We start from the raw sequence: 72,089 nt of genomic DNA on the forward strand, positions 1-72,089 counted from the left end.
TAATTTTATAAGCTAGAAGAATCGCCTAATTAATAGCGTTCTTTACAAAGGCCTCTATTGTATAGTAGTAAAGAGTAGAGTAGATTTCCTTCCTTATTTCCTAGTTCTTTACCCTCTTCTTAAGCGTTTAGCGGGAGTGCACCTAGCAGAGCAGGTGGATAACCTTATCCTCGTTCTTATAGGCACCGCGGAAGGCCTTTTTAATAGCAAGCTGCTTGGCAGTAGAGTTATTAGTAAGAAAATATCGAGGTTGCTAGTGGCTTATCTTGCGCCTTTCTTCATTATAAGCCTTCTTAATCTGCCGCATGGCAGCTGTAAGAATATTACTATCCTCGCCGTTAGTAAGAAGGTAAGTAACTAGGAGGAAGGTATCTCTAGGATCGCGTACCTGAAAGGTATATAGAGGCCATTTTAAGTAATTCGTCTTGTGTGTTAAGTTAAGTAGAGTAAGCCTTTTATACTTTCGTAAAGCGTCTAGTCGGTTAGTTATATAAAAGACAACTCTAGTAGATCTTTCTGGGTCCTCTAAAGCCTTCCTTTTCTTATTTTGCTAAGTATTATCCTTCTTAATGTCTAGAAACTTATACTCCTAGCCATTTTAATCTAAGAATAGACACGCCTTTGCTAGCTAATTTTTGGCGTTATCTTTATAGCTAATAGTACGTAGATCTGGGTAAACCTTTTTGAATGTATTTGCCTAGTTATTAAGATCTTAAAGCTTAAGATATTCGCTGCTAGCGTTAATTAATTGTTTCCTCCCGTCTTACATATAAGCAGAGCCTTAGAGCACTGCGAGAATCTTAGCCGGCTAGCGCTACCTCTAAATCTTGTGCTCGCAACGAAGACGTAAGGCGTTATTTCGTTTTATTTAATCCATATAATTAAGATTATGCTTATAAGGATTGCTAGTAAGAGATAGGGTATAAGAATTAAGCAGTATCTTAATTCTAAGGAAGCTTTTACAGGTGCTGCTGTCTCGAATCTTTTTTAAACGGGCCTTCTTTACTTTCTTATCTTTGTCCTTTAAGATATTTCCTATATCTTTTGTGCTTTTATTTGTCTACGGCTGCATATAACAGTTCCAATATTAAATCTTAACGCCATCCTTTTAAATATACTTCTTTTAATATAACCAGACGTTACTAATATAGGGAAAGTAGGTATCAAATTCGGCTTTAGTAAGGCGCAGGGGTTCGGCGACGTCGTACAGGCGTTAGAGCCATTGCTTAAGATCAGGAGGGTTTTGAAGGACCTGGTGCTGCTGTTCAAGGCCTTTGAACTGGCTAACTACGCGTGGCTTACCCATAGTGGCGATAAGGAGAAAGGTGGTAAGTGTTTGGGTAAAAAGGTACAGAAGCATTCTCAGTTATCGCGGATAAAGGCGCGCCATACAAACTTTGGTGGACGCGTCAACGGAGGATGCCACGCGATGGTGCGCGGACCTGCTTTGTAAGCTCGGTTGGTGCGTGGGGTTTGTTAGTATTATAAGTGCACTCCAAAGGGGGTAACTTGGCAGAGGCACGTGCGGGGACCCGATATAGAGCTTCGTGTAGAGCCTCCGTACGCAGAGCTTCGCGCAGAGCCTCGTGCAGAGCCTCTGTACGTAGAGCTTCGTGTAGAGCTTCGTGTAGAGCTTCGTGCAGAGCCTCGTGCAGAGCCTCTGTACGCAGAGCTTCGTGCAGAGCCTCATGCAGAGCATCTGTACGCAGAGCTTCGTGCAGAGCCTCGTACAGAGCATCTATACGCAGAGCTTCGTGCAGAGCCTCTGTCGCAGAGCTTCGTGCAGAGCTTCGTGCAGAGCCTCGTGCAGAGCTTCGTGCAGAGCTTCGTGCAGAGCTTCGTGCAGAGCTTCGTGCAGAGCTTCGTGCAGAGCCTCGTACAGAGCCTCGTGCAGAGCTTCGTGCAGAGCCTCGTGCAGAGCCTCGTGCAGAGCCTCGTGCAAAGCCTCATACAGAGCCTCGTGCAGAGCCTCTATCGCAGAGCTTCATATAGAGCTTCGTGTAGAGCCTCTTAAGCATATAACTTAAAAATAATATATTATATTACCTTAATTGTATATTAAGGAATATATAAGTTGGTTAACTGCGTGTTATTTAACTTTTAAATATGTTAAGTTGGTTAATTGCAGGTCAATTACAGGTCAATTGCGTATTATTTAACTTTTAAATATGTCAAGTTGGTTAACTACGTGTCATTTAACTTTTGAATGTGTTAAGTTGGTCAACTGCATGTCAATTACGCGAAACGCGCTTAACAAAGTCGACTTGAAACCCAGCCTGCGAATATTTTCCCGATGTAGTTTTTAAATCCGTAATAGGTTTAGTTAGAAGCTACTTATTATAGCCGGATGCGGTATCTTGGCAGTAATGTCATTAGTTATTTGTATTCCCCACCTCTACGGCATAACAAGGCTGCTTATTTATTTGTAGTGAATCCCCCCCCCCTCCTAGTGCTTTGTCGTTTGCCTAGATCCAGCTGCTAAACTGCGGTTTTCTCTCTAGGCTTGCCCCCAGCGTAGCTCTGTCGTAAGTTGCAACCTGCGATTTAAACCCCCACCTCCTATTGCCTTCCACACCAGAGGGCAGCCATAGCAGCATAAAGGGCAGGTGGTCCGTGTTCGGATTCGCTATATCGGAGCTAGAATCCGTAATGCTAGTGCACGGTTCATCATACGAGTTGGCTTACGTATGCGACAATAATCCAGCACTCCACAGAGTCCAATAGCTCGCACGCTGTCCTTTTGAACCGGGGTGCAGGCTTAGAACCTCTCGGGGCAGACCCTACAGCACCGCACACAAACATCTATCCACACGTGACTTTGCACGGACCACTACCTCCAACGCGTAAGATCTTCAAAATTATATGTTGACGCGACGATTTACGCACGTCGATAAAACAACTACCACGTAGTTAATAGATAATGTCACGGGATATAACCGTGACACCCTTTTCCCACCGTTTCCACATATTCTGCCGTTTCCACATGTTCTGCCGTTTTCTGCCGCATTCTGCCGTTCTGCCGTCTCTACCGCTGGAGTGGTAATTTCAAGGAACTTTGACTGGCGGTTGAAGTTGTCTGATTGGTTCGCTTAACCAGTTGGCGAAGCCGCTCATCGTTCTCTCCCCTTAGCCTTTTTACTTTAGGTCACCTTCGTCCCTATCCCCGACTTCTCCGTTGTTAATAAGCTCCCCAGCGTCCGATATTCTCTTTCGCCTTCCCAGAACACTATCATCTCCTTGCCATTCCTCTTTCCTAGGTTCCTCCCGTAACTCAACGTCTTCCCTCTCATCTCTCTCGTCCCCACGCTTTAAGCCTAACAAGCCCACGCCCGAAGGTGGAGATACTCTCCGGTAGACGCGGCGGATATACTCCGCTAGATTCTCTTTCTGCGTAAATTCGGCGCGTGAGCCGCGCTTGCAGTCACCATAAGGACAGAAGAGAGACTTCTTAGTTCCCTATGCAGCTTATAGACTTCCCGTTTATGCCGGAGTAGTCCGCCGCTATAGGTAAACCCTTGCAGTTTTTCGCAGCCACGAGCGTGATATTTATATGGTCGGTTATATTTGTCCATATGTTTACTGTTCAGAGTTAGAAAATAGAAAGGAGAGAGTAGAGATTAAGAGAGAATTCACAAACCTCCATTCGCACTTCCGTTTGAAGGTAATATTGGCGCATTCTTTGAACTTATAAATCATCTTGTTCTGCGCATTTCGGGGAGGATCTTTAGCACGCTTGTAAGTATATCCTCTTCGTGGTGATATAGAAGACTTATTACTTCTGGCGAAGTTGAATTTTTATTGGAATTAGCGTGAGTTTTCTCCGCATTTGGTGGCCGGATCCTGTGGTGTGCAGGATCTGGACCGGAAGATTCAGTGTTACTTTGTGATGTTGATATATTTTGTTATAGGGTTGGGTGAATTTTTTGTAATTAAAGCTAACCGCTTGTTACTTACGGAGGTACAGCGGTTAAGTAAAGTAATAGCGCTAGCAGGGGGTCTTCCCGCTTACCCTAATAGAGTAGCATTGCGCTCTAGGGTTTAAAATAAACAGATTCTCTTGATTCTATATAAATTAATACTTAGTAAAGAGACCTTTTGCATTAATCACAGCTTGATAGCGTGCTTTTATACTATTAATCAGCTCCTCTAACTTAAACCTTCCTACTTTCTCCTATGCATCGTTTACAGCTGCCCGTAGCCTATTATATAACATATTTTCAGGATAATTATCCTAAAGATAGTTTTTTATAATATGCTATACCTTTTTAATAGGATTTAAATTAGGAGAAAAAGGAGGCTAATAAATAATAATAATCCCACGCTCTTATAAGTCCTCCTTTATCTCTTCCGCGGCATGGCTAGGCGCACCATCTTATATAAGCTTTAAGTGTACGCCTTGTCGTCTTATAAGCTCAATATAACCATGAATTACTAGCACTGTATATGTACAATAAGACTCTTAGCTAATTAATCCCTAATCTTTTTCCTAGAATATACCTGGCCCCTTTATATACCTATAAAAACAGCCCCAAAACATCCATCCTTTCTTTTGTTAGTGACGTTTAACAATACAAGTGGGGTCCCATTCCTCTCCTGCTCTACATATAACCTATATTTATATATACCTTCCACCTATAATCTACGTCTTATCTATCTATAAAATTTTATACCATTGTTCTATTGTCTAATTTATATGCTCTTTAGCCCAGGCTAACCGGAGTTTTTAATTCTTCTCTATAATTGGAGGTTTACGTATAGCTAAACGACGATGAAAGCCTTTACAGAGGAGGGCCGTACGAATAGCGTCCTTTTTAACTCTATAGTCTAAGACTTCAGCTAGCTTTACAAAGGACATTCGCTAGTTAGTAGCTAACGCATAAACAAACTTAACTAGCTCTTTAATTTGTGCTTATATAAGGACAGGAGGTTGACCGGATCGTTTTTTAGGAGTTGCTTAAGTTCCTTCTCAATATGCTCCTTCTATTTGACGAATAGTATAGCTAAGTTGCCTATAGATTTGAGAATAAGACCACCTAATTAATTGTAATAGCTAACAGTTGCGTCTTTGGTCTCGTATTAAGTCGGAAGCTCTTAGCTAACGAATAGGAGGGTAAGGCAAAGGCCCTAAAGGCTCTTATAAAGGAGGATTAAGTGTGCTAGGTATAGCTGGCATTATTATAACGGAACCTTGTAGTAGGAACTACGGTGGGTCCTGTTAATAGGCTAGGGGTATAGGTATTGCAAGTAAGTCAACAACGTAATAATAACTGGTGGAGTGGTTGCCTAATAGATTAACTCCAATTATATTCTAAGAATTACTACAAGGAAGGAACTATCTAGGTAGGGACTAAGGGTCCTTAAATACATAACCGTACTTTTATAAAATCCTTCTTATACGTAATATACGTTTTATATATAAGGTATATAAGTTCCTCTTATTTCTCTCGTTTAATACGTAGCATGTTATATAACTTTAGTTACCATTCCTCATTATATAGTTCTACCGGTTCCATTCTAGACCGTGCCTAAATTAACTAACTAGCTTCTTCCGACTCTTTTCCAAGTAGTTATAATATTATACTTAAAGCGTCCGTAACACCATCTCCCTCCTTTTTATCTTTGTCCTTAAAGATATCTAGCATCTCTAAGTCGTTTACTAGAGGTATAATATCCGTCTAATTAATTTAGTTGATATTATTACTTATTATACCTAAAGCAATTTCTTCTTTATACGCCCAACGTCGTGCCCACACTATTGCTGCGATATTATCTTTTAGTGAGATTATATTATTACCGTGTTCTCGTTATATAAAAGAGGAGTTAGTTTATATTACGTTAGTAAGTCCTTCTTTATAATAACCGTCTTCTTACTTAGAGTGCACTAAAGCGAATGTTCGTTCGTCCTGCGATATTCGCTCTACCTTTAATGCTGAATATGCGCGACCTATTACTCTTAATAGTCGTCTGGTTCCCTAATTGATTTGTTTTAAAGTCTTATATTTAATCTACTGCTGCGCGGCTAGATAGTAAACTATCTTAAGCCCTTACTAAGTTAGAACGTTCTTATAATGCGAAATAAAAGGCCTTAGATACTCGCATCGCGGCATCTACTCGACTGCTTCGTCTTAAGAAGGTTCGTGAGAAGGTTTGTTTTAAGGAGTAAAAGCTTATAGAATAAGGTCTGTAGGAACTTAGTAATAAAAGAATAGGTTCTCTTCTAATAGAAAAGGAAACAACTCCAAGTAGTTCGGCAGTCGCTTTTCCTAGGTCCCCCTTAGGTAACTTATTCTTTGGCGATTCCTCTTTATCGCTATTACCTAACCTTTTCTCTTTTAATACTCCTGTACCTTTCCTATAGCGTTTTTCAAATTTCCTAGTAGCTCCTAGGTAGTCTCGTCGTAGCCTACCCACTTTACTTTATACTATATTTTATCGTCTACATCCTTATAACTAACGACTCTTAAAACTTGCTATTTGTCTTCTTCTTATCCTCTATATATGTCTGCCTTATAAACTGGTGGCTCTATATTCCTATATACTAACTCTAGCATTGCGATATATTATATAGGGTAGATTTTTATCCTAGCTAGTAGGTTTAACTTAAATATAACTAATAAAATTTTCTACGTAATTTTAAAAGGTCCTAGTCTAACGTAGTCTAACTTCTTGCTTAGTTGTCGACTCTTAAAATTTTTATATAGTAGCCATACTTTATCTCCCTCCTTAAGATCTGGTCCCTTAGATCTCTTAACATTATAGTACTTTTTCATTCTTTGCTATACCACCTTAGCTGTTTCCGTAAGGTTTACATAAAGATTTATTAAAGTCTTTATTCTTTACTTAGCTCTACTACTTATTTTCTTTACTTAACGTAGCGATAATAATATCCTTAGTTTATATCCGTAATTCGCCTTAAATAGTAACNTACCNATTCCTTCTTNNGGTGTTANATTNTATATAAACTATATAACTAGTAATAGCGATACCTAATTATTCTGTATATAATTAACGTAATGCCTTAGATACTATTCTAGTGTCTAGTTTAATCTTTCCGTTTAACCATCTGTCTATAAATAATATACGGTAGAAGTTACTGCTTAAACTCCTTGTTCTGCTCCTAGAATGCTGCTACAAATCTTAGATCTCTATTCAATATAATTTTGCTTAGTACTCCATATCTTATAAACACTTCTTTAATATAGATTTTAGCGACATCTTCTACTAAGATTTCCTCCGTATATGCTATAAAGTATCCCCACTTTATAAGCTTGTCTACTATCACTAAGATTACGTTATAATTTTGTCCGGTAATAGGATCCCTTAACTTTAGTAACTTAATAATAAAGTCCCATAATATAACCTCCTATGGTCTCTCTAGTATTTTAATAGGTTATAGCCCTCTATATAGCTTATGCCTCGTTAGTTTATTCCTTTAGCAATTTAAATACTCCTTAGTAACCTTCCTAGCTATCCTTTAGATTCCGTTAATAATATACTCCTCCTAGAGTCTTAATACTAAGCCTATAGCTCCGTTGTGTCCTTAAGTTAGTCCCTTATAGAAGTCCTCTATAAACTGTTCTACTATGCTTCTTAGGATATACTTTACTTCTTAGTTTTTGTATATGTCTAACTATAGATCTTCTAGCTATGCTTTTAGAATTCTTTATACCTAAAAGCTTTTTAATATCTCGTAGACTTTTTCTAACTCATTTTCTTAAGTTACTACGATCTTTAGATAATTATACCTAATCAATCTATCTATATCTTTTTGCAGTAAAGCCCCTAATGGCTTTTTATTGTTTTGTAGTTTAGTCTTTCTACTTAGAGCATCCGCTCGTGCGTTCTCTGTACCCTTAGTATACTAAATCTTAAAATGGTATTCTATAAGTATCTCTACCTATTTAACCTATCTTTAGTTAAGTTCCTTCATCGTTAGGAACCCCGTTAGGTTCTTATAATCCGTTTTAACTATAAATAGTTTTTCTATGCCTTATAAGAACGCTCTCTATTCCTTTAATACTGTAACTATACCTAATAACTCCTTATTATAGATATTATAGTTTAACTCTAGCGGTGTTATCTTCTAACTATAATATGCTACTAGATACCATCTATCTAAATGCTTTTACATAAAGTATGCTCTTAGTATAAAGTCTAATACATCTATTTCAACCACTATCTCTAGTTTTAGTTAGTAGATTTTAAGGATTAGGTCCTAAGTAAACAACTCCTTAACCTCCTTAAATAGTTTCCTCTGTTTTTCTCCCTATACCTAAGGTTCTTCTTTCTTTATTAACCTTATAAACGGCTTAATATCCTTTAACCATTAAGCTATAAACCTTCTATAGTAATTACAAAAACCCTAGGAATAACCTTAACTGCGTAATGTTCTCTAGTTCTTACTAATTCACTATAGCCTCAATCTTCTTTAGATCTATGCTAAGTTAGCCTAGTTCGATAATAAATCTAACAAAATCGGTCTTCCTTATAAAGAACTCGCATTTCTTAATTGCTACTAGTATTTATTCTTCTTATAGTCTCCTTAAAACCCATTTAACGTATTCCCTATATTCTTCCTTAGTTATTAAGTAGATTATAATGTTATTAAGGTATACTATAACAAATTTATCTAAGTGTTCTTTTAATACATTATTAATACGCTTCTAGAATGTTACTAGTGCGTTTATAAGCCCAAATTATATAACTAATGGTTTATACAGTCCTTCCTTTAACCTAAAGGCTGCCTTCTATTCGTCGCCTTCCTTAATTCTAATCTAATGGTATGCCCATCTTAGATCTATCTTTATAAAGATTTATATATTGCCTATCCTGTCCTAGATTTCGCTAATTAAGGGTAAAGGATACCTATCCTTTCTAGTAATGTTGTTTAACTATCTATAGTCGATATATAGTCTTAGTTTACTATTCTTTTTTAGTACAAATAGTACTAGATAACCCGCTAACGACTACAATAGTCTAATGTATCCCTTTTATAAGTTTTCTTAAATAAACTCTTTTAATACTCTACCTTCCTCTTTAGTAAGCTTATAGATTAGAAAGAACTTTAGACTTGCTTCTAGTTCTAATTCTATCTTATAGTTCTATACTGCATACTCTAACAGCTTTTTACTCTTAGGTAACCATAGTTTCTTGCCATACTTATAGTATCTCTTTGGTACATAGCTTAGCCCTTTTTCCGTTTCTTTGTAGGTCGCTCCTACTTAGTACTATACCATCTTAGCTTATTATCGCATCTTACGGCATTAAGTATCTTTAATATTAATCTGACCTATAACCTAATTAATCTTTGGATTGTATTCCTATAACCAAGGCATTCTTAATACTGCCTTATTATTCCCTAATGGTAATATATTAAAAGACATCTCGATTTATCTTCCTTTAATAGTTAGCTAAATAGGTCCTGTTTTAAGATTAATACTGCCTCCTCCGTAGGCTATCAGATCTCCTAAAATTATCACTAATAGGTAAGATTGTTCCTTCTATCTGTATAGTAACCCTATTTTTTTAACTACTATTGGCGAGATATAGTTCCTTATTGCTCCACTATTTATTAGCGCCTTAAACTGTTAATCTTGCCATTTAACTCGCAAATTTAGGTATCGTCCTTAAATTCCTTTAAGGGTCTAAGGCTCTACTACTAGCTCCCTCTAGTCCTATAGGCCTCTACTTTTCCTAACTATTAGCTACTTAATCCCGTTTATACTTGGTCCAACTTAGGCCAATACTTAGTTCGTTTTTTATCTTTAACGTGCTATAGATAGGTATTCTCTAGATATTCCCACCATTGTCATCCATTTAGGCATTCTTCTATAAGGAATCTTCCTAGTTAAAGTATTAAGTCCCCTTATTCTTAAACTTCTACTAGGTGCTAACTATGTATATACTTAGCGTTTTAATACTTCGCCTTATCCGTCATCTAATATATCCTTATTAGATACTTCTAATTTTTATCTTTTAGTATTTTATATATATTGCACATATTATCCACATATGCTATCCATAACAATATATAGTGTGCTTAATGTCTTAGGTTAACTCTCGGCTTATTCTCGTCCGTAAGTTTAAACCTTTCTCGTGTTGATCTAAGCGTTGTGGCTTCGTTCGTAGGTACTAAGACACGCCTCTCGCTTCTTTAGTCCTCTAATTACTCCTCTAGATCTTTTAATATTATAATTAAGGCTCCCTTAATATAAGTTATAGCCTTCTCTATAATCGGGTGGTCTTAGATAACTTTTTTATTTAGCTATATATAGAAATCTTCCTACTTATCATTATATCGTTGCCTATACCACTTTTAGTATAGCTGCTTAAGTATATACGGCTCATCCGTAAGGAAATATCTTTTTATTACTATATTATAACAGCCCTTTATATATCATTCCTTAAACCTAGTAGAGATCTCTAGATCCTCTTTACTTTCCAGTTTAGTAAGCTATTTAGCTCTTAGTATGCCTGCTCTTAGCCTATTAGTAATTCTTTATACAGGTGCTCTGTCCCTTATATATCTTAACATACTAGATCTCTTATTTAGTTTCTGTTCTTACTATAAGGTAATTCTCGCTCTAAATTCCTTTATAGTTTCTTTCTTTTTACGTCTTATGAGTAGATCCTTAAAGTCTTTTTACTTCTTAATCTCGGTATTAAACTTTTAATCTTTAGTCTAAATATCTTGTTTAACTAGTAAGTCTTCTAGGTTTATATATCTATCTCCTAGTCTAACTACTATTTACATTGTAGATTCTCTAATCTATAAAGAAGCTCCTTGCCTCTTATTTATAGGTGTCCTAATTTATACTCTAAATTCTTAGTCCCTTAGATTCTTTAATCCTAAGCTTGCTTCTAACTTAAGCTTAGCTCTAGCCTTAGTCTAACTAGGCTTTGCTAGTGTCCTCATCTTATCTTAAGAGTCCTAGATCTCACTTATCTTATCTTAAAAGTCTTATACTATTAGGAACACTTGTCCCAAGCTTATTTGTATATTCTTAAACTAAGCTACTACTCTGCTCCATCGGTTATTGTCTATTGTAGGTTTCTAAGCATACCTCATTTTATCTTGAGAATCTTAGTTATCTCTTATCTTATCTTGAGAATCTTAAGCCTTTGGCCTTTTGCCTTTATTGAGTGGTAAGCTAGCACTAGTAGTTGTCTGCTTACTTAATTATCTCTAAATGTTACTCCTTCCGTCTTATAAAGTAATAGATGCCGTATCTAACGGTGTTATAATGCCCGTTACTAAACCTTGCTCTATGGCGGTCTTAATCTCTACTTCTATTGCGTTATTGAGGTTTAGATACCCCTAGTTGGTTCCTTTACTATCCTTATCGCTATTAATTAATAAGTACTCCAACTTTATTATTATTGTTACTAATCTTTATCTGCACGTTACTATAATATCTTAATTCAGTTTATAGAGTTGATCTTATTCTTTATCTAACTCTATAGTTTCTTTAAGTTTTCTTAACTCTAGCTCTTGTGGCTAATAGCTTACACTATACTTAGCGTCTTTATAAATTCGGCATACGTTATTATAACAAAATGTAAAACTTCTAATTAAACACTCTTTTATTTCTCGTAGTATACTATTATCCCTCTGTATATGTGTGTTACATACTACTGGTCTTATTCTCTTTATTACATAGTAATTCTAACCATCTTTGCAATCCCTTGCAAAGTAACCCTATTTTCCGCAATTTATATAAGCTCCATCTCTAAACCATTAACTTTGCTATAGAGTTCGCCTAAATATCTTCTGCTACTAAAATCCCTAGTTTAGCCTATACTCCTTAGTCCTATAATTACTTAATCCTTAACTTCTAGGTTTCTATAGTTATTTTCCCTATCTTTTACGGGTTTCTTTGGTACCGCTTAGGTCTATTAGCTCTGCGCCATACTATAGTTTCTAATTTAGCTTTAGTTATTACGTGCTCTACGTCTTATATAACTATAGAACTCTATCCTAGCCCCTCTTAGCCTATTCCCTTTAGAAGATCCTATTATTAATCTTAATCGCTTAATCTATTAATTCCCTTAGGGTATCTACATCTTCTATCAGAATAATTACGTCCTAGACTTTAGCCTTAAGTCCCTATTTGTACTATGCTATAAGCGCCTTATTATTCCACTTAAGTTATATAGCTAGCGTTTAGAATTGTGTTATATACTTAATCGCTAAAGTCCGCTATATTAAGTCCTAAAGCTTTCTTTCCACTATAGTAGTTGCTTCTAGGTCCCTAAATATTTATATAAGTTGTTCTGCAAATCTATTTTAGCTTAAGAACATAAACCGTACTTTTTAGTTTGTTGTTATTATTCCATTTACTTATATCTCTATAAGGTAAGGCTTAAACTACTTAAGCGCTCTTTCTAATAAGAACAATCCTGTATATGCTACTTAATCTATAGTTATTGCCAGCTTTGCTCCTTCTTGTGCAACCTTAAAGTATATTTATATAAGAAATCCTTTAAGCTTTAATCTTTCTCCTAAGAATCTTTTAATTGATGGTAACTTAACCTTTACTGCTCCTATCCTATTAATCCTATTTTTAAGTACCGCATTATCTCCCGTTAACTAATTAACTATTATTTGTAACTGTCCTACTGTTATAGGCTATTGTAAGTCAGTGTCTGCTATACTGGTGTCGTTACCTGATTTTGACGTAGTTGCCGCCGTTGATGGCGTTGTGGTGGCTGCTTTTGGTGGCATGTTATTCGACTTATTAAAACCGTTCCTAGGTAGTAATTGTGTAACGGAACCTTGTAGTAGGAACTACGGTGGGTCCTATTAATAGGCTAGGGGTGTAGGTATTGTAAGTAAGTTAATAACGTAATAACAACTAGTGGAGTAGTTGCCTAATAGATTAACTCTAATTATATTCTAAGAATCACTATAAGGAAGGAACTATCTAGGTAGGGACTAAGGGTCCTTAAATATACAACCGTACTTTTATAAAATCCTTCTTATACGTAATATACGTCTTATACGTAAGGTACGTAAGTTTCTCTTATTCCTCTTGTTTAATACGTAGCATGTTATATAACCTCGGTTACTATTCCTCGTCACATAGTTCTACCGGTTCCATCCTAGACCGTGCCTAAATTAACCAACTAGCTTCTTCCGACTCTTCTCTAGGTAGTCGTAACATCGTACTTAAAGCGTCCGTAACAATTGTAAAAGGCTAATTGGCATTAATTCTTACTGAAAATTGTAAGGAACGCGATATAAGACGCGTAAAACCGATGCTCTATATATACTACTCTATTAGGGTAAGCGGGAAGACCCCCTACTAGCGCTATTACTTTACTTAACCGCTGTACCTCTGTATGTCAAAGGAAGCGCCTAAGGCTGCTTAAGTGCGGGCGCCATATCCCTTAACCCGTTAGCGTTAAACTAGAAGTGGTCTGTGCGCGAATACTAGTTTTAAAACAACGCGTGCACCTATATAGATTCCATTAATTAATTACTTACTATAATGCCTTCTAATCGTGCTAGAATTGATATAAATTATATTTAGCCTACTTAGTATTATATTTCACCCCATTGGCGTACTAAAAAAACAATACCCTAAACCTTAGCCATTGCTTAAATTTAAGTCTCTATATTAATAATTAGAACAACTAAGGCTTACTAAAGCTCCCCCCCCTAACATTAATACTTATAATCCTTTTTAGTTATTTAGTCTTTTTTTTATAGATAAAATTATAGATAAAAATATAATTTAAATAAATATGTATGCAAAGCTCTATTTATTAGACGAGGAATTTTTTATTTATAAATCTGGCAGCTAATATATAGACAGGAATTATATATATACTTTGCAGTGCTTATTTATATAGGCATTACTATAAAATTAAATATTGAGCATTACTGGAAGGATTTAAAATTATATGGAGTTGAGTATGTTGTCAAATAGCATATGGGAATTAACAGATTCTAGCAGATTGATTATTATTTTTAAGTTTTACCACCTTAGCCAAAGTCTGATAAAAATACTTAAATTTACATTTGACAAAGTTAAAGAGTTTATTAAGTACATTTAGCCTACTTATAAAAAGCCCCACACTTTTAAAACTTACTTTATAGTCAATGAGACAATCTAACGCTTTATAGGCTGTGCTCCTGAAATTGTTAATATTTTATTTAAACCAATATCAGAAAACTTTAAAATATAGGTGCTGGCCAATGAGGGCTATATATTAGACTGGCTATGATATACCAAAGGTGATAAAAAGGGGCCAGTTGATTTAAATATAAGCTTTACTAAGAATGTGTCACGGGAGTCACCCGCGTATGCGTTCTGAGACACCTACGCACGTTCGTCCCGTGACACCTACGCACGTACCATCGCGACCCCTATATCTTCGACCACGTTTCCTGACCTGTTCCTGTTCTTTGTCAAACGTCTTAAACCATCACGCGTCAATGTACTTAGCACGGTCAATAGCTAGCAATCAAGCTTATTCGCAACTGCTGAGTCGATTCCGTGACAGAATGAAGGCTTCAGGCTTGTAAATTATTCAACGAGGCTTCAATATTGAATTGAATTAAATGCCAAGACTCAATCAATTCAATCAACTGAGAGCTCGCGGGCTTGGCAACGCATTCAATCTGGAGGTCCTGATTGAATTGAATTGATTGAAAAATATTGAAGCTTTTAATATTATATAGAAATATACTAAAGGTCATATGCAGTAATGCCCTAAACCTTATTTTTATTAGTGTTCCTTACCTAAAAAAGTTTATCCGAGCATCACCCGTTATTACACCACTACTACGGACTTACTGATCGTTCGCCTGCGTACATCGCTGCCATGGTCCTTCATCCGTCAATCAAATGGACTTTCGCTGATAAATATTGGACGGGCGAAGGCCGAGCTGGTTGGAAGGAAGCAGCTGAGCGAGCTGTTCGCAATCTGTGGCTTGAGTATAAATATTGTACGATTGAATTAATTACTGACGGCGAACCTCTTACACAGCAGCGCGCCTTTTCATCTGAAATTGATGACTACTTCGTTGGCGGCTTTGCTCAGACGACATCTACAAACGAACGCGATGAGTACGACGACCGGCTTGCACGAGCAGGTCACCACGTTCACTGTACCGACCCGATTGCTTATTGGCAAGCTAGACTGAAAGGAACTCACTATCAACGGCTCGCTCGCATGGCTCTCGATTTACTAATAATTCCATCAATGTTGTCAGACCCCGAACGTATATTTAGCCTCATGGGCTTACTCCTCACTGCCAATCGTGCACGACTACGACCTGATATAATTGGAGCTTCGATGGCGGTAGGATCGTGGGACAAGGAAGGCATAATTGATATAGTAGATGGGCAGTTGAAGCGCCCGCAGAGGGAGGGAACAGGACATACACGGCAGGAAGGTGACTCAACACCATGCCAAGACTCGCGATAGGCCTATATTGAGGGCAGGGGCGAAAGGAACGCCGGTAGGAAACGATCTAGGCGTCACTAGATTGGTCCTTCTGCATCAACACTATGCCAAGACCCGTGATAGTTACTAACTACTACACTAGCTGAATTTAGTTGCAACCGTTACAATATTGATTTAATTAATTCAATTAATTGAGCCCTCTGCTTACAAAGCTTTTAATTCAATGATTTACAAGCCTAGAAGGCTTTTTAAAGATGTAGGCAGTAGTGCTTAATTTACTTTTATAGGAAGATAATAATAAGCAATGCCTTTATTTATTGAATAAGCATGTAGTTTGGCTTGATAACCTATTTATAAGTGTTAAGCTTTTTACATAATTATAAAGCTTAGGTATTAAAGGTGTAGAAATTATTTAAACAATTAGAACAAAGCATAAGGAATAGGGGGATGTTAAGGGCAATATTAAGCAGGCTTTGCCCTTCCACAATAGCATTAAGCCTAATTTAATTATAACTATATTTTCTATATATAAATTACAAATAACGCGCCACATACCACACTATTTAAAATGTTAATATCTTATCTACTAAGCTTTATAAATAGAGTGAGAAAAAGCATTCCTTAGTATTAGACCCATTATAAGATCTAAGTTGGTGTCTATTTTAAAAATGCAAAAAGGCTATAACTCTTAATTGAATATATAACTAGCATTAAAAATATTAAGGGACGTAAAGAAATTATATTAGGGAATTCTATATATATATGTATATTTGAAAGTTTTAGAAAAGAAGTAAATAACTAATATATAAAGCAAATATTAGAGATAAAACTGTGCTAAACTAGCTGTTTAGTCACTGTAGTTCGTTCTTGTTTAGTATTAAAGCAATTTTTAGTAACTTATAAATAAAAAAGTAGTTTTATTTTTATTTTAATATATTTAATATAATCTAGTAGTATTTAGTCCCTATAGCTTTATATATAATTATAAAGCCTTTTCCTTTACCCTATATATATAACAACTTATTCTTACCCTATCTTTAGCCGGCGACGTCCTTAACTTTATAATACTACTACTTAGAGACCTTAATTTATTTCGGCTTAGCTAATAGGCGCAACGGGGAAGGCTCTAGATTAAATCCGGATTTAAATTTATAATAGGTAAGAGACTCTAGCTCTGGCTTAATCGATTTATAGTCGTCTTTAGGCGCTTACTTCTTCTATCGCTAGAGGCCTTACTAGCTTGCTTTTAAGGAATAGTAGGAGCCTTACCTAGAGTACAGCTGCTTAATACACGGCTACTACTACCTCTACGCGTTATTCGGTCAGTAATAGTAACAAAGCTCTCTACTAAATCAAGAGGATTAAGAGGATAGAATAATAAGGGTAGTAATAAGGGGTAATAAGGGCGACAATAAGAACGACGCGATAAGGATAACGCGATAAGGATAACGTAATAAGGATTAACTTCCTAGAATTAACTATATTAGATCAAGTTAGCTATCTATAAAGGCTTAAACGAATTAAACCGGGCGTTAATACATTATAGATTGATTTTTAATACAGCTTAAAGATTTTATAACAATTTTAGGCCAATATACGAAGCTTAGTTCTCTTAGGTGGCATTTGCCCTTATCTAAATCCTTACCACTAATAAGGCTCTACTGGTTACTGGTTACCTAGTTACTACTAAAGCTTTAAATCCAATCTAGATTAAGCTAATCAAATTGGTTTAACCGGTTAGTCTTTTCTTATTAGTTTAACTTAACCTAACCGAAAGTGTAACCTAACTACTAATATTACTGCGTGTTACGGAGTAAGTATAAGCGACGATAATATATAGCAAGGTAGATATTATTAAGCTATATACATAAACTATATAAGGAGGTTAAGACGTTGCGTAAGGAAAGAAGGTAGGAAAACGGGAAGAAAGGGCATATATTATTAACTTGGTTGCTTAGTTAATACGTATATAGGCAGAATAGGGTTTAGGTTGTGGTCCTAGCAGAACTTAGTAAAATTTAGTAGAACTTGGCAGAATATAGCAGAATGCTATAGATTGCCGTTAGATTACTATTAGATTGCCGTTAGATTACTATTTTATGGTTAGTCTTTAATTATTAAGTTGGTGGAAATAGGTAGATGTGTGCAAGGTGTTACGGGGGTGTCCTATAATAGTACCCCCCCTTTAAACTCGAGCTTCTGCGAGATGGGGCTGTAGTAGTTTTAGGTAGAGTTTATAAAAGTCTTTTGCGGCTTGTATAAGTCCTATAGAGTTAATAGGTTCCTATAAGGACTTAGTAAAGCCTCTCTATTTTATAAGATATATATATTAGCGTTTCCGTTTATCGTACTTAATATTATTAATTCTTTTAATAAAGTACTCGTTCTTACTATCTACTTCGACTAGTAGGGGAGGGTCTTATATTTGTCTAGGTAGGGCGTTTAATATAGGGGTAGTAGGGTAGAGGACTGACGTATAGAATATAGGGTGGATTTTAACCGTATTAGGGAGCTTCAGTTAGTAGGTATAAGGAGAGATAACCTTTTTAACCTTATAAGGGCCAGTGTTCTTCTAATTAAGTTTCTTAGTAGGTTGTTTTGTGTTTAGATTTCTTATATCTAGCTAAACGAAATCGCTAATTTAGTAGGCTGGTGCTGGGGTTTATTTCTTATTCGCTGTGGCTTTATAGATAGATTAAGCCTATATTATCTTATTAGTAAGAAACTGTTGTAGTTCCTCTATCTTTTTTACGAATTTATTTGCTTCTGCGACTTATAAGGCGTAATAAGTAGGGTAAGGAACATTACTAAAGGGTTTAAAACCCATTTGTAGGTATTAGCCGTAATTGGCTAGAAATGGGGAGACTTTTATGGTTTCTAAGACGGAATTATTTGCAGTAAACTCGGCGAATGTGAGCTAGTTAATCCAGTTATCCTATAAATATAATGTGTATATCCGAATATACTGTTCCATTATAGTATTTATGCGTTCTATTTAGCTATCCGTTTCTAGGTAATATATAGTAGACAATAGTGCTTTAATGCGGAGTTAAGTAGTTAGTTCTTTCTAGAATGCTAAGATAAACTAGCTGCCTCTATCGGAGATAATTGTTTTAGGGAGTCCGTGGAGTTTCTATATGTAATCTAGGAATAATTAGGCGATATTAGGCGTTGATATATTAGGGCAGGCGATTAAGTATCTTATTTTAGATAGTTGGTCTACAACTACTATAATGTTCGTGTAGCCTCTACTATTAGGAAGGTTAATAATAAAGTTAATTAAGATATCCTTCTATCTTTGGTCCGGAATAGGCAGCGGCTTTAAAAGACCGTTATACGTCTTATGCGAGGCTTTAGCTCGTCGGCAGGTATAGTAGCTAGAGACGTACCTTCGTGTTATATTATACATATTTGGCTAATAATACTCCCGTTAGAGTAGTTCTAGGGTCTTTTCTTAGCCCGGGTAGCTGGCGATAGGTAGATTGTATACGTGTTTAAGGAGTTTAAGCTTAAGCTTATTGTAATTAGGGATAACTAAATGGTTTTAGTAATATAAGCGGTTTCCGCGGGCTTTGTATTTACTTAGAGAAATCTTTTTAGAGCGTCTAATGCTATCTTATATTAGCTTAAGCATCTTTTAAATAAACTCGTTATTTAGGTATTTATTAACTATAATCTATTTAATTAATTAATTAGTTATTTTAAGGACGTATACCGTAAGATCTTTAGTAGGAGGGTTAAATAGTTTAGGGCGAAGTAGGGTCTAATTTTGGTAAGAGCGCGCTTCTTCTAGGGCTGGCGCGTCTTGTAAGTATTAGGTTAGGGCATCCGGCTTCTAACCTTAGATGCCTGGGTGGTACGTAATTAAGAATCGGAAACGAGACAGATATTCTAACTAGCGGGCCTAACGATAACTTAGCTGTTTCGTGGTTATAAAGTACTATAGGTTCTTATGGTCGCTAAAGACCTTAATCGGAAATCTAGCGCCTTTTAGTTTGGGTTGCTATTATTTAAAACACCTAATAATAGCTAATAATTCCTTATTGTAGATCTTGTAGTTACATTTAGCTAGGCTTAGTCGTTTTAAAAAGTATATTATAGGGTATAATACTCTATCCTTGTTATATTAAGATAGGATGCCTCTAGTAACGTAGTTAGATAAGTCGGCTTCTATAACACTTATTCGGTTTAGGTTAAAGTGTTAGAGTATAGGCGTAGTAGTAAATATAACTTTTAGATAGGCAAAGGCCTTCTTACATTCCTTATTAAAGATAAAAACTTTATCCTTTTAGGTTAGAGCTATAAGGGGTAAAACTAGGGCGGAGAAGTTATTAATAAACTGTTGGTAGAAATTAGTAAATCCTATAAAGGCTCTTACGTCCTTAACGTTCTCGGGTTCTTACCAGTTTATAATTGCTTTGACTTTCTTCGGGTCCATTTATATACCGTTTATAGAAATAAGGAGTCTAAGGTATAGGACTTCCGTTTTATAGAACTCGTATTTATCTACATCTAATTATAGGCTAGCTCCGTGTAGGGCTTATAGGATAAGGTTAACGTATTTCCGATATTTGGTTAGGTTATTACTGTATATTAGGATATCATTAATATAAGCAGTATAGAAGATATCCAGGTAGGGGCGCAGGGTGTTATTTATATAATGTTAAAATAAGCTTAGGGTGTTTGTGAGGCCGAAGGGTGTTACTAAGTACTTAAATAGTCTATATTGGGTACGAAATGCAGTAAGCCATTCGTCCCTTTTTATAATGCGGAGACGGTTAAATGCAGAGATGATATTAAGCTTTGTGTAGTAACGAGCCTTACTTAGTCGGTTTAGTGTCTCCTGTATTAACGGGATTAGATATTAGTTCTTAATGGTAACGGCGTTAAGAGCTTAGTAGTCTATATAGAAGCGCAGACTACCGCTGGGTTTCTTAACGAAGATTACTAGTACGGCCATAGGCAATAAGCTTACTTTAATAAATTCTTTACTTAGGTTCTCATTTAAATACTTTTATAGTACTTAGAGTTCGTTTTAGGACATCCCGTATAAGGGTCTAAATCTCAGCTGCTTTCCTTCTTTAAGTATAATCTTATAGTTATATAATTGGTATTCTGGTAGCTTATCAGCTTCCTTCTATAAGAATGCCTCTAGGCGGTTATAGTACTCTACTAGTACCTTTATAGCAGGGTTAGTGTACTTCTTTAGTGCTAAGGCCTTCTTAATATTAGCTATAGTAACAGCAAAGATCGTATATTTAGGTTTCTTAGCAAGTTGCGCTAACAGAGTAGCTCTAATTATGCGAATATCTAGGGTACCGAGCTCGTTTGGCTCGTCCGTAGTTTTTTATTTGGGTTTAGGTTTAGTGTTAGGTACGGAGTTAGTGTCAGATTCGGGTTTGGGTTCAGTGTTAGGTACGGAGTTAGTATTAGATTTAGGTTCGGGTTCTTTAAGTATTCTTTTTATTATAAGATACTAGTCCTTCTAGTAGTTTTGTGTGCTAAGCTTAAGTTTCTATTTAGTTTGGGGCGGTGTAGTGCTTAGTAATAACTTATAGAGCTTAGTGGAATTTTCGGATCCTTAGTAGGTGTCGGTGGAATTCTCGTGTTAGTGGAATTTGGTGGAAATCTTACGTTAGTAGAATCTGGTGAATTCTTCAGATTTCGGTTTTAGGTCTAAGTAGCGAGTTATAAAGCACTTCTGCTTATAACAGGAGGCGGTAAATAGAAGCTTAAGGTTGTCCTAATTAATAGTTACCTTATATAGCTTTATCCAGGGTCGTTTAAGGATCATTAAGTAACCTAGGGTAGTAATAAAAAGCTTAATTAGTTCTTCGTGGTTTAGGTATTAGAGTCTTAGGGTTACCACGTAGGTAATACGGCCTAAGATAGTGCGTTTACTATTAAATCCAAATACGTTAATATACCGGTTAAGGGGGGTTAAGGTAAAACTATTATCTTACGCAAAGATCTTGTTAATAAATCCTATGCCGCTAGCTCCTATATTAATTAGAATTTAAGCGTTAGCCTATTAACTATTCTGCCGAAGATAACAGTTAATAGTTATGCTACGGTCCTAAGAGTTAGAGTTTATAACATTAAATGCGTTTAATAAGACCCTATGGCAAAGCCGTTCTAGAGAGCGACTTAGCTCTAGGACCTTCCTTTTAGAGGCGATTAGGGTGGGGTTCTTATAGGACGTTGGTTAGAGCTTCGTCCTTATAAATAATGCTTACTAATTATTAAGCTAGAGCCAAATAAAGATCGGGGACGGTAGCTAGAGGATTAGGGCGGTGGGCTGCTAGCGTTAGCTATTTATAGGTCTTTTTAAAAAGGGGCGGAGCAGTGGTTAAAGAGGTAGGAGTTACTCCTATATTTAAAGCAGAGGCCTAGCTTAATGCGTTATTCTTATTTAAAGGACCCTAGTAGGGCATATCCTAGGGTCCTAGTGTTAATATCTATAGCGTTAGGGTACTTAAGCTAAGATGGCTTAGTGGATATTTATAGGGTTACCGTATTATATTAGGGGGTGGGCTTTAGTATTAGGCGTAGTATATTATTATACCGTTTATTAATAACGTTTACGCAGGCATTAAGGGCTCCCGGTAGGTCTACGCCTATTAGGGAGGTTTTTAGTTTAGGGCTTAGGGATTTAATAAGGCTGTTAATTAGTATGGAGTCGTTCCATCCTATTTCCTTTATATAACGGTTAAATTCGGAGAAGTATACTAGGAAACTTTTCGTTCCTTAAGTCATGTGGTTTATCTTTCTTTAAGTAATAGCTTAGCGGTTTAGGTTACTATATATAGCTTTAAGAAGTACAACTAGGCTTTATACTAAGTTTGGCTAAAGAGGTTTAATAAGGTTGGCTATATCTCCTCCTAGTTAACTTAGGGCGTAATAGAGTTGGTTGGCTTTAGTTAGGTAACAGTTAGCGTTACTAGTTAGCTTATTTTTAAGCTAGCTTAGAAATAATTAGAGCTCTTATTATTTACTAGTAAATACTAGGGGATCTAGTAGTCGTTTAGATTGTTTTAGTGTAGTAGTTAGCTTAGGGTAAGTAGCTACTACGGGTTTGGGGCTCGCGTTTTACGTGTTTATCTCCGGAGATAGCGTTTAGTCTTAAGGTCCTAGCGTAGGCATCTTAAGGGCGCGGACTTCTTCTTAGAGGTCCTTAATTAATTGCTAGTATCGTACTTCTTATTCGGCTTATTATTAATTTAAAGTAGCTTAGTTTTGTTTAAGGGCGTCTATAAAAGACTTCTATATCCCTGCTAATTATTCTTAGAGTGCGGTTATAATACTGGCGGCCGTTATAGGGGCTTTGGGTTCGTTCTGTATGTTAACGATAGTATAGGTAGTTGACGCAATATAGTGTCACGGAGTGAGTATAAGCGACGATAATATATAGCAAGGTAGATATTATTAAGCTATATATATAAACTGTGTAAGGAGGTTAAGACGTTACGTAAGGAAAGAAGGTAGGAAAATGGGAAGAAAGGGCATATATTGTTGACTTAGTTGCTTAGTTAATACGTGTATAGGCAGAATAGGGTTTAGGTTGTGGTCCTGGCAGAATTTGGTAGAATTTGGTGGAACTTGGCAGAATATAGCAGAATGCCGTAGATTGCCGTTAGATTGCCATTAGATTGCCGTTAGATTGCCATTAGATTGCCGTTAGATTGCCATTTCGCGGTTGGTCTCTAATTGCTAAGTCGGTGGAAACAGGTGGACGTGTGCAAGGTGTCACGGGGGTGTCCCGTGACACTGCGTTGCTTTATATACTAGACCGGTATTAAACCCTAGCGAATGCAATTAAGACTGAATAACATTTGCGCACGTCCTTCGGTGTAATCCTTAGCTTACGGAGGATTTTGGTAATAGACTAATCTAGAAGGAAGCTTTAGAAGAGTGTAGTAGTAAGCTATCTAATTAGCTAACGCTAGGTGTAATATCACGCCCACAACGTATCCGGAAACTCCTAAGCCGTTTTCTTCTATAATAAGAAGCGCAGTCGCATTAATTTAGGCTATTTGGATTTAGAATATAGGCGTTGTTGGTTTTATTATTAATATAAATGTATCTGGGTGCGTATGTCTCGCTTGGCCGGCCGAGGCAGCGAGCCCCGGGTCGCTTCGGGAGCGGAAAGGAGGAGCAAAAGATCGGGATGATCCCGTTCGGTACATGTCTTGCACGGTCTATCGCTGCTGCACTTGACTTTGCGGATGCGGCAGAGCTGGGCAAGCTTTCCGGCCGCGAGCCTTGCGCTTTTGTCGGAGAGGATCTCCAAGGTCTGCCTGATCGGATTGATCCACTAGATCGGCCCGGGAAGCGTGGCCGTCTATAGGGCCGTTCTTCTGCACTCCGGACTAGTGAAACGTAGTTTCCAACCTTTGGAAGATGTGGGTTGACAAGCGAAGAAGGGAGTGTCGCATGCAAAATGGCATAAATTGTGGAAGATCGGATAGTGTGGTGGCGTCCGCCAGGTGTGCCCAGACTTGCTATTAAGCAAGCTGGCTTGACAGCTTGCTTGGCTTGCTTGATTGGTAATCAAGCAAGCCAGCAAGCCGAAGGGCCTGATTTGGGCAAGCCAGCAAGCCAGAGGAGGGCCTGCTTGCTTGCTTGCTTGCCCGCTTGATAGGAAATATATATATATAATTTTTGTAGAGACCTAAAGTTCGTGATAGACTTTTGGTGTTGTAGTTAAAGATTTCTGAGTATGCAAATAGAGCAAACAGGACTATTTAGGTAACCACTAAGCCTAATTAAGTTGTTTTTCTGCTAAGCTCTCGACGCGTCCATACTCTAGGAAGTCTTCCTTACTATACCCCCCCAATAACGTTACCAATTTACTTGTTCTCTTTTATTCCTTTTATCAGCCATGCCTTAGGACCTTACCGAAGCGAATCTAAACGCGACAGCCGAGCCTACACCGACAATTACACTATCTGAAGACGTCGCGCCTGATGACAATTCCTCTACGGATGAGATCAATAATGAGACTAATTACGACGGTATCGACTGGGACCGACTTAAAGCCTACTAGCGGCCATATAAAGCTTTGGAAAGAAACCCCAGCTTCATCTACAAGTACGGATATCGGCTTCAACATCGTGTCAGTAAGCGAATATATTGGGAGTGCGCGTATTGTCATCAGCACTCTATACCAGGTGGCCGATTTGATATTACTACAGCCACATCTGCTTCTAAGAGACACCTTGCAGAAAATAAAATAGGCCACGGATACGACAAGCACGGCGAGATTACATTTGAGACAAAGAAGCGCAAGGCAACAGTTCTAGAACTTCTTTACGATAGGCATACAATTTCTCAGGGACTTGCAAATGAGTTTATCGGCAGTTTTAACGCAAAGCGCTTTAAGCAATCAGTAATTGAATGGATAACCGCAAACAATCACCCTCTACGAGAGGTTGAAACACCTGCTTTCCGCAGTATGATAGCTGCCGCGAATCCTGACGCCGAGAGCTGTATTTGGAAGAACCATCAATTAATTCGCGTCCATGTAATGGCCGACTACAAAGCCTACCAACCAGCCGTNTGCGATGAACTTGCGAACGCCCGCTCAAAGCTTCACTTCTCATTTGATGGCTGGACTACACGCAGCGGTAAGCACTCACTTACTGGCGTCTGCGTTCATTATCTTAATCGCGAGGGCAGAGTTGTCGACTACTTGATCGCTCTACTAGAGCAACTCGGTCGCCATACTGGAATCAACTACGCCGCGGTAATCGGTGACGTTCTGACTTATTTTAAAGTCACCAAAGAGAGCCTTGGCTATTTTGTTACTGACAACGCTGGAAACAATAACACCTGCTTAGATCATCTAGCTACCGTCTTTAATTTTAGAAAGGACGATCGGCGTATTTGGTGCGCGGCTCATACGCTTAATCTCGTCGCTCAGTTAATTATGTTCGGAAAAGATAAAGACGCGTACGAGAACGATCAAGAGAACGTACCGGTAAGTTAGTAAGCTAAGATTATCTTCTTGCTTGCTTACTGACTTCTACTGCATAGGATGAAGAACGTTTCCTCAAAGAATGGCGAAAAGAAGGCCCCCTCGGCGTCCTCATCGACATCCTTAATTCCATTAATACACCGCAGCTTTATTAACTATTTGAATCCTACCAAAAGGCTGAGCAAGAGGCCTTGCCGAGCCCCGATTTTAAAATACTAGAAGTGGTGAAGCCAGTTAAGACTAGGTGGAATAGTTATCACGACGCCTTCCTGCGAGCCGTCGTCCTCCGCGGTCCGATTGACTTAATCGCACAATATATGATTGATAAATATGAGAAGGAAGTAGCTCCTCTACGCGCCAGACGAAAGAAGGTCCCTCTACCACCGCCCGTCGTGGCAGCCGGCGCCTTAAACGATTACGACTGGGGTGTTATTAACAACTACATCGAGATCCTATTACCAATTCGAGACGCTACAAAGATGCTTGAAGCCAGAGGCAGGTCGGGCCTGCATGGAGCGATTTGGGAGGTCATTCCTACACTCAATTGGCTGCTCAAGCTTTTTGAAGAGAAGAAGGATCGCGTAGTTAACGCGACTCTAGATGACTACCCAGATTAAGACGCAATTGAGGATTACTACGCGATCAACCTTAATCGCGGCTGGCTAAAGCTGCAGAAGTATTTTGAGAAGCTTAATGATACACCCGTCTACTACGCAGCTGTTCTACTACATCCTCGGTATAAGCTCTTCTGCTAAAATGCATGGGCAGATCACCCGGAGTGGTTGATCAAAGGTGACGCGTCCTTTAAGAAGCTTTGGCTTCAATATATGGAGCGACCGAGTCCTTCCTTAAATACTTCATCAGCTCATCTACCGTCAAGACGCGTGCACGCGTTGTCAGCCAGAGACGATTATATTCGTGCCAACACCAGCCGCGTAGCTCAAAGCTCTATCAACGCGTCGGACGAATACGAAGCTTAGAAGACTCTGCCGCCGCTACTAGACGATCACCCACTGGCGAACGACCCCATACTCTACTGGTGGCAGGAGCGAACGACCCGGCCGAAGCTCGCACAGATGGCTCTTGATATATTGACTATACCGGCTACAAGCGACGACTGCGAACGGGCGTTCAGTGAAGCTGGTGATCTACTAGAGCCACGTCGCTCGAAGCTTCGCCCTGATATCATTGCTGCCTTACAGTGTAATCGCAGCTATTCAAGAATGGGCTTCAAAAAATCTAGTAGATAAGGTAGTAAGTTCACCGCGATTAGTATAACTAGTAGCTAACCGTTGGAGTCACCAGCAGGATCTTCCTCCCTACCAAAGCCTTCCTACTACAGCCTTCCTCACTACCATGCCAAGCCTCGCGATAGACGCCCTCGGCCACGCGAGCTTCCTTATTACGTTATCTCTACATAATCTTATATTACAATGACTACAAATTGGGGCTGCGGAGGAGCTTTTTAGCCAAATCGGTGGCTCAGGCTTGATTTTGTATATTACTCTAAAATTTCTATATAAAATCAAACAAGCCTTCAAGCAAGCCAAGCAAGCCGACTGTTTGACCTATCAAGCCAAGCAAGCCAGCTTTAGGTGTGAAAAGTTTCAAGCCAGCAAGCTAAGGCTTTCTGGCTTGGCTTGCTTGCTTAATAGCAAGTCTGGGTGTGCCATAGGAGGCGGTTAGCGGCTGAGGAAGTCTATAAGCGATAGCACGGAAAGATACGATTGGACTGCGAATTACGGTGACAGGATATATACAAGGTTCGGCTTAGATGTATTGCCTAAGAAGTGTATGGACGTTTGAGCTTTGCTCTTTGATGAAAGGGTTTGGAATGGTCCAATGCTAGGTGCTCAACGTCGCTGCGTCACAACTTCCTGAAAAATTTCTAAAAATTTCTCTCCACGACCAGATTTCCTTTTGATCATATCCCAAGTTGATAATAAACGCCAGAATGAAGATTATCGCGACAAGAGGGAGTGAAACTGCAAAGTAGAGCCAAAACCTGTCTGCTCCAGGTATATACGTGTCGTTCATACTAAAGAGTCCACTGATGAATGCTAACGGAATAAAGATCATGCCAATGAGCGTCAAAGTCTTGACGTTCTTTGCCTCGTGCAACGCTTGCCGGTTGCCAACAATACTGGCCAAACCAATAACAGATGTGTTCAGTTGTTCTGCTCTTTTCTTCATGGCTTGCACATGCAGGTAAATTAACTGGAAATCTGTCTCACTGCACGTCCGTTCCTTTTGCTGAGAAAGACCCGGATCCGGAAGCGGAATTCCAAGAGCTGTTAGGATGGCGCATATGTCTTGTGCATAGCAGGTGCAGTGATGACATATATCCTGCACACTGCTCCATGTGTCTTCGACGTATGATGTTGTGAAGACACCGAGGTTGTCTTTACGTACACTTTACGTACAAGACTGAATTCAATATCCGAAAGAACCATTGAGCCAAAGTTGATAAGCTGCAGATAGTGGAGTGAGATTATCTTTTTCAGAAACATTCTCGCAAGAGCGGACGGATTCATCTTCTAAAAAGCGCTGTGACGTTGTTCAATATAATAGCATAGATCTTCGGCTAAAGAGGTTCTAGGAGGGCCTAGTGGAGCGTCCGTTAGATTTTCTAGTTGATAAATGAAGTCTGCATAACCGCCTTGGAACGGCTTGGCTCTGCCTTTTTTCAGCCAGGTAGGTATCACGGATAACATAAGCTAGCTAGTAGGTAGAGACACAGAATTGTATAAGTGATCTGTTTTATTCAAGGTGGCTCTCAAAGATCTTTATATACACGAGGAAGATGCTAGAATAGGAAAGAGGGGAGGTATAGGCAATAGAGACATCCACCAAGATATACGAAATACGAGGGTAAGCACTAGGGTAGTCTTACATAGGGTACTAGGCATTAAAGACAATTGTAAGACAATCTAAAGCATATCCGATTTAGGCCAATAGCTACTTCTATAGCCAATACACCCCCTTAGATCTGGTGTAGAGCGTTAGAGCTAGATTACCGGAATAGGCAGTCGGGAGAGATGAGTTAGTAGTGAGCTCTGCTGAGCGTTAATTGACCAGATATCTGATATCGCGAAGCCCTACCACCTCGATGAACTTTTAATAATTTTGCTTTAATAAAGCCTTAGTTAGTCCATCTGCAGCTATTTTGCTTATTGGTACCCACTATACAACGAAGCTTTTATTTTATACTTCCTAGCGAAGCCAGAATTAATAGATATCTACGTGTTAGAGCTTTATAGATACCGTAGGAGTCTCTTTTATTACAATCCGTACTAACTGCTAATTATCGTAATTAATAATAATGTCCTGTTCTAGATCGAATCTAATAGCTTTAAATATCCGCACTATATGCTCGACCTTCCTACCAACGTGTAAGAGAGCTAGGAACTCTGCCTCCGTAGTTAACTTAGTGACTACCTTTTATCTAGTTGCCTACTATACTATAGGCCTATTAAATAAGCTTATTAAGAAGCCCTATAAGCTCCGACGTATTAAAGCATCGTTAGCAAAGCTAGCATTAAAAGCGGCTTTTAGAACCTAGTTTATCTTATACGGCGTAATAGTAGAGAACTTAAGAGTGAGGTATCTGGTATTATAGAGATAGGTAAGTAATCGGTTGATCTCCGCAAGATAAGCTAGTAACGGATTTTATAAGAACTCAGCCAGCTTACTAACTGAGAAAGCAACGTCTAGTTGTATAGTAGATGTAGGATATATTGCAGAACCTATATAGCGTTAATATCCTTTTATCTAATTCGGCGTAGCTTCTCCCTCGTATAGTGTTAATTCCTAGCCTAATAGTGGTGTAGCTAATGGCTTCAGATACTCTAGGTGGTATATTAAAACTAGCTTCTTAAAATACTAATCTAGGCATAGCCAGAGCTTTCCCTTTGGTTAATCTCGCACGACATAAGTATTTAGGAATAACGTAAACTAAGGTATTTAGCGGACCTCAAATCAATCTTATAGCTGCTTTAGGATATCCTCTATCTGCTATTAACAGCTTAGGCGTCCTATAATTAGGATGTCGTTAACGTAGAAGAATATAAAGATAGGTTTAGTAGGGTATATGTAGAGACATAGCTTATCCAGTACAGCTTTTAAACCTATACTTTATAGAGCAGCAAACATTTCTAAAAACTACAATTTTAGAGATTTCCGTAGTCTATATATTGCCTTTCTTAGACGGAGAGAGAATCCAGGCGGTAGGTCTATACCCTTAGGGGGAATAAGGTAGACCTTATCGTCAACCAAGGCATTAACAAAGGCGTTAACGGCGTTAATTTATATAACGTCTAGGTCAAAGCCGGCGATAAGAGCGTAGAGCAGACGGAAGGTCTAATAGGCTACCGTAATTGCTTTAACCTCCTCTTATAAGACTACTTAAAGGTCTCCGCAGACGACTAGACGAGCTTTAAATCTTATAATAAAGCCGTTTAAATCTTCCTTATACGTAAAGACCTATATAGTAGGAAGTTAATAAACCTTCTTAACTAGTCGTACCTCGTCCCAGGTATGTTTTCCCATTAAGGCCTTTGTCTCGGTATAAGCAGCTACTTTAAACTCCGTAGCGTACCTATGATTAAGCATCTCTTTCTATAACTTTAGTGGCGGTAGAAAGTCATCTTAATGTCTATACGTCTTCGTAGTAGTAGTGTAGAAAGTATAAGCTAATGGTGTTATATCTGGATTGATAAGGTTATTATTACCGTCGTTAACTTAAACCGTAAAGGCTCGTCGTTATAGGTCCTAATTAGGTATATCTTTCTTCTTTACCATAGGTCGCTTTTCACGGCTAGAACGTCTCTCACCCCCTAATAATAAGCCTGCTGTCGTCTAAGGTTCGGAACGAGGTATAGGATCTTTAAATAGTGGTTTGGTGACTTTAGGAGATGACTAAGTAGTAGATAATGTTTGTTAAGGCGTCGAAGACGTAGATAGCCTAGATAGTTCTAAAGTTAGCTTTAGGGTAGGTAGCTAACGGAGTTCTTCTGTTAAGATCTAAATGCTTTTTAACATAGGAGTAACGTTAATATTTGCTAAATACGGCAGTCCTACATTCAGTTCTTTATTAAAGTTCTCTATCCAGTCCTTACTGCCATCTTAAAGATTATTTAGTAAGTTTTAGACTTGCTAAAAACGGTCCTTTTAAGCCTGCGAGATAATAAGGTGTTTTAGTGTTTTAGGAGATTAATATCTCTTTAACTTATTAATTCGTACATCACAAGATTGGATAATGCGGTTGGTAGTTAGTATCTATATCCTATAGATATTTAACGCTTCTATACCAACAAGATAACCTATTTAGGCTTATAGCTTAAACTTTGCCTTCCTAGGAATACCGTGTTTAATAAGTACGTAGGTTAAAGATCCGGCTACACGAAGTCCTGCTAGCTATGGCTTCCGTTTATATAGTATCTTAAATAGGGTCTTCTAGTCGATGGACTTAATAGGAGTTTAATTAAATAAGAACACTGCTAGAAGTATAAACTCCGGCTATAAATCCACGGGTAACTTTACTTTAATAATAGTAGTCCTTACTCGTTTAGAAATAGCTCTCCTTAACCTCTCTATAGATCTATTTTAAGCTAGGGTATCTAGTATCGATTGCTTAATAACACCTCTGTTAAGCTAGATAAGGTTCTTTACCCTAGCGCCTATACCTTGCTCCTTATCCATATACTAAATACAGACACCTTAAGCATTAAATTTCTTCGTAAATGCTATTATCGATTTAAAGAGTGGGAGCAGCGTCTCTTACTTATGGTTCTTAATAGGAAAAGCATGATAGTACTTTATATAGTTATACCAAAAGTAAGCTATACACGTATCTCTATTAAACCCGTCTTCCTCTATAATAATATTAAAGTGAACACGTTTAAAAGGGTAGGTTCCCTTTATAAATATTTTATAAGATATCTACTGTATTATCTTTTTAAGAACATATAGTTTATAAAGTGGTACACTATACGGAGTTCTTCCTCTGTCCGTCTTAACCACTTTAACTCCATCTACCGCAGTCGGCAGATAATCCATTAACTCTATATTACAGTGTAGTAAGCGTTAATGCCATACTTTATTATATACTAAGGTCTTAAAGAATCTGGTGGATATAGCGTAGGCAGTAGGAGTAGGTGGTAAGGAGGCAATGGTATTAATAAGGTAGAGACCTCCAAATTTTATAAGGTTGGCAAATAGGCTTCCGTTATCTTTATAGCGTAGGTAGTTTATAGATTGGTCTATAATTACTCCAACCCTACGGAGCTTTGCTGCGGATATTAGATTGGTATAAAAATACGGAGCGTACGCTACGTTCCTTAATGTCAGATACTAAGTCAGACGTTATTCGCCCACCTTAATGGCCAAGCTAATATTACCATATCTATAGATTTCTGCTCCTAAATCTCTAGCTATTGCTATAGATATACAAGGCTTAAGGTTACGGAAGTATCTAATATTATTGCAGAAGTAGGTGTCTACCATAGTGTTATACCCCTAGGCGTTAATTAAAGACAGATCTGGATGTTCCTATAATGATGACGATAAATAGGATATTATTACAGCTACTGCTATAGCTCGAGGCCTGTCTAGATTCTTAATCTTTTTAGCAGTAGACAAGGCTAATAGAGACGTCCTTAACTTAGGGCCTTCCCTCTTAATCTGCTTAACCCTTTTATTATAATACTGCTTGTTTGTTAGGACCTTAAGCCATTCCTAATACCTCCGTAGACACTCGTTATTTAGTATAAAGTTCGGACCTTAAAGAGACTAAAACAGTTACTTGCAATTCTTTAACTTATAGGGTAAACTATAAGCAAAGCACTTTATTTTAGGTGATTAAGAAGGTGCTAGGGTAATAGACGTCATAGGATCTACAGCTAGCTGCCCTAAAAGTATAGCATGGGCGTTATATCCCATATTTAGATGCTTATAGAGGAGGTTAAATTCCTCAATCATCGTCGCTATTTCGAGCTTCTTTGACCTCTTTGCTACCTTTTAGATAAAGGTATAGTATAGAGCTGGACAGATCTCCTTACAGTCCTAGACAAAGGCTTATACAACACTGCTTTCCATTACCTCTATCAGCCCTTCCTCTAGCTCTTCGCCGTTCTGTATAATTATAATATAAAGCTAAAGCTATAACTCTAGTGTTTGGCGTTTAGGCCCTTATTTCCGTTTCTTGAGATCGTCCAATACTATTTATTATAGCGTAGCTTAAGATAGCTTTGCTACCTTCTTCAGCTATCTTAGTATTAAATGTGGTATGGTAAGGTTCTTAAGATACCCTAAGAAGTTAGTGCCCATGGTAGTATATAAGAGTGCTGTAAACGTATAGAGCTTCTCTTCCCGCTTTAGGTAATCTTATTATTAGAGCTTGTAAAGCTTAAAGAGCATTCTCTATATCTCTAGAGATTGCTAAGTTTGTTATCCTTGACTTAATAACCTAGGTATAGCTGTTCTAGTAGATAATAGAGTTGCTACTAGAGCTGTAGGAGCCGCTATTAGTGCTACAGGAGCTGCAGGATCCGCTGCTGGTGCTGCAGGATCTGCAGGTACTGCTGTAGATGCTACTGTAGGTGCTATAGGAGCTGCTGCTATTAAAGGTATAGCTAGCTCATTGTTTTCTTTAATTTCGTTCTCCGTCTTATCTAGGTTAATATAGTCCTAGATCTTCGCAAAACTTGCTTCTTAGCGGATAAATTAAAACTATATAGGCTAGTCTTTCTAGGTTAGCAAAAGAGGGTTTATAGAGTCCTTAGTTACTATATTGGCTTTTATTTTAAGGTTATATAAAGAAACGCGCTTACGCGTAAAGTATACAATATTTTATAACAAACTATGCTTAAAGAGGCTTAGTGGTAGTTGTCTGGCCACTAAGATCTCCTTAGTGCTTAGAAGGTTACTAGGCTTATAACTTTTAGCTAGGTAGGTATCACGGATAACATAAGCTAGCTAGTAGGTAGAGACACAGAATTGCATAAGTAATCTATTTTATTTAAGGTGGCTCTTAAAGATCTTTATATATATAAGGAAGATGCTAGAATAGGAAAGAGGGGAGGTATAGGCAATAGAGACATCTACCAAGATATACGAAATATGAGGGTAAGCACTAGGGTAGTCTTATATAGGGTACTAGGCATTAAAGACAATTATAAGACAATCTAAAGCACATCCGATTTAGGCCAATAGCTACTTCCGTGGCTAACACCTTTAACAGATATTCTTTCGGGAACATTGTTTTTCCAAACATCAACACTTTTAATAGGTGGATCGCAAAGTATCAAGACTGCAGGATTGTTTATCAGTGTCTAAACTTTGAGATACTTCTCTTAACTCTTAACGTTGCATACCGTCGCTTTTTCCACCACCTTTTCCATCGCCGTGAGACTTCATCTAAAAGCTGCACTTTCTGTTCACAATGACTCCTTGTATAAATTGGCCTTTCAATTTTGTGCGATGAATATATCTGCCGGATTGCGCGCAGGATACCCGAAAGTCCTGTATATCTCTGAGTAAGTAAAGCACCTCGTAGTAGTTTAGCTGGAAAGCCTGCTCCGGGTTGGTTAGCGATGGTAACTCAGGCGCGTGATTGGCATTATCATGCTGGCGGCTCCACCAAGACGTTCGCTCATGGCTCATGAAAACCAAAGGTGGTACCTGGAGATGGTGCCCGAGTGCGCTGACGACTTCGGAGTTGATGTTTTGGACAATATAGATGTTGCAAACAGAATCTTCCGTTGCTTCCATAGACATGAGATTAAGGAATCCATTTAAACGTGCGGGTTCGTCGAACATCGCTTTTTTTATCGTCTGAGAACGCGTGAACTGCAATATAACGCAATTTGCGGAGCGACGGCTGAGCGGAATAGCCCAGTTCCAAGCATCTGGTCGTTCCAAGCCCGGATACAGCCTAATGGCTTTATTGATGTCGTCCAAGTAAGTTCTTTAGCAGACAGCTAGCCTGCATCTTGCTTCGGCTGCTGCCTAATATTTGGCTTTGGGTTCGCAGCACGGTGCGTTCGTGACAGGTACATCTTGGCAACATTTTCGCTCCGACGTTAGAACAAGTTATGAATCATGGCGGTCCTAGTAAGATATTAAGGTTGTGTAGGTGGTGTGATCCTAAGAGAAATCGGAAGAACCTTCGCTTGGCCACCTTTAACCCCAGCACTAGTGGACCCTAGTCGCACTAGTGGACCCTGGAGATTTTATTATAAAAATGGATTCTATAGGTCCTAAATAGCTATTTTTATATATAAAGTTATAGCCCTACTAGTCNTAATCGGGTAGATNTTAANAGAAGAAGAGTTTTGGATTAATTNACGGGTAAACCCTACTCGTACTAGTGGACCCTACTAATTTTATTATGGAAATGGATTNTATAGGTCCTAAATAGCTATTTTTATATATAAAGTTATAGCCTTACTAGTCCTAATCGGGTAGATATTAAAAGAAGAAGAGTTTTGGATTAATTAACGGGTAAACCCTACTCGCACTAGCGGACCCTGCTAATTTTATTATAGAAATGGATTTTATAGGTCCTAAATAGCCTTTTATATATATAAAGTTATAGCCTTACTAATCTTAATTAGGTAGATATTAAAAGAAGAAGAGTTTTAGATTAATAGATAGGTAAACCCTACTCGCACTAGTGGACCCTACTAATTTTATTATAAAAATGGATTTTATAGGTCCTAAATAGCTATTTTTATATATTAAGTTATAGCTCTACTAGTCCTAATTAGGTAGATTTTAAATAAAGAAGAGTTTTAGATAAATTAACGGGTAAACCCTACTTGCACTAGCGGACCCGACTAATTTTATTATAAAAATAGATTCTATAAGTCCTAAATAGCCTTTTATATATATAAAGTTATAGCTTTACTAGTATTAATTAGGTAGATATTAAAAGTAGAAGAGTTTTAGATTAATTAACGGGTAAACCCTACTCGTACTAGTGGACCCTACTAATTTTATTATGGAAATGGATTTTATAGGTCCTAAATAGCTATTTTTATATATAAAGTTATAGCCCTACTAGTCCTAATTAGGTAGATATTAAAAGAAGAAGAATTTTTAGATTAATTGACGGGTAAACCCTACTCGCACTAGTAGACCCTACTAATTTTATTATAAAAATGGATTTTATAGGTCCTAAATAGCCTTTTTTATATATAAAGTTATAGCCTTATTAATTCTAATTAGATAGATATTAGGAAAAGAAAGGTTTTAGATAATCGACCTTAAGACCCCTATTTAGGGTAGTAGACCCTACTAATTTTATTATATAAATAGATTCTATAGGTTTTAAATAGGCTTTTTATATATAAAGTTATAGTATTACTAGTTATAATTAGGTAGATATTTAGGCAGAAGGTTTTTTATATAAATAGTTAATTATATTTTAATAGTAGTTAGGTATAAAAGTAGTAGTTAATTAATATATTAATATAAATAGCGTTTATAGGCCTAAAATACTATATCTTATATAGATAGTAGAGTAGAAAAGGTTTAAATAATTATTCCTATTTTAACTATAAGTTAATAGTAATATTTACCTAATTTAATAATATAATTAGCTTAGATACTATATAGTATACTAGAACGTAAGGTAGTAGTACTACTACTACTACTACTAGATATATATATAGATATAATTACTATATAAAAAGTAGCTACTATATAAGGAGTAAGGGCCCCTTAGAAGGGTAATATACCTAAGCTTATAAGCTAAGAAGCCCTTTATCTATAAGTAGTAAAAAGAGAATAGAAAATATAAAAGTTACTATAATACTAAATAGAGACCTAGTACTACGCTAGTAAAGTACTACTATAGTAATAGAGAATAGGAGGCTACTAGTATAAGTAGAGATCTACTATATATATTATAGAATAAGTAGATATTAAGTAGAACTAGCGCTAAAAGAAGGTAGTAAAAGTATAGATAGTAGCTATATAGAATACCCTATAAATAATACTAACTCTTACCCTATATAAAGGATAGATAAAGGTAAAATCTATAGCCGCCTTCCTATTAAGGATAGAGGTCCTAGGATTAAATATATAGCTAGTATATATCTATATTCTAAATATAATACTATAATATATAGATAGATAGCCTATATAGTTTATATACTATATACTACTCTTTTATAACTATTATATAGTAAGAGAATAGTTATTTACTAAGGTGTATATAGATAGTATTACCTAAATACTATTTATAAGTAGGGGGCCTATATATAGTAGGATAATGGCTAATAAGCTAAGAAGTACTTTAATAGTTCTAAATAGTAAATAAAAGCTAATAGAAGGATACTAAAGGATATACCCCCTTTTAGTCCCTTAGAGACTAGTTACCCTCTATTTAGCTAAAGGGGATATATAGGTAATTACTAAACCCTTCTATATCCCTCTCTAGATCTTTTAAGATATATTAAAAGTATAGTATATAAAGTAGATATAAAATAAAGGTATATAGGCTAAGTATAGGTAGAGTATATAAGACTAGCTAAAAGGATATACTTAGGTTTTCTCCCTTTAGGGATTTTCCTATATATAGAAGGTAGAAGAATATATAGATCTAAAAAAGGAATTAAATTAGATAATAAATAGAATTAATAATAATAGAGTTAACTTTTATAGATTTTAAATACTATACTATATATATATATAATATACTATAGCCTTATTTATTTTAATTAAATAGATATTAAAAAGAAAGAAAAGTTATAGATAAAGGGATAGAGGTAAAATAAAAGAGTAAAAATTATAGATATTTTAGTTTATTCTATAAATCTTAATACCTTATATAACTCCTATTTAAGAAAAAATACTATATAATAAATATAATTTAATTAGTTATAAAATATAAAAATATAGCTAATAAAATATTACTAAATAATAGAACTATCTTCTATATCTTCTAATACTATATCTTCTCCTTCTTTTCTTATATTTTCTCCTTCTTTTACTATACTTTCTCTAATACTTAAAATAGTATTATTAGAAGTTAAATCTAAATCTAAATCTAAATCTAGATTTAAATTAGAATTAGAATTATTTTCTTTAATAATATCTTTAGTATTAGAAAATATAGTATTAGTTTTTTATAATCTTCTATTAAAATATTAATAAAATGCTATATTAAATAATCAGACGGAAAATAGACCGCCGTTTTTGGCGGTTTGTGACGCCGTTTTTGGCGGTAAACTTGCCAGACCATGGGCCAATTAGTCGCCTAGGCTTATAACGGAGGATCTACTAGCTAAGCCTCACGCTAGCTAGGGGTCCAGGAACGCCCTATATGACGCCGGCGTAGCGCCCCATTTTCTCTTTAATTTATAATTTATACTTCCTAGTTCCTATTTTCCTCCCCCCGCGATATAAGCAAGAGAGGCCTACAGTAATATGGCCCTCACGCTGTTGCTGCGCAGCCCCTTTACAATGGCTTCCTCCTATAAAAAGACTTCCTCCCATCCTCTCTTTTCAACCTACTTCGCTGCACAACCGCCGGCCGGTCTTCTCCATTGCCTTTCTCTCTCACTTTATATTGCACCTGCATTTGCTCTCCTCTATCCTCTCTTCTAGTTTACGTATTACCAGACGCCTAAATAAGGATAGGTCGCCATTAATCCAATAATTCCTCTTCTATCGACACGGAGCGAACTAACCCCGGGTTAGAAGATGAGGTAGGCTATAAAACTGACTTAACAGAGGTTTCGGATGTTAATTTAGATGCTATTGGTAACGGAGAGATAGCCAATGCGGTATGGCTACTAGGGGACAATACACATCTACTAGAGTACTACCTTTAACAGCTAGAAGAAGACTTTAATAAGTTGGAGCTTATGAAGTAGGGTTACCGCCCTAGTATAAACGTACTACTTAACCAGAGTAAAGAGCAGTGGCACCAGTAAGTAGTACGCTTCTTTCTCTACTATAGTATAGAGCTATCCTTAGTGCTAATACGTAAATAAGGACCCTTAGAAGATGTACAAAGCCGTATCTATTAAAGTTTTGCATAGTTTCTTTAACTGGCTACTAAATTAGAAGAAAGGTAAGGGAGGAAGAAGAAGACGCGGCACTAAATATAAGAGTTTACTAGGCATATGCTGGAAAATCTATCGCCTTGTGTACGAGAGAGCTACTAGCGATAAGATTAGCGGCGCGATTAACTATAAGATATATACGGTAGTTAACAAGCCCATATCGGAATAAAGAAAATTACGGCTAATATTATATACTAGGTACTTAGTAAACTTATAATAAAGTACGGTTTAAAGGAATATAGTAAGGAAAAGCCGTATATATATATAGAAGACCTTAAGGAAGCGCTTTAGATAAACTTAAGTATAATAGAGAAGCGATACTTATACGGTCGGCTTTATATAGAAATTTAGCTATTTATACAGCTAGCTGGATTTACAGTAAGCCGACCTTAAGCACTGCTAGATTTATGCTACCGATATATAGCAGTTACAGTGCTACGAGATTAGGGAGGCGGCCCTAATCGGGTTCTACTTAAGTTTACGTTTAAATTTATAAAAGGCTACCTCAGTGCAAAAGATATGTACGTTAAATCTCCTTTCCTTACTATGCAGTATTCCCTAACTTAAATCGTCGCTAAAATTATAAGCAGTAATACTTTCCCCGTCCCCGAGATCGTCTATAATCCATTACTTATCTTTAGCCCCCATATAATGCTACTTAGATTTATCTTTACTAACTAAGCCTTTAAGGCACCTAACCTAACGTCCCCTAAAAAGCTTAGTATGCTAGATATTAAGCCTAGCTGTAACTAACTATAACTACTACTAAAGCTAGAGATAGCCGACGTCCCTATTTTCCGTAGTGTTAATAAGACACTTTATAGTTACGGTATTTCTCCTACTAAGAAGTTATTATATACGGTTATTAGGTCAGCAATAAAGAAAATTAGCTAAATTATAGGATTTATATAAGTTACGCGCCTATATACACTCTAATATAGTACCGGCAAAGCCTTTAATAAGAGTGGTTTATATCTCCCTTTATCTTATCCGTATATACTAATTCTAATTGCACTATATATATAGGCTATGTTACTAAGGCGCTATAGAACCTAATAATGTAGCATGCGGATATATAAACGTTCCTAAAGCACTACCTTTAGCACGTTATTTTAGCGGATACTATAGTAATTATACGGGGACTAGATCCTTAGTATTTGGTTATACAGTCTACTTATAATATAAGTAGATAAATTAACCTAAATTGGCTATAGGGCCTTACCAGAGAGCAGGTAGAATCTATAAACGAAGATCTAGTTATTTAAGACCTACTTAAGCGTTAAGAGAAATTTAAGCGCCGCCTCTATGGGAAGGTCACTAATTATCTAGAGCTCTAAGAATTAAATCGGTAAATTACTAATAAGAGATAACGTTTAAGAGGTAGACTTTTAATTAAGATACAGAAGAGATATAATAGGGAGGAACTAGTAAGAGTAGTTAAACGGCAACTTACTAGCGTAAAGGTTAGTAAGAAATTAAAAGTAGTGTCCTACTTTTTGGAGGATACGCTTTTGGAGTAAAGATGGTTAATTAAGATATTAATACTTACTCTACTAGGGGCGACACTCGAGGCGGAGGTTAGACGGCGTAATAACGCGATTAATGCGATCTAGGCGTATTGCGAAATCTAGGAAGGCAAAACGCCTAAAACCTAAAGCCGCTCTACTGGCCGAGCCAAGCCTATAGTAGTTAAGAAAGAGGATATAGAGTTGCCGCAGGACAAAGCGTTAAAAGCTGCTATGTTATCGGTATATACTAAGAAGAGGCCAATAATCTACTTTATCTATCTAGGCGAGGAAGGGCTCCCGCTTAATAAGCGCGTGTATATCTTTAAGACTCCTAAAGATCTAAGTAAGTACTTCTAGCGGAAGCATCTCTCTAATTTTAAGGTAGGTAAGTAGATTAAATATAAAGTTTATAAGATGCCTCTAGACTATAAAATATATTTATAAAATTATACTCTTAGTATATATAGGACTGTTTCCTAATTTCCCCTTCCCCTAAATTTTAAACTCGTATATAATACATCTCTTCCTAAGCCGCCGTCTTGCATCCCTATATCCTGCCTTATTTAAACTTACTAGCACAGCTTACATTTATAACTTTATTAATAATATCCCCCCTATAAGCCAGCGCTAGGCTAAAATAGCGCTTTTAAGAAGATCTATATATATACTTAGTAACTAGGCGTAATTTAAAAAGAAATATACTCCGACGTAACTGGTAAGAGCGCCTAACTAGGAAAAAGGTTGACTAGTAAAAAGTTAGAGGAGTAAAAAGGTTTAATAAAAAGAGGATTACTAGTAAAAGGGAGTTGCTAGTAAAAGAGAGTTACTAGTAAAAGGGAGTTGCTAGTAAAAGGGAGTTACTAGTAAAAGGGAGATACTAGTAAAAGGGAGTTACTAGGAAAAGGGAGTTACTAGTAAAAGGTTTTTACCAGTAAAAAGAGGTTACTAGTAAAAGGTAGCTACTAGTAAAAAGAGGTTACTAGTAAAAAGTAGCTATTAGTAAAAAGAGGTTACTAGTAAAAGGTAGGTACTAGTAAAAGGGAGTTACCAGTAAAACGTAGACTGGTTCTTTCGCGTATTACGCTAGCTAAAGTCTAACTCTAATAGATCTAGACCCTATATACTTGTCTAACAGCGGCTAGATTAAACGTTAAATTATAATTATTTTTATTTATAAAAAGTTTAATAAGTAAAAAGTTTTAATAAGTAAAAAGTTTAACCAGTATAAGATGTAGAATTTTCTAGACTAGTAATATAAGCTTATCTCTAAAATAAGCTAAGGCTTAAACAAGCGCTTTAGCCAAGACTTCGCTCCGCCTATACTACTCCTAAATCCCTACTATTTTAGGATCTGTTTTTAAAACCCTAGTCTTTCTATTAATAGAAATATCCTATTAACTATAACCTAGCCACTATTACTCTATAGAAGATTCTAGAAGAGATTACTACCTATTACTTATAACTTTCACTTATATATTACTCTTAATATTAAGTAGGCTTTTTATTATTAGCTTTTAGCAATTAGTTTCTCTAATATAATGGTTACTCCCTTATATAGAACAATATTAACAATTAAGGGAAAAATATTGTATACAAGAAGAGGTGCCTTAAGACGCTTAGAAAGAAAACGTCTATCTAACTCGCATTATTATTTAAAGTTTACTAGTGCAATATATAAAAGAAGAACATTCTGTATAAGACTATAATAAAATATATAAATATAATCTAAAATAGTAGAAGTAAGGGAATAAGGTATATAATACTGGTATAACTACCCTAGAAGAGACTAAGTAAAATAGACTGGTATAAGCTTACTAGAACTTATACTAGTATATAACTTATAGTATAGACTTATACTAGTATAAAGTGTTAGCGACTTAGTCAATTGAGGTATAAGCACGGCAAGAGGGACGCGCAAGCCTATACAATTAGATTGTTTATAAATGAGGATCTAAAGCTAGAGAAAGGAAAGGGGAAGAATGGAAGCACCGCTTAAGGTTATATACAATCCTCTAGTCACGTAATAGCAAGTTACAGCAATCTGCTATATTCTGCCCGCTTTCTGCTATATTCTGCTAGCGCCATAATATTACCCCCCCCCCTCCGAAAAAGCCTGCCCTTAGGCTTTATATGTCCGTATTACATCCGCGGGGCATTCTTATCTTTATGCTCTTTTAGTAATTTATTGTCCTCGCTATACTAGCACTCTATCGACTTATCTAAGTATTTTAGCGGTCTAGGTTTGTTAGGGTAACGGCTATAGAACTCTTATAACTTATAGGGGCTACCTATAAAATTCTATGCGGGGTACTAGGTAGGGTCCGGATTATATCCTTTCCAACTTACGCGGTACTTTAGTATTCCCCTTACGAGGTTATAGGCTAGTATTTCTTTAATTTCCTATTTGCTATCGCCGTTAACTTAAATTGGTAGGGGCGGTTCGTTCTTTTATCTAGGTAATAGGTCGTTTATAGCTTTCCGTAGCTTATCTAGTAAGAAGATAGGGTAGACCTTAATTAAATCTGGGAGCTTTACTTTATATAAGTTGACTATTTTCTTAAGGACCTTGTATAGTCCTACTATCTAGTAGTCTAGCTTATAAATAGGCCGTTCTATCTTTTAGTTCTTTATTATAACCTAGACTATATCGCCTATGGTAAAGTTAGGCTTGCGCCTATACTTATTTGCCTGCTATTCTATTAATTTCTGGGCCTTTTCTAGGTTTATATAGGCTACTTTCTAAGCTTCTTTTAAGCGTTTAGCGTACTGCTGGGCTTCCTTATAAGATAGTTTTTCGCGTACGGTCCGTGGCCCTTCCGTTCTTTCCTAGTCAAAGCTTATATAGGGTAAATACCCTATTTCTAGCTAGATAGGTGCAAATCCTATAAAGTTATAAGGTAGGGTAGCCTGGGCGTAGTCTATTAGAGGTAGCAGTTTAGCCTAATTATCCTAAAAGTAGTTAACGAAGGGTTGAAGTCTTTAGTCTAAATACTGATTTATAATCTCTATCTAGCCGTCTATCTAAGGGTAGTATGCCGTAAAAAGCTTTAGCTTAATGCCTAGGATCTGGGTAAACTCGTTCTAGAAAGCTAATATAAACTATAGCCTGTAATTAGACACGATAGTGTCTGGTAGTCCGTAAATTTAATAGATATAATAGATATATAGTCGGGCCGCCTCTTTAGTATCGATATTCTTATAATAGGGGATTAAGAACAGGCGTTTACTAAAGCGGTCGACTATAACCATGGCCATATCGTATCCGTTACGGTCTATAGGTAGCTCGTAGAAATCTATAAAGATATGCTACTAGGGGCGCTCTGGTATTAGGAGTGGTTTTAATAGTCCTAGAGTCTTGTCTTGTGGAATTATAGACCTATAGCAGTTGTTGCAGTTTTGTACGTAGCGATTAATATCTATAACTATTCTAGGCTAGTAGTAACAGTCGGCGATAATCTTGCGGGTCTTATTCTTTTTAGGGTAGGCTATAGAGACCTAGCCATATGCTTCGGCAATAAGCCGCGTCCGTAAGTTCTGTTCCTCTACTACTACTAGCCGTTTATAGTACTTAAGAAGTCCATTTTTAAGGGACTATGGGCTAGTAGTATCCTTTACCTTTTCGCGGTACTCCTATAGAGAAGGGGCCGTACGGTTTGCCTGCAGCAGTTTATTAATAAGGTTAAGTTCCATAGGGTTAATAGGATATATCTTAGCATCTAAAGGGTCCATATTTAGTTCTGCCTATATCTAGGGGTTAAGGTGCTCTAGCCGTAGTAGGGTCTAGGTCCGTAATAAGATCTTTATAGCCGTCTAGTTATCTAGGTCCTGTTTACGCCTTATAAGGGCGTCCGCACGGTTTATAGCGCCTGGTCTATATATAATTAAGAAGTTAAACTAAGATAGGATGTCCGCCTAGCGTACCTACCGGGCCGTAAGGGCTTTTGTTGTTATAAAGTATTCTAGGGCCTTATAATCTAATACTACCTAAATAGGTTTAGGGGTCCCTTTTAGCTATATACGCCAGTGCTAAAAGCTAGAGATAATAGCCAGCATTTCTTTATTATAAATGTGGTAGTTTAGCTTAGTATCTATTATAGTCTTTAAGTAGTATATAATAGGGTACTATTCTCTATCTGCCTACTTTTATAAATAAACGCCAGCTATAACGCCGTCTAAGGCATCGGTTTCTAGTATTAAGGGCCGTTTTGGGTTAAAGTAGGCGAGTAAGGGAGCAGAGACTAGTCGTTTCTTAAGCTTATTAAAGGCCTGCCTATATATAGCATTAAAGTAGAAGGGCTAGTCCTTTTAGGTAAAGCGGCTAAGGGGCCGGGTAATCCTACTATAGTTCCTAATAAAGCGTTAGTAGAAGTTATAGAAGCCTAAGAATAACTACACCCCCTTTACGGTCCTTAGAGGTGCCTACTACTTAATTACGGCTGTTTTCTCGGGGTCTGCCTTAATTCCGTCCGTGCTGATAATAAACCCTAGGTACTTTATACGCTTTATACTAATTTCTAATTTCTAAATATCGGCCTAGAGGCTAGCCTCGCGGAGCCGTTATAGGACCTTATAGACGTGCTCCTTATATTCTAATTTATTCTTAGAGTAGATTATAATATTATCTAGGTAGGCTATATAGAAGTTATTAAGGTAGTTAAAGAGTATGTTGTTTATATATCGCTAGTACGTAGCCGGTCCGTTAGTTAGTCCGAAAAGAAGTACTTTATATTTATATAATCCGTAACGGGTCTAAAATATAGTAAGATCTATAGATCTAGGGTCTATCCTAATTCGGTAAAAGGCCTGGCGAATATTAAGCTTTATAAAAATCTTAGCTCTACTTATTTAGGCCAGTGTCTTATTAAATAGAGGTAGCGGGTAGCGGTCCTTACGGGTTATATTATTTAGCTTATAGTAGTTAATACAGAAATAGAGTCCTCCATTTAGCTTCTTTATAAAGAAAATTGGTAAGGTAAAAGGGACTTAACTACTAGGCTTAATAAAGCCTTTATCTAAGTTATTAATAAGGTACTACTTTATAGCCTATAATTCGGCGGTAGATTGCTAATAAAGGGGGCTATAGCTAAGGGTATTCTCCTTATTAGGCTTGATCTCGATCTTATGGTCGTACGGTTAATAAGGTAGGAGTATGTCGGATACTGCCTTAGAGAATACGTCCTTGAATTTCTGGTGCTAATGAGGCAGTTTCTATTCTACCAGCTCCTTATCCATAAGCTTACTTTCTTATCCACTAGGCTCGCTTTCCTTTTCCTTAATTATTTAATTAATTTTATATAAGCTAGTAGTAAAGGCAATAGTATTAGGCCGTTTTAAGTTTTAGTAGAATCCTATAGCGTTAATATAGTAGATATTAACTAGTAGGAGGTTTATAGGTTTCTTTACGGACGTTCCGTAGGCCGTATTCTGCGGTTAAGGGTTTACAACCCTCTTTAGCTCCTATTCCATCTTCCGTAAGTTATCCTTCCGGTCTATACTTTTAGTATAGCGTTTAGTACTCCTTACTGTTCTTTATAGTTATATAGGGCCTAAGCTAGCTAGCTTATTACTAACTTCCTAGGTTTCTAGTACTAGTGGTATAATATTAGTAGTCTAGGGGCGGTATAGTATACAAACTCGTTGCGGGTTAAGTTATATATCTTTCTTAAAAGCCTAGTCCCTATATATAGCATTGGCCTAGTAAATAGTATTAGTCTGGGGCCGTATAAGGTTCTCTATTATAATACTAATTTCTTTTATAAAGGAAGGGGTTAGGGGTAGAGATTTAGGCTAGATAAGCTATCTACTTTATATGTTAAGCTGTAAGCCTAAATAGGCCAGCCATTTTCTTTCTAAGATTATATTATAGCTTCCTAGGTCTATAATAAGAAAGGGGATATTATACTGCTTTCGTTTATTGACACGGAGGTAGATCTATAAGATAGTTGTAATAGGTAGTTCTATCTGTCCATTATACCTATAAATAGGAACTAGTTTAGGCAGTTCTTTAAGTAGTGCATTTAAAAAGTTAGCTAGCTTTATAGTATACTAGGTGTTTATTAAGGCAAAAATATTTACTCTAGAGTTAGCTAAAGTAGAGGTTAAAACTTAATATCTATTACAAAATAAAGTATAAGGGATAGTGNAGCTTTTTCTACTAANTAGCNNACCTAGATTAANATNTNACATATNNATNCNTTTTAACCCTAGAGAGGAGTCTTTCTCTAGGGTTCCTCTTTTTCTAACTCCTTACTATCCTCCTAGATTAATAAAACCTCGTCCGTTATTACTTTTACTGGGCAGTCCTTTATAAAGTGGTCCTTTTAGCCGTATAAGAAGCAAGCTCCTTAATTGCTAAGGGCCTATTTATAGTGGTCGCTATACGTAGGCCAAGTGTACGCTGGGCCCGCAGTAGGACTAGCTGCGCGGCTAGCCGCTAAGTTAATAGTAGGCTATATGGCCGGTGCTATAGGAGTTATAGATCGTGCTGGAGTATTATAGGCTGTCCTTATAGTGCTTACAGTCTGGTTTAGAGAGCTTCTAGCTTTATACCGCTTAGCTCGTGCCTTAATTTAATAGAGGCCTTAATTAATAGCTAGGTAGTAGTCCGTAAGTACCTTTAGCGTCTATATAGTAGTAAAAACTAGTAGTATAGCGCGCTATAGGTCTAGGGTAAGCTTATTAAAGAGGTCTAGTATTAGGTCTTTATAGGGGATTTAGGCTTAGCTGGCTAGGTATAGAAAGTAGGTCTAAAAGGCTAAAAAGTTCTCCGTCGTCTTTATATTAAGAGCTTTATAATCTAGGCGGGCGTTTTATATCTTAAAGGGGTCCTTATAAATAGAAGATAGGTAGTTAATTATTTCTTCTTTAGAGAGGAAAGGGTCTACTAAGTCCTAGGCGTATTACGGACGTAGATATATCTATACGTCCCCGCTAGTACGGCCAAAGACATAGGCCATCTTAGCTTAAGTAGTAGGGAAGTGGTCTGTATTAACTTCGAGCTTATCTTATAGTTAAAGCTTCTAATTATTAAATATAGGGTTAGTTCTATCTATAAGTAACGGGGGGTTCGCGACCTTTATAGACTGGGATAATGCTATACGCTGGGCTAGGGCCTTAAGGATAGTAGTAAGTCTATTTAATAAGTTATTGGTTAATATAGGGGTATCTCTAGCTTTAAGCAGCTCTTACAGTCGTTTAATTTTAGTATTAGCTACTGCGAGTTCCGCCTAGGGGGTTAAGATAGTAATTGTTTTATTATTAGAGGTATTTAAGGGCCCTGCAGCGGCTTTACCAACTGCTATATTTCTTAGCATAGTAGTAGGGGTATTAGGTAATTCCGGGTAATCTCTTTAGGGGTTCTAGTCTATGTATGTCTTATAAGTGTCAGATAATCTGTATTCTCTAGAGGCGTAGACCGTGCACGAGTCACGTGCACGAGTCACGTGCATTGTAAACCTCTTCATCTAAGCCCGAGGGCCCTAGGTCCAACATCAATCAACCTCAAGTCAAGATCATCAATCAATCAACCCATTTCATCAATGAACAGCTCAATACGAGTTTCGTGACAGTTATGAGCCCGGTCCGCCGACTCAAGAAGCTATTCAGCTATTACTCGATCATTTGAAGAAATTCTGCCTCATCGTCAGACTCTGACACCTCGTCAAAGGACGCAGACTCTGACAGAAATCCTACCTCAATTGTCACAGGACGAGATTCCACGAGATTCCACGAGATTCCACGAGATTCCACGAGATTCTACGAGATTCGACCTCATCGTCACAGGACGATCCTGACGAGAGATTCGACCTCATCGTCAAAGGACGATCCTGACGAGAGATTTGACCTCATCGTCAAAGGACGATCCTGACGAGAGATTTGACCTCATCGTCAAAGGACGATCCTGACACGGGATTCCTCGAGATTCTACGAGATTCCACCTCAATCGTCCCAGGACGATCCCGACGACAAGGACGATCCTGACGACAAGGACGATCCTAACGACAAAATACCATCTCAATTCCTCCTTTACCTATCAGTCAAATGACTCCACCGACGTCGAGTTCGTCGACGACGATCATCCTCAATAAGCCAGAAGACTGGGAGCAATGGCTATGGCAACTACAAGCCCTCGTGGACAAACGAATTTGGGCCCACGTTGACCCAGACAATGCAGCACCTCAACGAGGTCTACTACAAGAACTAGCTTATCCAGAAGTCACAGATTTCAATGAGAATGTAACCTCATATGCACAGCTCTCGACGAATTAATAGAGGGCGTACGAGAACAGCAGACAATACTACGACTAAGACATGAAGTACTTCCTGAAACAGGAAGAGCATCTGCAACAAATACGCACCTAGATCACGTCCACAGTATTAATTCAGAAGAAGCTACTGCTTAACCCTTCCTTAACAGTTAAAGAATAGCTATCTCGACTGAAGGAGAACACCAAACCTACCTCGTTATTTGTTAGGAAGAAGGTACAATACTAGTACACGGAAGCCCTTAAAGGGTTTAAATAGTTGTTAAAATTGAACCTATGGCTAGATTAATGGGAATATATAATAGTACTAGGAGAGAAGTATAAGATCCCTTAAATGTTAGAAGGAATCTAGCTTTAAGATTTAGCAGACGTTATTTAACCTTTTAGCAACGCCTACTATATAAAGTACACTACNAAGTTAAATAACCCNNAGAAGTTAAGATCTTCNAAATACCGCAGAGTAGNAAAGNAGCTATAAGAAGGACTTANAANACCCTTAAAGAAAGCCAATACTACTATAAGAGGGAGTACCTTTAATACAGACTTTATAGAGTAAGCTATTAAAGATTACTCTAATACTACTAAAGGTTTAAAAAGAGGAGCCTTAGTATATAATAGACGCTTAAAGAGAGCCAGAACACTAGTGGATAAGGAGACGTCCTATAAGAAGCTAACGCCTAAGTACTTAGTATGCGGAATATAAAAACACTCCCTTAAGAACTATTAGTGTTTATTTAAAGATAAGAGACCTATAGGAGTTATAATAGGAGATGCTCGCATTAATAGGGCACTAAAGAAGGTAGAAAAGAATAAAAATCTTACTAACTAAGTTGCGAAGATTAGACTTAAAGAATAAAAAGATAAGGCTTAATAATAACAGGACGAGAGCTAGGAAGTTAAGATTAAGGGAGAAGCTAATATAATATTCCTAGAATTGTATTACACCGGTTAACTCCATCTACTAAAGCTATTAACTATTCTTAACTTAGGAACCACTCTCCATATCTTTAATAACCTTTTTTATTTTTATAATTTTAGGAAAGCTCTAAGATATAAATACGTTATTGCCGGCAGCTTAGAAGTCCCTATACTAGGCTATAGCGATATTACTATCTAAGTTATAAAACTAGACAAGAGTAAAGGAATCCTATGTCTTAAGGACGTTGCCTTTTATACGGACTTTAATATAAACCTAGTGTTATTCCGTCTACTTTAAAAATAAGGGTACTACTAGGACAATAAAGGAGATAATAATCTTCTAGTTTAAAAGGATAATATAACCCTATATTAAATAGAAGAATGTTATAAATAATAGACTATTAAATATATCTAATTAGGAAGCTTGAAATCCGTATTTAATATTAGCCGTCTACCACGCCGTTAACGGAAGCGTAGAGTATCGTTAAAAGACGTTTGTCTAGATTTAAAAGGTAATATATAACTATAGTATCTGCGTCTAGGTTATCTAGGACCTATAAGCCTTTATTATCTAGGTCTTAACGCCCTAAAAGTTAAGCTTTAAGGTCTAAAGACGATAGAATGTTAATATTACAGTCTCGCCAAAATTAAGCGTTAGGTCTTAAGAAGGTTCTTAAAATAGAAAATTAATAAACCCTATCTTAACCTCTATATTGACTAGACTAACCTTAAGGAAGCGCATACTGGATTTATATAAGTTATACTTATCTATAATACCTTCTTAAAAAGATCCTTCCCGTATTTTATAACGACATACGGCGAGGAAAAGGAGACACTATAAGTACTTAAAGATTTCATCTAATGGATTTGTCTGAGGTATAACCTTAAAGTTAACACTATTAGATTAGATAACGAGCTAGAGAGAAGGAGAACCTTTAAATAGCTATAGGCGCAAGGGATTATATTTAAGCCTTTAGCGCTATATACTTAAGCATAAAACAGTACCACTAAACGCTTAAAGGGTGTAATTATTAAGAGAGTATAAGTAATAAGAATTGCTACTAATCTACTATATAACCTATGGAATGAGATAGTTAACTACGCAGTTTACCTTTAAGATTAAACGCCACGGGAAAGTAATGGTTGGAAATCGTTATATAAGAGGTTCTATACCTTCCTAGCTAATAGGAGATTAAAAAAGCCGCAACTAGCGCACCTAAAAGCCTACGGCTGTAGAGCGTATGCGATAACATTAGACGCCTAGCTAAAGAAGAAAAGGCTAAGCAAGCTAGATCCGCGAGCTTATATTGGCTACCTTATTAGCTATAACTCTACTAATATCTATAGGATCTGGATCCCATATAAGGGTATTGTTATCTCTACTAGGGACATTATCTTTAACAAAAAGATATTCTTTAATGGTAAGCGAACGGATATCTTAAAGGACCTATACGCTAAATTGGACACGCTAATTAAGAAGATTTAACTTCCTAATACCCTAACTAAGAATAAGGTTCTTTTGGAAGATAATAAAGAAGTATTTAAACCGTTAATTTAAGAGGAAGACGACGACGTTGAAGACGAACCAGTTTAAACCTTTAATAAGTTAGCAGATCTCGACCTAGTAAGAGCTCTTAAAGATGCGTATTATACGCCACCTCTAATAGAAGAAGATAAAGAATCTTTATGCGCCTTCTACGTCAAGTACCCTATAAGGTCAGATATACTAAATTAGGATATTGTCTAACAAAAAGGAGACGGGTTTAATACTTAGGGGGTGTTTAATAACTCGGTTAAGGACTTATTTAAGGAAGCCTGCGATAATAGGTTTAAAGACTTTATTACCAAAAGGATTACTTTAGCCTATTACAGCGCCTTCTTAGCAGGACGGAAGTTTAACCTTAATAGTCGACTTAATAATAGTAAGCTGAAATTAGGCAGAATACGTAATATTAAATTATATAGGAAGAACTTACCTCTGCTACCTTAGTTGATCCGCGACCTTAATATATATCCTCTTTAAGATTAGTTCTAAGAAGCTTAATAAGCCTACCTCTAATCTCATTATTAAATAAAGTTGTTTTAAGAAATAGATAAGAAGCACGTAAAGGGACAGCAGGTCCTTAGCTTAATATAAGTGTTCGTCTATAAAACAGATAAGTATAGGTTTCTCTAAAAATATAAGGTATGCTTAGTAGTTTACGGAAATTAATAGGCCCCAGGAGACCTACCTACGAGAGCTACTATATTAGCTAGTACAACCTTCCAAACCCTTATAGCGATTACCGCGAAATTCAACCTGGAGACGATATAGATAGATATAGTTAATGCGTTTATCCATTACGATCTCGATAAGGTTGTCTATATAAAGCTACCGCTAGGGTTTAATAAAAGAAAAACAGACAAAGTACTGCGCTTAAGAAAAGCCCTATACAGACTATAACGATCACCACTATTATAGCAGAAGAATCTTATAAGCTTGTTAAACGAATTGGGGTTTAAAGAGGTACCTTAGAAGCCGTGCGTTATGCTAAAAGGTAGAATAGTCATCTTCTTCTATGTTGATAATATTGTCTTCTGCTACCGAAAGATAGATAAGAAAAAAGCTTAAGAAGTAATTAAGGAGCTAAGTAAGGAATACTAGATAAGTACCCTTAGCGAGCTAAAATGGTTCCTAGGAATCTACGTGCTATATAATCGTAGCTAAAGGCTCCTATAGCTATCCTAAGAAGCCTATATTAAGAAGATAGCTAACTAGTATAAGATAGATCTTAGAGGGCGTCTTCTAGACACTCCTATGGTAGAATTGGAACTCCTCCCTACCGATTACCATATAATCTGTCTAACGTGTCCGTCCCCTAATATAGACCTATTAGTCCGTCCTATATCCCTACTAGCCTCTACGATGCTATATTAGAGAAAATTAGGTTTAGTACTCTATGTAGCCACTATAACGCGTCCAGATATTGCCTTCGCAGTATTACGGCTAGTAAGGTTTAATTAGAACCCAAGCTAAGAGTATTATTAAGCGGCAGATAGAGTTATCTAGTACCTATATAGCACGAGAAGCAGAGCAATCTACTATAGAGGAGATGAGGAAGGAACGAACGGTAGAGGGAGAGATAAAGGAATACGCGACAAAGGACGAGATAACGGAAGAGACGGTAGAAGCGAAGCGCAATTATTTATCTATGCCAGCGATATATTATTCGCGGACAACTCCGTCGATAGAAAGAGCTCGTAAGGATATATTATAAAGCTATTTAGAGGACTAATTATATAGAGAGCAAATAAGCAGGGTATAGTTATAACGTCAAGCACAGAAGCCGAGTTGTTAGCCCTATTACAAATAGTAAAGAAAGCTATCTTTATTAGTAGGCTATTTAAAGTAATAACGTTAAGGCTAAATAAGCCCTTAATTATTAAATGTGATAACACCTAGACGCTTTAACTAATTATAAAAGATACGGCAAAGCTAATCACGAAGCTCTAACACGTTAATATCTATTAATACTGGCTATATTAGGAATACGTAATAAGACGAGTACGATTTTAATAGATAGTGATAAAGGAGATAATTGCTAATAGACTTACAAAGGCCCTACCCAAGTAGAGGTTTTAAAGCTTCGTTAATATAATCGGAATGGTGGATATTAAGGAGCAGCTAAATAAGGAGAAGTAACTAGAGGACCTAAGGGACAGTATTAGAGTAAGATAGAAGGATTTAAATAAGATTAGAGTTTAATTAACGTATTAATAAGTACAAGAAGGGTTGCTAAGGCGCTAGCTATAAGCGAGCCAATAGCGATTTTCTATCCCGGGGATGGAAAATCCTAATTAGTTGGCAGAAGTTGGCAGAATATGGCAGGAAAGTGGTTAGCTTTAACCTTAAAGAGCTTAAAGCTAAGGGGGTATGTTAGATAATCTGTATTCTCTAGAGGCGTAGACCGTGCACGAGTTACGTATATGAGTTACGTATATTGTAAACCTCTTTATCTAAGCCTAAGGGCCCTAGGTCTAATATCAATCAACCTTAAGTTAAGATTATCAATTAATCAACCTTAAGTCAAGATCATTAATTAATTAACCCATTTTTATTAATAAACAGCTCAATATAAGCTTCGTGACAATAAGTCCTTTCCTTAAGGTTTTATCCTTTTCCTTTTAGTAATATCCTTAGGTTTTAATTCCGTATTTCTATTCCTATTTATGGCCTTATAGATATATTTAAGTTCCTTTTTAGGAAAAAAGAGGTAGTAATAAGCTTTAGATAATATTAGCAACTTAGTTAATTAAGGCATAAGCACGGTAAGAGGGACGCGCAAGCCTATACAATTAGATTATTTATAAACGAGGATCTAAAGCTAGAGAAAGGAAAGGGGAAGAACGGAAGTACCGCTTAAGGTTATATATAATCCTCTAGTTACGTAATAGCAAGCTACGGTAATCTGCCATATTCTGCCTACTTTTTACTATATTCTACCAGCGCCGTAATATAAAGCTTATACTAGTATAAACTTATACTAGTATAAGCTTTATACTAGTACAATTAGTAGATTAGTATATAGTAATTAGCCTTATATACCAGTATACCTATTATACTAGTATATTTATTATACTAGTGCTTATCCTAGCTTATATATACTAGTCCGCGCTTTATACTAGTAAACTTTTTATACTAGTCTTATCTATAAACCGCAGTATACTAGTCCTAACTAGCTTTAGCTTTATATACCGGTTAACTCTATATACTAGTCCTACCTAAACTCTAACTAACCTAATAGACTAGTCTGTCTTTATACTACTCTAACCGCGGCCGAATTAAATTAAGATAGCTAGTGCTATTATATTTTCTAGCTATTGCCCCCTAGCCGTACTTTCTTTGCAAACGTTTATATATACTTACTCTTAGCTCCTTCTATACGTTAGCGTTACTATTACGTTAGCGGTTTTAATAGGGCTTAATATAATATAACTCAAAGTAATATAGATTATAGTGTAACAATCTAGACTACTATAGCTTGTAGTACTATAAACTAGAGCACTATAACCAGTAATACTACGGCTTAAAGTAGTATAACTTAGAGTAGTATAAATTGTAATACTATAACCCGGACTACTATAGATTATAGTACTATAAACTAGAGCACTACAATCGGCAATACTACGGCTTAAAGTAGTATAACTTGGAGTAGTACGGATTGTAATGCTATAATCCGGACTACTATAGCTTATAGCACTACAAACCGGAGCACTACAACCTGTAATACTACGGCTTAAAGTAATACAACTTAAAGTAATACCAGGTGTAATGCAGCAACCTCGACTACTACTATTTATAGTATTATAAGCACAGGAAGCTAGGAAAGACGCGATCTAAAACTAATTACCTAGCAGCTTTATTATATAAGCTTATTAATAGTAGCCTCTAACCTTTCTAAACCGCGTATTATTAGCTAGAGATTGCGATAAGTTTACTACTTTAGTCTTAACGTATAATAATTAAATTCCTTTCTATATAATGCTTTGCTTCTTATTAAGCTACAATTAATTAAAAAGGTACTATAAGCCTAAATAATCCACTTCTACTAGCCCTTCCATACGTTCTAGTTTTTCTATTTCTATAAAATCCGCCGGTATCTTTATCTCTAGAAGTGGATAGAATTTCGCCTAAGTCTAGTTAGCTAAGTAATAAAGAAGTAATAAGCAACCTACTATATCTTTTAATCCTAGAAGCTATAAACAATCCTTATAAGACTTATAAATATAATATCTTCCTTTTTAGTGTAATTCGATATAAATATTAGCCTAAAAGCGCCTCCTAAGTCTATTACCCTTCTTTAGCATACTCTTCTTTTACCTTAGGAAATTATCGTTTTCTAATTACTCTTTATCTTTCCTTCTAATACTTCTCTCTCGCTTACGCGATCTCTTAGTTATTACTAGTTTTGTAAATAAGGCTTGGGTTATTAAAGACATTATTAGTGCTTTATTAGCGGTTACTATTAGCTAGAAGATTAAAGTATAGGCTTTTAGTTTACGGCTTTAAGTTTTTCTAGATTCTAAAAACCGCCCTTTAAATATAGAGCCTAAAACCTACCTCTTTCTAAATTTAGAGACGAGGGAGAGGTTAGGGTAGATAAATATAACTAACCTTTTTAAATTTAGAGCTTCTAATTTACTCTTAGCTGCTAAACTAGGCCCTAAATATTAATATTAATAGCGGAGCTAAAACAGGCCGTAAAGACGCTAGTGTTTCTGGGTCCCTAATTTTTAGGGTCTAATCGACCCCCTAATAAATCACTATATATTCCTTTAACGGCGTTATAAAGAGTTCCTCATTTATATATTAACGTATAGCTATCTTATAGTGGTACCATCTAACGCAATTTTAGCTTAAGTAAGGACAGCTTAGTATTTTAGGGAAAATGCCGCTAAAAACAACATCAAGAACACCTATCGTTTATAATTAAAATACTAATTAAAATAAAACCTATATTTACTGTAGTATTTAGCCTACTATAAACCATATCTTTTAGGATTATATCTCTCCTAAGACTATATCTTCTGGAATTAAATCTCTTCTAAAGAGCGGCTCTCCTTTAAGAGCTTCTCTCCTAGGAATAATAGCTAAGGAAGTGGTCTTTAGTTTAGGTAGCTGCGAACCTTATATACCTCTCTTAAGGTCGGCTTACCTTAGTGCTCCTATAATTTAAATGCTAATTAAAATAAAGCCTATATATACCGTAACATTCTACCTACCGTAAACCGTATCTTCTAGGATTATATATCTTTTAAAACTACTTCTTTTAGGAATAAATCCCTCCTAGGACCGGTTTTCCTTTAAGAGCTTCTCTCCTAGGAATAATAGTAGGAAGTGATCTTTAATTTAGGTAGCTGCTAAACTTATATACTATTACGGCACTAGTAGAAAGCGGCAGCTATAGTAGACGTTATAGTAGACGTAGGGCTTACGTAACTCTTACGTAACTAGGGATCGTATATAACTCCTCGCGTTACTACTTATCCTTTCCTTTCCTTTTCTTTAGCTTTAGATTCTCGTTTATAGATAATCCAATTATATAGGCTTGCACGTCCCTTATACCGTGCTTATACCTCAATTAACTAAGTCGCTAACATTATCTAAAGCTTAAACCACCCTTTCTTCTTAAGAAGGAACTTAAATATATCTATAGGACCATAAATAGGACAAGGACATAGAATAGGACCCTAAGGACATTACTAGGACCATAAGGACAGAACCTAAAGGAAAAGAATAGAACCCTAAGGAAAGGACCTATAAGACACGCACAGACCAGAACCCCTAAAGAAATTACCCAGAATTACCTAATACCCTAGCACTATGCCACGAAACATAGTAGTAGGTAAAGTAGCTATAGGACCCGCAAACGCCTTAGATAAAGAAATAATTAATATCTTAACCTCTTAAGCAGAGCTCGCAGTAGCTAATACTAAAATTAAACGGCTATAAGAACTGCTTAAAACTAAAAGCACCCCTGTATCTAGCGAGGACCTATTAGATAGACTTGCTACAGTCCTTAAGGCCCTAGCCTAACGTATAGCATTAAAATCGTCGTGGTCCGCGAAGGTTGCGGACCCCCCATTACTTACAGACGGAGCCGACCCTATATTTAATAATTAGAAGCTTTAATTATAGGATAAGCTCAAAGTTAATGCGGACCACTTCCCTACTACTTAAGCCAAAATGGCCTATGTTTTCGGCCGTACCGGTAGAGACGTATAGACGTATCTACGTCCGCGATACGCCTAAGACTTAGCAAAGCCCTTCCTCTCTAAAGAAGAAATAATTAACTACCTATCTTCTATCTATAAGGACCCTTTTAGGGTATAGAACGCCTGCCTTAGCTATAAAAGTCTAAATATAAAAACAACGGAGACCTTTTTAGCCTTTTAGACCCGCTTCTTATACCTAGCTAAATAAGCCTAGATTCCCTAGGAAGACCTATTTTTAAACCTCTTTAACAAGCTTACCCTAGACCTACAGCAGGCCATACTACTAGCTTTTACTACTATATAGACGTTAAAAGAACTTATGGACTATTACCTAGCTATTAACTATGGCCTTTATTAAATTAAGGCACGAGCTAACCGGATAAAGGCTAGAAATCCCCTAAATTAAGCTATAAGCAATGTAAGAACGGCCCGTAATACCCTAGTATAACCCGTAACGCCTATAGCGCCGGCCGCTAACCTAGCGACTAGCCGTGTAGCTAGCCCTACCGCGGGCTAAGCGCTTACTCGGCCTACCTATAGCGACCCCCGTATATAGGCCCTTAGTAATTAAAGGGCTTACTTCTTATACGGTTAAAAGGGCCACCCTATAAGGAACTGCCTAATAAAGGCAAAAGTAGATAAGGTTCTGTTAATCTAGGAGGATAGTATAGAGTTAGAAAAAGAGAAACCCTAGAGAAAAACTCCTCTTTAGGGTTAAAAGGGATTAATATATTATATATTAATCTAGGTTAGCTAATTAGTAGAAGAAGCTACACTATCCCTTATACTTTATTCCGCAATAAATATTAAGTTTTAACCTCTACCTTAGCTAACTCTAGAGTAAATGCCTTTACCCTAATTAATACCTAGTATGCCGTAAAGCTAGCTAACTTTTTTAATGCACCTATAGAAGACCTACCTAAACTAATTCCTATTTATGGGTATAACGGATAGTTAGGGTAACCTATTATAAGTATTTTGCGAATATACCTCCGCGTTAATAGGCGAAGGTAGTATAATATCCCCTTCCTAATTACGGACCTTAGAAGCTATAATATAATCTTAAGAAGGAAATAGCTAGCCTATTTAGGCTTATAGCTTAATATATAAAGTAGACAGCTTATCTAGCCTAAAACCTTACCCCTAACCCCTTTTTTATAAAAGAAATTAGCATTATAATGGAAAACCTAGTATAACCCTAGATTAATACTATCTACTAGGCCGATGCCATATATAGAGACCAGGCCTTTAAAAAGGATATATAGCTTAACCTATAACGGATCCGTATACTACACCGCCCCTAGGCTACCTATATTATACTACCCGCACTATAGACTTAGGAAGTTAATAGTAATCTACCTAAGTCCCTATATTAGCATTTTGTTAAAGTGCTAAGATCCTAGAGGCCTCCTAATAGGATTTTGATTTTCCTAATCGTCCTAATTGTTTTAATAGGCTCCTAGCAGGAACCTGGCAGAATAATTATTTTCTATTTATCCTAATAGGCTCTTAGTAGGAACCTAGCATTTCCTAATCGTCCTATATTAGAAAATTGTTGTAGTATTACGACCCTAAAAGCCTCCTAGTAGGATTTTAGTTTTCCTAATCATTATAATTATACTAATAGGCTCCTGGTAGGGTCCTAATAGGATTTTATTTAGATATAAGCCCTATAGTTATTACTACTAATTAAATTAATTATTAATTAATTATTTATTGCTTAACGTCTAATTTAGATCCCTATCGGGCCTACGCAGACTACTCCGCACTAGGGGAAAATTGATATTTTACAGGAAAGAACCCCTAGTATTGGGGGAAAAAACCCCTATAAGCCACCTCAGTAGGATAAAAAAACCCCATTAACCACCTCTACGCGCAGCTAGCGGCCCCCTAGGGCTGCCCAGCAGCTACATCCAGACCTTTATAAATATTAGATCTCCTTAGTAACCACTATATCCTTCTTCTAGCTTATCCGCAGCTAGGGTTTGCTATATCCTAATTAGGCCTTACTATTAACCGATTAATTGCTATATACTTATAGCAGTTTCTTACGTCTTAACCGTCCCTAACACATGCTACCTTTATAAACTATTTGCTATATATACCCCCCCTAGAGCTTATTAAAGGCGTAAAAGGGATTTATTTATAACCGGCTCTATAATACTAAAAGGTAATCGAGATATATATGCTTTAGGTATCTTTTATACCTAAGCCCTAGTTACTAGGCCTTTTCTAGAATAGCTAGCCATAGAGAGGAGATAGGAAAACCATAGGGTTATTATTTAGGCTGTTAGGTAGAATATAGTGCGGACGGCAAGTAACTATATACTCCGTAGGCGATCGCCCTAGGGTTAGAAAATAGTATACTTATTTATTTATTCTTTTATTTACTTATTCGTTAATATAAGGGGTTATTAATATCTTTAATTTAGGGTTTAGGGACGTTGAATTTAACTCGTATCTATAACGATTACACAGGTAGGCTTAGGTAAGGGCATAATAGTCATTTACTGCGAGGGGGCACCGTTAGTGGTGGTTTTCGAGATCTTACTATCCCCGCGTAAAAACTTTTTACCACTACCTATAACGTTTTAACGACCACCAGCTCCTACCCGTACGCTATATAACGTCTTTATATTAGCTTTACTAAATCTAAAGACTAGTAGGTTTATAGGCTAAGTCACCTTATATAGGTATAGAGTCCGATTTTAACAGCCTATATTACAAAATTAATATCTTCTACTGCTAATTTACCTATGCGTTGCCCTTATGATTAAATATATAAAGCTTAATCTTAAGGCTTAAGAAGGGATTATATTTTAATTAAATTTAGGAAATTATAATACAAAGTCCTTATAGCGTAGTAGTAAGTCCTCTTAGTTTTTTTAATTTTAAATCTAGCCTAGTGGGATTAAGGAGCTGCGGCTTACCGTTAGGTATACACACTAAAATATTATATAGAAAAAAGGGCGTTATAATTTTCTAGGCCTTATAAGACGTAGAGAATTATAGGATTAATTTAGAGCCTTACTAATATGTGATTTAATAGGAACTACCTTCTTTTTTAATCTTCTTAATATGCTACGCATGGGAATTAAACCCACGACCTCCTATTACCCAATTAGGTAAGGGGCCTTAGCGATAATACAATAAGGCTCAGCGGCGATATAATAATGCTTAGCGATGTAATAAGGCTCGGCGATAATGTAATAAGGCTTAGCGATAATATAATAAGGCTCGGCGCCAAGCAATAGGAGAAAGGGGAGGAGAAGAAGGGTTTTAGGATTGCTTAGCCATAACAAGGAAGTTGTAATCTTGGTATAGTATTAAACTTTATCCCGGAAGCTTAATTAACAACCCCTATATAAAACGTTAATAATGTTTAATTTTGGAGCTTTAAATTAACATATCTTTTAGGAATACCTATTATAAATAGCTCCGAGGCAAAATCTAGAATATTTAGTAATAGTGTAGTTACGGGAGGGGGTATATGCTTACGTCCCCGAACGTCGTTACGTAATGCGATTTTTGGCACAGAAAACCGAAAATCTCCCTAGGAAATTAACTCTAAAAAATCTATTACCCCCTATAGATATCATTTATATCTGTGGCAGGGTTAAGCTAAGTCATAGAGATCTTCCTTATATAAATATCAAGTATAGCGTAAGGTAATAGCTTTAATAGAAAAAGGGGCCAGTCTTTAAGAATGCTTATATTCTTAACTAAGGAAGTATACTCGATTGTTATAATTAAACTAAGATCCGTATAAGGCTTATTCATAACGTATTATAGTGCTTTAATATTCTATTAGACTTAAACAAGGTTTTCTAATAACGGGAATCTATTAATAGTTAGATATCTTCTTATTTAGAAAACATCGCACACTTATAGCACTCTTGTTAGCTTTTGTAATGCTAATATAGTATAGCAACTGGCTTCGCGAAATCTAGTTTATTCCTTAACTATCGTCTATAATATAGATAAGTTAATATTAATTTCTTTAGGTCTAGTAGAGAATAAGTTAACCTCTAGGGGATTCTATTTTAATACGGCCAATAGCCTCGCCGCCACTATCGCAAGTATACATTTCGTTTAAAAATTGTTAGTCTTAGGAGTTAAAGCAACTAGAGACCCAGTAATTAGTCTTTTTAACTAATCTTAACGGATTATCTTCCCTACTTTCCTAAGTAAGAATACCACGCGGATTACTAGCCCTTAAAATAAAAATATTACTAAGCTAATATGGACCTTATAGATATTAGTAGATAACTGCTATAGAATTATAGTATACTTACCTATTTATATATACCGACTCCATTACTATATCTAGATTCCGTTAAATTAAAAGGGTCTGCTTTAACCCACTATCTCTCTTAATAGTTTAATTGTGTCTTCTTAAAAGATTGTACTAAGAGCTTAGATACTTCTTTATTAAGCTATACGGACCTAAGATCTTATTAACTTATAGTAGAGTATCTCCGTTTTCGCTAATAATATTCTGGCCCTTATTATAGATATTAAAGTATTTCGGCAGAGGTCAGGACCTCCAATTAAAAGATAACAAAATTAAAAGTAGTAGAACGTGGTAGAAAGCAATAAAACGTAGTAGAATGTAGTAGAAAGTAATAGAATGTAGTAGAACGTAGTAGAAAGTAGATAGTAGAAAGTAGTGGAAAGCAGTAGGATAGTAAAAAGCAGTAGAAAGTAGTAAAAAGTAGTAGAATAGCGGAAAGCAGTAAAAAGTAGCGGAAAGCAGTAGGATAGTAGAAAGTAGTAGGATAGTAAAAAGCAGTAGGATAGTAAAAAGTAGTAAAAAGCAATAGGATAGCGGAAAGCAGTAGAAAGTAGCGGAAAGTAATAGGATAGTAAAAAGCAGCGGAAAGCAGTGGGATAGTAGAAAGTAGTGGGATAGTAAAAAGCAGTAAGATAGTAGAAAGTAGTAGGATAGTAGAAAGCAGTAGGATAGTGGAAAGTAGTGGGATAGTAAAAAGCAGTGGGATAGTAGAAAGTAGTGGAAAGTAGTAGAATAGCGGAAAGTAGTAGAAAGCAGCGGAAAGTAATAGGATAGTAAAAAGCAGCGGAAAGCAGTAGGATAGTAGAAAGTAGTAGAAAGTAGTAGGATAGTAGAAAGCAGTAAAAAGTAATAGGATAGTAGAAAGTAGTATAAAAAACAGTAAACGGAATATATAGTTAAAACTTATAGTAAAAATGGCCTTTTAGTGGTAGCCTATTAATATACTAATATAACTTAAAACCCTCTTTTTAAGAAATCTAGTGAATATACTATATTATACTGGTTTTAGTTAATATAGTTATTAATATAAAATAGGTTAGGGTGACTATAACTAGCTAGAACTATATAAGCACTTTATAGTATAGATTATATAAAGTAAAATCTACTACTAGCTAGAGAGCGTAGGTTTCTAGTAGTAGTTAAATGCTAGTATTTAACCTTAGTTATACTATAGATAGGGTAAAGCCTACTATTATTTTAGTACTATATAAGGTTTACTATTACCCCAGTAAATTAAAGAGGGAGGCTGTTATCCCCTAAAGTAGAATAATTTAATATAGTAATAATAACCTAGAGTTATCCTACTATTCTTCTACCTATAGGCCTAGTCTTCCCTCTCCTATCTTTATCGTCGGCTATATATTCCTATACCTATATATAGTCGCGCTTCCAATTACTTAACTTTCGCCAATTCAGTACGTAGTGTATAATTTTCTTAGCTACTTAGTTAAGGTCGTTTAGATCCACGCTTGTCCGCTTTTAGCATTTTAAAAAGGGGTGTACTTAAATAAAGTATGGCCTAATTTAAGAAGGGTCTAGGTCACGGCGGTCCATATTAGCTTATATAGAATTTTAGCCAACAACCTTCTTTTTACATTTATAAAGAAATACAGTAAGCGCGTCCTTAAAATTAGATATCTTAAGACTATTGGCTAATATCCCTACTATTTGCTATTTTATAAGACTAAGACCGTATTAGGACATATAGGCGTACTAGTCCGTTTTTAGACCCTAAGGAGTTAATCGCATATCGATATAACGCGTTGGTTTAGTTAATTGCAGTACTATACTATATTTTGCGGTAGATATAGTTCTAGAATTGCAATATAATAACTAACTCTCTATTACTAGTATAGATACGCGCCGAGTGTTATAGAGGTAGATCTGTAACTTAAAATCACTTTATTTATTTATTTAATGCCAATACGCCTTTATAGCGTACTTATGGGCAGCCTCTCCGTTTAATATATTATAACCATTAGCAGCGCTAAACTGGCGGATATAATCTATAAAATGGGTCATAATATAAAACTTTGGGAAGTTAAAATACCCCTCGTCCAAATCCCTTATCTTAGGTTAGAAACCTTAAAACACGCCTTTTAGTTTATTAATCCGATATAGCGCATACTCCATATACTAGAGTATCTCTTTATCGTAAGTTTAGTACTATATTATAGTAATAAAATCTAGTATTACCTAAGTAAAATGCATTATATATAGTGCCTTACTAGTAAGAAGTGGAGCTAGGGTAGGAATTAGTTACTTTAGGATTAACTTTTACTTATTACCAGTCTACTATAATATTTAACTAAATAGAGTATTATAAAATACTTTTAAGCTAGGATATTAAGGTATTTTTATAAAACGCTAATTAATCTAACTCTCTGCTAAAATGTCTTAAACAGTTCTCCTATAACGTTTTCGTTTCTTACTAGCAGGGATAACTTTACTTATTACCTTTTGTATCCATTTAATAAGACGCATAACAATACCTTTTAGCAGTTAATAGAGAATATCTACCATTATTACGTTGTGTATATTAATTAGGCCGTGTTTCTATATAAAGTATAGTATGGGGTACACCTAATCTAGATCCGTTTAAGGTGTATTATTTACTTATTAGGCTATAATCTACTTTTTAGTTAACTTATATATCCTAAGCGGGTAACATTCTAAAAGGTTTTCGCGTCTATTAGGTGGTACTTGGCATATTATATAGTATTACTAGCTTTTTATACTAGTAATAAAAACCTACTCCTTATAGTCTACTATTATTCCGCATATAATGGGGTAATATTAGCGGATTCTCCTATCTATACATTCTATATTAATGCCTCTATACTAAAGACTTTTAAGCGCTATAAGACTTATTAAATAGAGTTCCTACTTATTATATATTAAGCACTTACGTTTTAGCATCTCCTCTATAGCTTTATAATAATAAGCACTCCAAGTGTTATAGTTTATATTCTTTATATTAGAAATAAACCCAAGTAGTAGGTTAGCGGGTAAGTTCTATTTCCTACGCGTTTTTTAATTAAGATTACTAATAGTAATATATACTAGCCATAAGGACTTATTACCATAATGCGTTATTAGCTACGTTTTGTCTATAGCGAGTAGCACTAATACAACAATTACGCCATCTAGTAGCCGTGCCTAGGTTTCCTACCACTAATTAGCAGTATATAGTTCGTTATAGACACTCTAATTATAGGTATTGTATACTTTCGTTAGGGCGTATATAAGGGCATCTCTAAAGGGTTTATAACCAATAAGAAACTTAATTGCCTTTATAACATCTTAGTATACGCAATAATATAAAGGCCGGTGGATGCCTTATATACGTATAATAGGTTTATAGTAAGTTTTTGTTTATTCTTTATCAACTATACCTAATAGTAGTTTATGTAACTTCTCCTCCCAATTATCTGCTAATTTAAAACTAAGGCAGGATATTAGTTAGTTAAGCTAGGTATTATTTAATAACCGCTTAATATCGCCTTTTATACTTTATATACTATATAGCCATACTATAAAGGTATAGTTAAATTTACTAGTAAAGGGGTGGAATGAAAATGGCGGTCTGCGGCTTAGATTAGTAGAATTACTTAGGACAGCATTGCTACTTATTACTTATCTACCTAATCCTTAATGCTTATAATTGGGATACTAGCTTATTTATTTATCCGCTCCTTAAAAGTTTTAATACATAGCGACAATAATATAGATAGTAGTCTGGTGCGATTACTATCTCTACTGCGTAGTATATTATTCCCATTATCTGAAATGCACTCCTCTTAGTATCCAGACGCGCTAAAACCCTTAAACTCGCTACTTCTACTCGCCAAATATTAGTATATCCCTATATTAGGCTCTGCCTATAGGTTAAGGTAGGCATACAAAGACGTGTCTACGTTAGTATCGTTGTGTAGAATCTAGGCTTAGGCTTTAGGTCGTAATTTATAGCGGCGTAAATAGAGCAATAGGCCTTAGTTATTCTTAGGAATAAAGCTGCACTATCTATATCCGCGGTTTATATTAACAAGATAGTGTTTTAATAAAGAAAACTAGTCTTAGTAAAGCAGTTTTCTAGCTAGGCGTTTAGGCTATTTTATATACAGATATACCTTATATATACCTTTCTACCCTACTAAAATAAAAATATATTAACTTCTTAACCCCTTTATATAATAATATAAATTATATATAAACTATATTTATAGCTTCCTAATATAAAGTAATATATATTTTTAATTCTAGATTTACTATCCTTAATATATACTATAAAGGGTTAATAGCTATTATTATAGCTAAGATAACCTACTACACNACCCTAGCNCATCTNGTGGAAAGCGCGTGTTAATNANNCTAATTAAAATNCGTAGATTATACCTTAAAAATGGTAAAAATACGTTAAAATGGCTGTGTATATTACTTTAAAAGGTATAAACTCTGTCGTTTAATTACTAAGATTAACACGCGCTTTTAACCGGATGCGCTAGGGTAGTATATAATCTATTAAAATCTACTAAATAGCGCCTTTTTTATTAAGCACTACCTAGTAGCCTTTAGTCTCCTCTTCTTGTTATATTTACTACTAGATTCCACTAACGCCTGCTAGTTTCTACTCCTTATCCCGTTTTCTATCTAATTCCACTAGCTTTCTACTAGTTTCTATCTCTTATCTCACTTCCTACTAAACCCCACAGGTGCTCTGCCCGTCTTAACTTCTTATCTTACTCTCTACTAGATTCTACTAACCCTCTATCTATCTTAACCTCTTATATTATTCTTTACTAGATTCTATTAGTACTCTACTAGTCTTTATCTTTTATTATATTTTCTACCATATTCTACTAGTCCTATACCAGCTTCTATTGCACCTAGCTTTATAGCACCTACTAGCTCCTATTAGCTTTTAACCAATTTCCATCTCATTTTGCCTTACTAATTTGTTTATGCTAGGTGCCTAACACTTTATACTTACCTACGTATCCTAACAATTTCTATTTGTTCTATCAGTTTTCACTTAACCTTATATTTTCTATTAAATTCCACCCTGTTATCTACTAATATCTACCTCACTTTATAATATCCTATAAAATTCACAAGTTTATATCCGCTTAAAGCTTTTAATTTTATTTTTTATATAGGTTAGCCTTATATCTGCTATATTCTGCTAAATTCTAATAATAAAACGGTTTTCTACTTCGCTTGCTAAGCTCTATACCTTATCTAATATTCTCTTCTTTATACTTATCCCGTAATCTTAATAAAAAAGTAATTTAGATTAAGCTAAGTAGGTATATATATATAGAATCCCTAACGTATTATTCCTATAAGTATATGCTTAATAACTAACTTACTTATTTTTATTAGGTCTACTAACTTATCCCTTTAAGCCGTAGCCGTTTTTATAACTATTTTGCATTTATAACTATAGGCCCAGAACCACTAAGCTATATCCCTAAACTAGATCCGAAGAAGCAATAGGGCGCAGAATAGAGGGGTTGTTAGGCCCCTAATAGAAGAGGTAAGAAGGAATGGCGTAAAAATTAGATCTAAGAGATACTGGATATAGAACGAGAACTAGAGAACTTTCTTACCCTAAAAGTAGATATGGCGATATGCTTTATATATTATTTTCCTAATAAACAATGGCCTATAAAGGCTTCTATAACCGAGAAGCGTTAGTATATATAAATTCTTATCCCGGTTATTACTAAATAGGAACCGGCTTTTAATATACCAACTTATTACCCTAACTCCTTTAACCTTCTTTATAGCCTTATTAAACTTAATATTAAGTAAGCTACTGCCAAAATTAAGACTAAGGATAGCGTTCCCTTAAACCGACGCCTAAGAAATTAAATCTGCCAACGCTGTTTCCCTAACCCTTACGCAAACCAGTTAACCTTTTAAACCCTTCTCTTAACACACTAATACTTAATTTAGATAACACTAATTATAGCCCTACCTTACTAACTAGAGTTAAGCGCTTATATTAGACGCCGATTATTACGTAAGCCTACAGCATAGAGAGATACGTTAGGCCACTACTTTATAGCTATAACCCTACTATAACTAAGTCCCTCTATCCCTATTAGCCGACTAAAGTATAGCGAATATTATACAATTATAGCTATATATAAGAATGGGTAGGTAGTTAGTATATCTGCTAAGTCATTAATTTTAGCGCAATAGTGCTATAGAACCTGTAACTTTCGTATAGTTTAATATAATAAACTTTCTTATTCGTCTATGCGCTAACAGTATCATTAATCTTAAGCCGAAAACCTTAGCACTTAGGAACAGTAGGTCTATATTTAACGGCAAGTATATAGCCCCAAATTTCCTAATTATTAATAGCGGCGTATAATAAAAGGGAACACCCTATTATTTTTAAAGTTATACCAGCCCTATACCTTACGTAGAAAAAGCGCTTAGCGGTTTTAAGACCTTTAGCTAATAGTACCGATTACTTTACTAGCAATAACGACGATGCCAGTAATATAGTGCGGTATAGTCAGGCGGGCAAACTTAATGCTAAGCCGTTTGTTAATAAAGAAACAGTAGCTATAAGGCTTAATAGAAATACTGCTTTATTAGAAGCTTTTATAGAGCGCTTAGTACGTAAGGGTACTACTATCCCTTTACCTAGAGACAAAGCCCGCGATACTAAGCTCAATACTATTCTAGAGAAAGATAATAAAAAAGAGAAGGATAATAACGCCGCTAAATTAAAGGATAATACCTTTAACACGCCTACTGCTCTAGAAGAATATATAAACCTTACTGCTATATAGAAGAAGGTAAAGATAGGTTATACTTTTAGGTCGTTACCTAGTTGCTAGTCACACTATTTAAAATAGTAAATGCAAAAAATACTAAAATAGAAAATTTAATAAAAGAAAATTAGTTATTAATGCGCACCAATTAAATCTAGATAAAAATTATATTCTAAACTTATCTTTGCTTATCTAGTTTAAGTGCGTATTTTATCTCTACGTGGTCTTACCCGTTACTTATACTTTACGCGGTATTAGGATTTTTATAATAGGGTTATTGGCGATAAATAAGGCTTTAGCGAAATCTATTCTAGACCTCTTTTTATTATCTTTAATCACCTACTAGCGTAGAATGACTGCGACATTAATAACGATAGAAAGGGTAATGCGCTATAGTATAGGCATTACGCAGATAGGGATCCTAGCCCTTATCCGTCTGCAGAGTATTAGCCTATTTAATACTGGTATAATGTAGGCAGTAGTACCGCGAAGCTACCGTTCTATTTAGGCCCCAGTTTTATCTTTACTCCTATACCGCTGCTGCCAAATTAGATGGAAGAGTTTAGTAGTCTCTTTAACGGTAATCTAATAGGGCCTCGTCTAGCAAGAATTTTACTAATAGGATATACCTCTACAAAGGCCCGGTTACGGAAATAACATAACTAAGCTAAGAACTATAAAAACTGCCACTATAAAGGCAACAAGGATATCTACTTAGGGCACTCTAATTAAACGTAATATATTATTCTAACTATATATAGATCCGTTAAAGGCCAGGTTATTAATATAGTTAAGCATTTTTATAAGGTTAGAGAAAGTTTAAACGGCCTAAAAGTTAAAAAGTTAAGATTAAGACATTAATTATGCTAGACCTAACCGTTATTAGGTAATAGTGGTTATTAATAAACTTTAATTAACTAAGAACGGAAAGTCTTATTTTATTAAGACTACTCTTTATAGGCTTTGCGGACAACCAATAGTATAGGCTATATTCGGAACTCCGTTTAAAAAAGGGTTAACCAACTTAGCTCTATATATTATATTTCTGCAATAAATATAAGAGAAGAAGAATAACCCTCCTAAATAAATTTAAGCTACTTATAACCTTTGCTTAGACTTAAATAGTAAATCTATTTAGTCCGCGTTTAACACTATTTAGAAACACTAGATAGTAAAGGTAAAGGAGTTTAGTTTAAAAGATATATAACTAGAAAAGGTCTAGGCTTCTATTAACAAATTTAGTTAGATTCTTAAGGCTATTATAATTCCATAGACTGCGGATCCCCTTTAGCTAGATAGGATACTATTTATTAAGCTGCCACTACTTTACTATAATAGTAGTGTAAACTGTATCCTATCTAACCTAGTTCTACAAGCTAAGATCGTTAATAATGTCGCAGCCTTTATTAAAAATCTCCGGTTGGTGCTGCGATTAGAATGTAAAAGGCGGAAATAAGAATAGGGATAAAGCTACCTAGGCTAGGTTTGTCTAATTAGGTAGGCTCTAGGTTGCTTTAAAGCGCTACAATATTAGTTTCCTAGCTCTGGCTAAAATTAAGCTAACTTTTAAATTTTAATGGAGGCTAGAACCTCAACAACTTAACTAAAAAGGGCTGGCTTTATAGTAACTGCTATAGCGTACTAGTTTAGAGAAGTATTAATATATTATAAAACACTAGCGTAAAGCTCTATTATATTAATGGATTTATAAAAGAGATCCGTAAACTTAACTAGGAAATTAGGGCAAACCCTATAGATAAGGACTCTAAAATACGCAATATAGAAAAAATTAACATTATATCTGTCTTCCTATATGCATATTAATCGTATATAAATAACTGCGAAAGGCCTATCCGGATTTTAGTGTTACACTATATAGGTCTTACCTAAGGGTAAAGCCACGGCAGATAATTATTTACAGCCACTAAGAGATATTATTCTATAATAGAAAGGGTAAACCTATTTACGTTATTCCGTCCTATATAGACATTATTATTAGGATAATAGGATTACTTAAGACTAGCTATACTTTATATTAAGATAAATAAGTTATACTTCTTAAGACTTAGCCCTTACTAATATATAAACTCTAAGCTATAAAGCTAACTATCGTCTAGAATAATACCGTAAAGTGTTCGCATAGCGCCTTATTAATAAGGGCATACTATTAGAGGCTATGCTTAGTAATAAGGCTAAGTTAAGAGAATTAATTGCCAATATTATATAGCCTTAAAATGCTAACGATAAAGAGAATACGGCTATTTTTGTCAATAGGATTAAGGAAAAGGAGTACTTAGTTAGAAGGGCTTAGGCTACAGATATAAGGAAGGAAAAAGCTACTAAACGTTATAAGAAGATAAGATTATTTAAACGCTGGTATAGCTACTATTAGTGATGTAATAGTAAAAGTCTTATTTAGGTTTAGATAGTTAAGCTAGGCCTAAGTCCTATCTATATATATAAAGGTAGAGGATAAATAAAAAAGTAGTGTCTATTTTATTATTAATAAATTACTCCTAATATTAGGACTACTACTTAGCGGAACTATTATTACAGTTTAGTCCAAGCGGTTAAGTTCTATATTTAAATACAGATTTTATTAAAAAACTTTCTATTTATATCTACTATACTATAGAAGTTGCTATATTTTATATTCTTAAAGGTAAGATAGTAATGCCTAATCTACTAGTATCTATTAGTATCTACTATACCGCAAATCCACTATGTTCTATATTTATAGAGGTAGGAGGATAATCCACTTTCTATTACTTTTTACTAGTATCTACTAAACCGCAAAATCTACCATATTCTATATCCCTAGAGGTAAAAGGATAATCCGCTTTTTATTACTCTTTACTAGTATCTACTAGACCGTAAAATCCACTATATTCTATATTCCTAGATATAAGAGGATAATTTACTTTCTATTACTTTTTATTAGCATCTACTATACTATAGGATCTACTATGTTCTATATCTATAAAGGTAAAAAGATAATCTACTTTTTATTACTCTCTATTAGCATCTACTACACTACAGAATCCACTATATTCCATATCTTCGGATATAAGGGAATAGTGCGCTTTTTATTACTTCTTATTACCCTCTACCGCACTATAGAATCCACTATACTCTACCTCTTTAGATATAATATAGGAATGCCCTTTTTACTATCCTCTACTCCTATCTACCGCACCACAGAATCTACTAGATTTTACTTTTTTAGATATAATATAGGGATACTTTTTCTACTACCCTCTACTACTTTTTACCGTACTATAGAATCTACTAAATTTTACCTCTTTAGACGTAATATAGGGATGCCCTTTCTACTATTCTCTACTCCCTTCTACCGCACTATAGAATCTACTACACTCTATCTCTTTAGATATAATATAGAGATACCCTTTCTACTATTCTCTACTCCCTTTTACCGTACTATAGAATCTACTAAATTTTACTTCTTTAGATGTAATATAAGGATACTCTTTCTACCATCCTTTACTCCTATCCACCGCAGCGCAGAATTTACTAGATTTTACTTCTTTAGATATAATACAGGGATACTCTTTCTACTATTCTCTACCACCCTCTACCGCAGCGTAGAATCTACTAGATTTTACTTCTTTAGATATAATATAAGGATACTCTTTCTACTACCCTCTACTGTCCTCTACCGCAGCGCAGAATCTACTAGATTTTACCTCTTTAAACGTAATACGGGGATGCCCTTTCCACTATTCTCTACCGTCCTCTACTATAGCGTAGAATTTACTATATTTATTAGAAAACAAGCCTATAACGATATTATGTAATAAGACTTATAGGATAAAGCTTTTAGCAAGAATCTAACTAATTAGATAACTTCGACTAGCGGTTAAAGTTCCTTAAAATCTCTTTAACCACCTATATAGAAAATAAGCAATATACAGAGTTTTAGCCCTATAACCTTAATTTAACAACATTCTACTCTTTAGATATAATATAGGGATACTCTTTCCACTACCCTTTACTATCCTCTACTAATACTATAGAATCTACTATACTTTAACTCTTTAGATATAATATCGGGATGCCCTTCCTACTACCCTTAGCT

The 72,089-nt window shown here is 36.0% G+C and overlaps 5 protein-coding genes across 5 annotated transcripts; 2 read left to right on the forward strand and 3 right to left on the reverse strand.

Moving 5' to 3' along the window:
- Window positions 1-3,188: 3,188 nt before the first annotated feature.
- K441DRAFT_668063 (uncharacterized protein) lies at window positions 3,189-3,996 on the reverse strand. The gene has a single exon (XM_067649939.1). It carries the CDS (start codon window positions 3,570-3,572, stop codon window positions 3,375-3,377), a length of 198 nt encoding a protein of 65 aa, XP_067498722.1. The 5' UTR covers window positions 3,573-3,996; the 3' UTR covers window positions 3,189-3,374.
- Window positions 3,997-24,226: 20,230 nt separating this feature from the next.
- K441DRAFT_735950 (uncharacterized protein) lies at window positions 24,227-24,910 on the forward strand. Its single transcript, XM_067654303.1, has one exon. It carries the CDS (start codon window positions 24,381-24,383, stop codon window positions 24,648-24,650), a length of 270 nt encoding a protein of 89 aa, XP_067498723.1. The 5' UTR covers window positions 24,227-24,380; the 3' UTR covers window positions 24,651-24,910.
- A 306-nt stretch (window positions 24,911-25,216) lies between these two features.
- On the forward strand, window positions 25,217-26,237 carry K441DRAFT_735964 (uncharacterized protein). Its single transcript, XM_067654304.1, has 2 exons — window positions 25,217-25,393; window positions 25,450-26,237. Exon 2 carries the CDS (start codon window positions 25,708-25,710, stop codon window positions 26,005-26,007), a length of 300 nt encoding a protein of 99 aa, XP_067498724.1. The 5' UTR covers window positions 25,217-25,393; window positions 25,450-25,707; the 3' UTR covers window positions 26,008-26,237.
- Window positions 26,238-27,705: 1,468 nt separating this feature from the next.
- Window positions 27,706-28,111, reverse strand: K441DRAFT_668068 (uncharacterized protein). Its single transcript, XM_067649940.1, has one exon. It carries the CDS (start codon window positions 28,102-28,104, stop codon window positions 27,928-27,930), a length of 177 nt encoding a protein of 58 aa, XP_067498725.1. The 5' UTR covers window positions 28,105-28,111; the 3' UTR covers window positions 27,706-27,927.
- A 5,276-nt stretch (window positions 28,112-33,387) lies between these two features.
- On the reverse strand, window positions 33,388-34,506 carry K441DRAFT_668069 (uncharacterized protein). Its single transcript, XM_067649941.1, has one exon. The coding sequence runs from the start codon at window positions 34,205-34,207 to the stop codon at window positions 33,806-33,808; it is 402 nt and encodes a 133-aa protein (XP_067498726.1). The 5' UTR covers window positions 34,208-34,506; the 3' UTR covers window positions 33,388-33,805.
- Window positions 34,507-72,089: the final 37,583 nt, after the last annotated feature.

The sequence above is a fragment of the Cenococcum geophilum genome, assembly GCF_001692895.1.
Source record: "Cenococcum geophilum 1.58 unplaced genomic scaffold K441scaffold_59, whole genome shotgun sequence".
NCBI lineage: Eukaryota > Fungi > Ascomycota > Dothideomycetes > Gloniales > Gloniaceae > Cenococcum > Cenococcum geophilum.

What these genes read in the sequence shown, in the direction of transcription:
- K441DRAFT_668068 (XM_067649940.1), bottom strand. Translation starts at nt 28,104, where the DNA reads ATGTTATCCGTGATACCTACCTGGCTGAAAAAAGGCAGAGCCAAGCCG.
- K441DRAFT_735964 (XM_067654304.1), top strand. Translation starts at nt 25,708, where the DNA reads ATGATTGATAAATATGAGAAGGAAGTAGCTCCTCTACGCGCCAGACGA.
- K441DRAFT_668063 (XM_067649939.1), bottom strand. Translation starts at nt 3,572, where the DNA reads ATGGACAAATATAACCGACCATATAAATATCACGCTCGTGGCTGCGAA.
- K441DRAFT_735950 (XM_067654303.1), top strand. Translation starts at nt 24,381, where the DNA reads ATGACAATTCCTCTACGGATGAGATCAATAATGAGACTAATTACGACG.
- K441DRAFT_668069 (XM_067649941.1), bottom strand. Translation starts at nt 34,207, where the DNA reads ATGTTCGACGAACCCGCACGTTTAAATGGATTCCTTAATCTCATGTCT.